Raw genomic sequence first — 72,089 nt, 5'->3', positions numbered from 1 at the left:
CCACGTCCCTGAGGCCTGATAATCTACCAGGCTGCAAAACCAGGCCACCAACCGCTGAGAATTTTAACGAGAGAAGATTCCGATGGCAGTTGACGGCAACAGTTGAGTGAAGCCAGGGGCCAGCAGGACTCACAGTCCGGGGAGGGGCACAGAGTTGGGCAGCACACTTCAGGGTCTGCAGGGAAAAGCTGATGGGAAGCGGCGGGGAGGGTGTGGTCAGTGGAGATCGTGCTGGCTACTGGGAAGAAAGCGACAGGGTCCGGAGGGCGGGGGCTCGGTCATTGCTATCAAGTGGCCCAAAGGCAGGCTCTGACAACTTCTGTGTGCCCATGTGGGGACAAACTCAGGCCTTTGCCACAGTCATTGAGCTACCTGCCTCTCTCTTAGCTCCAAAGGCAGGCATCCTGGCTGCTTCTGGGGCTGAACCATAGGTGGGGATGGTGAATCAAGATCTCAGCCACGGCAAGTTCAAAGGAGCTGGCCGGTGCCAAGGCTGAGCAGGAGAAATGGAGCAGAGACGTCTGGGAGCGGGCACCTTGCCGAGTGTCTATCAGATTGCGTACGTGCTGGAGCTGCACCAGACCCACGGTGTGCCGAATATCCTCGGCTCAAGGTGCCCTGCTGCCTCAGTAATGTTTTGCCGTGCCCCTAGGCTAAAAGAAATACCTGATAGTTCCATTAATAAGCAGTTAGTTCCAAACAACTTAATCGCGCGGAGTCTGACAGATGTCGCTGTGTTCACTTTGAAAATGTTCAAATATTCAGTGGCACTCAGGAATTTGCTGCAGTGCCCTGGGGCACCTCGGTGCAGAATTGGGGAAACACAAAGACAAACCATTGATTAGGAGTCCTGGTTGAGTCCTTCAGTGCTTACTACCTATTATCAGAGTGAGAGATGGCAGGCATGCTGGTCTCAAATTTTTATAAGTTATGTTTATTGCCAAGGCAGTTTCGGAGTGAGTTGTTTCATTTCCCCAGCCATCTAATACCAGTCTTCTCGGGAACCTTTGCTCGTAAGGAATAGTTCCGTTCGCTTGAGTCCACACTGTCAAAGTTGAAGCAACTGGAAGGATGCTCCCAAGGGTCTCAAAGTTTCCCCACTAACATGGAAAGATGTTTAACCTGCAAAACACACCCCATGTTAAAGCAACAATAGCAGTGAGATTCTGTTCTGGACCGTCGCACACTTGGTCTCATCCTAGCTGTCATTGTCCTATATTCCATGTGTCTGTTTCCATGCTTTCCCTGATCAGACGAGAGCCTTGTGGAGGGCAGAGGTTCTGGCCTCCATCCTCCTCTGATCTCTCCCCAGGGCACAGTGACAGCCAACTACGGAATAACGAAAATGACGATAATGCGGTACATACTTCACAGGTAGCCTCTGCTCAGTAAGGAGCACCAATAGGATCCTTTCTGGTTATTCCCAAATGGGAGTAAACAGAAATTCCAATCGGTAGAGAAACAGGCCTGGGAAGTAGCTTAGACTAGACCCAACACCTGAATCCATCCCTTCTCTTTGTCAAGTTAATTTTTCTATCCTCTTCATGGTGTATTGAAAGCCAGGGAGATGGGGAACCCTGGAAAGGGCGGGGGGCTGGCTACATGAGGGAACAAGGGATGGGGGAGGGAAGTGAGGGGGAGTAACGGGGTTTTGAAAGATGAAAAACAATGCACACGTTATCGAAGCTCTGAAAGTCGGAGCTTTCATTTAACTCTGGAATCTCAATTTCAGCTATTTCTTCGTGCTGCCTGCACCCCGGGGCACCAACACCTCTCCTAGTTTCCACAGTGACTAACAAGCACAAATTTTGAAATCTTTGGTGAAACTGTTCTAACTAAATTAAGCATGTAGTATATATTTAAAGCAGTGGGCTAGATACTGTATCTTTTTTTTTTTCCTTATGAAATGTGAAATGTGCCACCTCTCCGTGTAAAGGTCCCACCACCCTGATTCAGGGGTGCTTGACACAGTGCATCCTCCCAGCTGAATGCTGTCTCTGCCAGAAACCAGGCAGGAGTATCATGTGTGCGCGCACACGCACATTTACATTCTTTCTCCTCCCTCTCAGCATTCTGGACGCTATTCTCTAAACCTCTGTCATTTGTGAAGCATTCCCACCGTGAATGATCAAAGGCTTGCCCTCTTTTCTCTTTCTCTACTGCAGCTTGCGGCTAGCCGAAACGATGGCTTTGAGTGAGGAATCAGGCAGGGCCTGCCCCCTCCTCAGACCCCTGTGCTTTCTGTAATGGTCTCCCATGGGGCCCTTTGAAACTGATCTGCCAGGAAGAAGACCCCCATCCCTGGCACCTCCAACTCTTGCAGCGGTTCTTGGATTTCATTCTTTTAGCAAAGCGTGCTAAAAACTTGAGCGTGCATGCTCTCGCCCATCCCCTAAGCTCAAAGAGCATGTCCCAAAAGGCCACTGACAATCCCTGACAAATTCCTTGTTTCCCATTCTGCCTTGCCATCCTCCAGGTCTTCCAAGTTCTGCTGGGCTCTCTTTCCAGTCTATATGTCTCAGAAGCGAACATGAGCCCCAAACCGATACAGAGCGGCGGCATTTAAACAGCTAGAGGCACCATCAGAGTCCTCCAGAGGAGGTTTCTCATCACAGCCCTTCCCATCTGGGGCCCCCAGCATGTCCTCTCGCCAAGGAGAGATGGGGCCCCACCGGTTGGTCACCTCAACCCAGGCCTCTGTGTCCATGAGGCCAAAAGAGGCCCCAAGCTTCAGGCTTGGTCTCTCTCTGTGCTACTCCAGGGCCAGCTGGTCCCAGCAGGGATGTTCTAGTCCAGACCAATGTTGTTCAACTTGCTTTGACCCCCAAAACCACACTAAGAAATATGATTTTTCATCACCACCCAGTACAGATATCTAGATATCATAGAGGTATAAGCATAGTTATAAGTATGGAGACATGTACATACATTGGGAAAAAAAAACATTGAAAAACAAACACCCTTTCTATATGCCATACACTGAGGCTTTTGTTTTTAATCTGTTGTTGTAAAGTGCTGGCTGTAAACCACTAAATTGATTTCACAACCCACTAATGGTTTGCAGCCGGCAGTATGAAAAACACTGTAGTGTGAAATAGAAGGTACATCTAATTCAGCCTTGCACCCCAGCAAGCAGCCTTTTATTCTTGAGGGATACCGAGGAAATCTCCAAATTTGAACAGATCCCAGAACAACCCTCTGCACTGGACACGTCCCCCTGGGGAGGCTGCAGGAGGCCGGCTGCTGCACTGCCTTTTGGGGCGTCTCCGCTCCCAGAAAAGTCTCCTGGAGGCCAGGCTGGGCGTGGGCAGGGCTCAGCCACATCTCTCCCCATGGCTGTCTTCCCTGAGCCTCCCTATTCTCCTTCCCTCTCTCCCCATCGTTTATAAGACTGTGGGGTGAACTGCGTCTGAGCCCAGGGTGCCCGCAGCTCTGGTGGGAGGGGAACGAACAGGGAGAAGTGGGCGCGAGGGGAAGGAAGGGCAGGTCAGGTTCTGCTCCTGGAGGCGGGGGGACGGGCGCTGTCCCCCTCCCCAGCATCCCCAGGACAACAGTCAGTTGGCACCACAGCCCAGGCACGCCTGGGCACCAGCCTCTGCCCACCTTCCCCCCGCCAGGTGGAGGACCGGATCTTTCAGATCTCAACCCCGTTTCTCCACCCAGAAAACCCTTTCCGTAACAGAGACCATCCCTGACCTCAGAATCCAGTGGAGGGCGGGTTGTCACCCATGCCCCGAACGGCCAGGCTTTAGGGAAACCTGAGATGATGTTCTGCTCCAGCTTAAAGAGGGTGAGACCCTGGGAATCACTTGACAGAGGATTTTAGTTCCGACAGAAGAAATCTGCAGTCTTCTGGCCCCTCCCCCATGGCCACCACCCGCCATCCCCCGTCTCCGTGGGCGGAGTGGGGGCAGGCAAGGGGCCTTTGCCACCCCAGCCGGAAGCTCCTCTGTCGCCAGCCCACATCCGCACTCACGTTCTTTTCTCCATCCCTCACTGGGGGGTGAAGGTCGCTGTGTGCCTGAGACACTCACTTCCCTGAGACGGGGGGTCCTTGTTGTGTCCATGACGTGACTTCCAGCCCCAGCAGCCTCTCTGCTTACCCACAGCCAGGTTGTCTGTCGCACCCCCTGGCATGTCTGGGCAGCCAGGGTGGGTGCAGCAAACACTGGGCACAGGGATGGCAATTTCCACTCAGACCGCTCTGGGGCTGGGGCAGTGCTGGTATTCCCTGTCGATGGGTACAGAGAGTTTCCACTTCTCCCTCCAGAGCAAAAGGAGCCACGTCTAGACTCTTCTTTCCTCTCTCCTTTTGTCTCTGCTCACTTCATCTCAGCCCAAGTTTCTTCCCGGCCAACCTTGACATTAGTATTGAGTTGATGGCTGCCTCTCTCTACCACTGAAGACTGCAATGCCCCTAGACCTGGCCCTAGGGGGTCCTGGGAGCAACCAGCCTGCAGGGCGAGTGAGCAAGGTCTTCTGGCCTTTTGTTCAAGGCTGAGGTTTCAGAGAGCCACAGAACACAATCTGCGCCCTCGAGGAATTTACAGTGTCTTTGGAGAGATGGGCAACCAGGCAATACAGGCAGCCATATGAGGCAGCAGACGGAAACTAATCAGTTTGTAAGATTCCTAAAGAGGGCTGGGCAACCACGGAGTGGGGATGCAAGCTGGCATCTGAGCAAAAATCAAGGCCCTTAATGGGGAGAGGAGTCGGGGGTGTGAGCCAATTGCTCAGCAACAACTGGGGAAACGTCTGGGCAGGGATGGAAGGTGTCTGCAGGAGAAGAGTGAGGGCCACGGAGGGTCCAGACGCTCACCCCAAGTGAGAGTCTGGATGTTCATCTGTGGGTGATGGGAAGATGTTGAAGGTTTTGTGAGCCAGGAAGAAATGCCTGGTTAGAGGTGTCGGGGGAGAATCACTTGTTAGCAGTGGCTGGAAAGGACTGGAAGAGTTGAGCATGGAGACTGGGAGACCAGTAGGGAACCAGTGTAGAATTTCCATGACTGACAGCCAAGCTCTGGAATCATCTGGAGACGGGGTGTGCCTGAGCGGGCGGCGTCGCAGTGAAAGGGCTGGGGCGTGGGAATCGACGCCATCTGTTAACTGGTTGAGTTGGGGTCAAAGGTGATGTCCGGTTTGGGAGAACTGGATGCCATTAGCCAAGGGGGGATCAGCTGTCATTGGAGAGCATAGTCCAAAGAGTTTCTTCACAGGAGTGCTGGGCAGTGGGGTTATTGGAAATGCTACATCGTTGATGCATATTACAGAAATCCATCCCACCAGGTGGACGAGGCAGACTAATGTACTCATTTTCTCCCTCTGGGCTCTCTCCCACCACCCCATCCCTTCAGGCATTAGAGAATGCTGCCCGTGGACCTGGGTGTAATTATGCCTTGAGCAAGACTGGCCTTTCTTAGCTGATAGATTTGCAACCAACTGCCCTACCTACCAGGCGACCCAAGCAGAGGTCGAGCCACACCCCTGGCATAGCAGGTCCTGGTAGTTCATAGAGGACAGCCAGTGTGCTGCCTGGAGCACCCCTGAGCCCCTCAACTGACTTGTCACTGGGGAACAGTAGTGCCACTTGTGTTTCTATTGGCCCAGTGGAGTGGGCAGAAGCCCCACCTACATCTTGTGATTCGGGCCTCCCTTCTTGCCCAGTAGGTTGCTGGGAGTGAAGGGGATTCCTCCAGAAAAGTGTTAATGCCCAGGAATAAGGTCAATCCTGTTTCCCCAAGGTCTGATCATGTATCTACTCTTGTTCCTTACGATGCACAAAGTCAAGTCTACCTTAGACCAGACATCAGGGCCGGTGCTTTGGGCGCCTGTATCTGGCTACTTGCCCTGAGGTACCATTTCTATTCACACCCAGGATATACGGGAGGTCCTACCCTCCTCTCCTTTTTGGTATTGCCCAAGCATCGCAGGGCCCTTGGCCTCTGCCTCTGGAATAGCATCTGTGGTCAGCAGTTAGGATACCTCTCCCAGCACTCTGGTCCCTGGCCCCACCTAGATGGGGGGATAGCTTGTGTGGCAGGCAGCAGGGGTAGGAGAGGGGAGCGGCTGCCGCAAACAATGATCAGAGGGGAGAAGTCCAGCCCGACCTCTGGGGGCTCTTCCCCAATCCAGGGCTGGTTCTTTGGAGGGTCCAGTATTGTGGAGCGAGCCCTCCTGTGTTTTTCCCTCTGTTCTTTGGTCTTGATGGCAGCCCTCATGCCACCAAAGACAGCTGCCCCTGCCGGTGCTGGATCTCAAGTCCCTTATGCTTGGGGCCCCGCAGCTCAAACCCTCTTTGGCCTCAATGCACACAAGGCAGCGGCCTGAGCCATCGTAGGCTGTGACCAACCAGACACCGGGACTGCTGTTCCAGGTGGCGGTGTGGATGCATGCTGGTCCCAGTCTCAGAAAGGCTGGTACCAAGCAGAGGACATGCACAGGGCCCTCCAGGCCACAGTGGCCTCAGCTCTAAAATGAGGTCTTTGGACCTGGGGAACTGGAAGTGTCCCTCCAGCACTGGCAACCCATCATTTTCTGAAACCTCATCGGTCTTTCATCTCCAACCCAACTCAATTTTTCCTGCCTCTTACCTGTCAAAGACGCAAGTAGGAGTCAACACAGAGGCCTGGTGACTATATCATGATCATTTGTCCCACATTTGCCTGAATAGAAACCAGGCGACAGCACCTGGTTTCAACGGGAGAAGGACTCCCGTTTTGAAAGCACTTTCATTCCCTAAGCATTGACTCAGTGTTTCCTGTGGGTACAGGGAACCTGCCCAGCAGACGAAAAACGAACAAATGACAGACCCTGCCTCCACACGCTCAAGGTTCGGTAGGAGAAACAGACAAACAAGCAACAATCTAAATTCCGTGGTCTTTACTGGTGGACAGAGCCCTGCCTCCTCCCAAATTAGCATAGGATTCTGGACTCGTGGATCCAGCAGTGGGGAGAAAGCAGTGATGTCCCTCCCAATTCAACTTAATAGCACCGAGACCCATTTTGCTTTTCCTTTATGCTTTGGGACCTTCTTTGTTTTTCGCTTTACAGGTGTTTGGGATCTTTTGATCTTAAGACACTTTTATAAATTTGGCTGATGTAACACTGCTTCTTCCTTCCCGGAACTGACTTCAGGGGATTAGTACCCCAGGCTCATTTCCTGATGGGCCAGGGGCACCAGAAGAGGGGGCAATCTTGTCTGAATGGCTCTTCCCTGGGTGTATTAATGGTGGGGCTGTTGGCTCTGGGAAAGCTGGGGGTATTACTGAGAACTGGTGGCAGGAACTGTCCACCTGTTTGTACCAACCGTCACCCCAGGACCTCCCGAGGGAGTGCCAGTTTGTCCTTTCTTCTTCACCCTTCCCCTCCTCAGCCCACTTTCCTCCCAACCAGAGGCCAAACCCACCTGTTCGGGTGACATTTGTAAGCCATGGCCACTGTTCCCCCCACCTGCCCTAACTCTCCTGGGGCTGGGAGGCCCCACCTTCCTTCCCTACCATTCACCTGCCCCATCAATCTTGACAGGAAAAGCCTAGAAGTACTACAGTCTCAAAGTAGCATAGGAGTGTGTTGGCTGGCAGGGTTGGTGGATGGGGTCCTTTCCACAAATAGCTTTGAAGCTGCCATTCAGCACATTCCTCCCCCCGACTGAGCAGCACCCCGACCCGAAATAAAGTGGCTTCCGACAGCACCCAGACACCACCTCCTCTCTCTGCACCTGGAGACTGACCTCCTCCAAATCTTCTGTGGACATTTCAACCTTCCGGAGGATAAAGTGAAGAGTAGATTGACAGGATCTCTGCCCTCAGGAAACCAGTCGTCTAGAGGGATAAGACAGACATTAATCAAATAATCACTCAAGTTCTTACTGGCTGCTCTCACTGCTGGGAGGAAAATGCCCAGGGTGACCTGAGAAGAGTGCAGATTAAAGTGGAGAAAGGGACTTTGGGAAACTCAAGTTCCCTCTACTCCCGGATGAATTCAACGACTCAACAGCTTTACTAGTGGTCTGAGATGGTTTCTTCCTAACTTCCCTTCCAAAACGTGAGATAAAAGGGCTCCCCTGCAGGTAACTCTAATGTTGACTCCAATAAGAAGTGGCCTGTAGGGTTTGAATGGTTCCTGGGGCTCCCGGGGGCCCGAACAAGACTTCCTCACCCACCTACTTCCACTGGCTCCAGCCTAAACACACAGAAACACTGCAGCCGCGCAACAAAAATAACCAACAACCTTGCGCACTCAGGAAGGTTCGGTCCCTAGACTGCTATTTTTATTTTTTAACTCTTCTCTGTTCCACATTCCTATCACTCGTTTTCAAAAAGGCCCAAATGATTTTGAGCCTGGTTCTAGAAATAGAAACTTAAAGCACTTTGTAGCTGCCCCTGGTGCCTGCCCCCCTGGAGAGGCCCTGTTGGCTTGGGTCTCCTTCCAGTCCCTTCTTGCCATGGACGGGGTGCTCAGAAATCCCTCTGGAGAGTTTACCTGCGGCTGCATGGTCGAAAGAAGACCCACCTCTTTGTTTCTCATCATAGGTTAATTTCCAACAGGAAGGCGACACTCCCTGGGGCAGGTCTAAATGTGCATTTGCCCCCAGATAACCCTTAGCTGAATCTGTTGTGCAGCCCATCTGGACCCCAGTTGGCTCACCTCTCAGGATGCAGCTAATATTTGTCTGAAAGCTGTCTTCATTTCTTGCTCAACTCCCTTTCTCTAGGAAGAGTCCTTGAGAAGCACCTAGCTTGACCAGAAAGGAGAAGGTCAGAAAGCTTGGCTTCCAGGAATGGATTCAACAAGTGTCACTTTGGTCTGCCTTTCTCTGGGTGATTGGAATCCCACCAAAGGACAGTGTTGGCTCTTGCAAAAGTCACCAGGAAAGAGAAGCGGAACCTGACTAGCTCTCTCGTGCTGTTGAGCCTTACTACCACATGGTGTCGCTGTTCAACACTTGATTCTGCACAGCTCCCTGGACTTGGGCTAAGCCTGCCGTGCGGACGCCCTGCCTGGCTGGTTGGTCCCAGAGCAGGCTGCAGGCGTCTTAAAAGGAAGATGGTCCCACTTCGTAGATGTTAAGTTCACTCTAGTTTGCTCCACCTTTGAGCACGCATGCACACACACACACACACACACACATGCGCACACACACAGCACTCACAGTCACTATTTTCCAAAGCACATCCAGTGTGCCTGAGTGTCTGGGTCAAGGGTCGCTTCCACCCTACCACACTCTGTGCTAGAATCCCACCCTTTCCCCAACTTATGCTCTCTTTGCACCTTGCTTATGTTGAGCCTGAGTCAGCAGTCTTTTCTCAAGGTAGTATTTTATGCCTGAGTTTGGCCCACCCTCATCTACCCCCAGAAGAGTGCAAGATTTTGACACTATCAGGAATTAGGGGTTGGAGTCTTCGCCAGAAGACCTTAGGTCCTATGCAAATAATCCACCTCCTCACCTAACTAGCTTTGCATTCAGGGCAAGTCACAGAAGGTTCTATAACAACGAAAATCCATAAAAAATGACTGCTTGCTCTCACTGTTTCTGCATAACTAAGAGGGACGCTCAAGTGGATATTTTTGGGTTTTTTTTTTTTACGTTACGCGGGCCTGTCATTGCTGTGGCCTCTCCCGTTGCGGAGCACAGGCTCCAGACGCGCAGGCTCAGCGGCCATGGCTCACCGGCCCAGCCACTCCGCGGCATGTGGGATCTTCCCAGACGGGGGCATGAATCTGTGTCCCCTGCATCGGCAGGTGGACTCTCAACCACTGCGCCGCCAGGGAAGCCCCATGCTTTACTTTTATAATTCTTAATTTTTTAAGTTTTAGTAAATGTAATTTCATTCTTAATTAAATCAAGTTTTTGCTGTCTTCAGCTAATGTTGTAACAAAAGAAAAAGGGATTTAAGCAAAATGGTCTAGAGCCAAATTGGCTTACTTGTTTATCATCTCAAGGGAAAAAGCTTTTAGGAATAACATAGGCTATAGCTTGTGTTGAGTTTTGACTCCATTGACAAGAAACACTTTGAAATGTGCTAAATGAGACCAATTCAGATCCCTGCACTGATGCCTGTAGGAATTCTGTACTTTAGTATCAAAACAAGGCATATAGAAACTGTCATCTATCAGGTAAGAATTTCTAGTATAGGTTCATAAGAATATAGTCTTATAGCCATTCGCATTTGTTAGTGACTTGAAACCACTTTTAGATGAACCAGATACAAGTCCTCCACTGTATAGTGGTAGGAATAGTTGAATTCTCCTCCATGCACATAACATGATTTCATTGCCATTAATAGACAACTGGCCCTATACCCCAATCAGCTATTGCAAATTCTGCCCCCATAACTTGGCTATATCCCCATACTTTTATTAACTGGGGTGACATTTTGAAGACATGTCTTTCTTGAAGGATGCAGGAAACTACTTTGCTCAAAGTTAATTGAGCATCTTATAGTGATTTCAGAAATGTGTCTCTAGGCTAAGGGGGCAACAGGTTACAACTGTTCAGAATGATTCAAGCCAGACGAAAAAGCACAGTCAACAAATGTGAATAAACACGTATTGTGTTTGGTTTGGTGGAATCAAAAATTAAAACCTAAGATTGAAATTTAACTACATGTCACAGCTTCAAAAATAGATCAAAGCTTTAGAAATATATGATTTTTAATTGCACGAATTTCCACACTAAAAACACTGGCATGGGTTCATAATCGTTATGTTTTGTTCCTAAATGGTAAGAGAGAATGGTCATGCACATTCCACATTTCCACGTATAACACGTTACGGCAAAAGAAGGCTTTTCTTCCCACCTCCCTGAAGTGCATGTTCATTTTCCTCTTGAACACCGGTTTTTGAGGTACCTCTTGATGTAAGCGTACTTCAGAATGTTCTCCAAACTAAGGATTTTGATGAGATGAAGGCAACCTAGACATCTGACAAGGGTTATCCTGCAGCACATCTGTAGAACTATTTTCATGCTTACGCTCTGCATTGACTTGTAATTCAACATCAGGTTTCCCTTTTCTTCCCAATTTAAACTAACAAGTCCATTCTGGGTCTAAAACAAATACCAGAGGACTAAGGTAAAAGAGTTAAAACTCTTCGTTGGTCAGAAAGCAACTTGGCAGCTGGCAGTGATCAAGTGAGAGCTCAGCCCCTCAACCACTAGAGTCCTGAAGATGCTCAGAGTCTCCCTGAACTTCCTCTATATGCAGCCAACACATGCACAGAGCGTCCACACTTTGCCTTAAAGGGGAATTGTTTAAAAATACGTATAGATTTTTTTTTTTAATTAGACACTTACCTCCTTTAATTCCTCCACATGCCTCTCAGAGTTCATGAACAAACATTTGGGAAACGTCTTCTAGGACACCTGATGGAAAGACACAATGACTAGGACTCTGAAAAGTTTCAAGTGTTTGTTTAGGGGTGCTTTTGTCACTTGGCTCGTTTGGAGGGTGACATTGTTCCTACAGGCCTGTGTGTGCTTTCTCAACCCCATGCTCTTCCAACCCATGGACTTGTTAGGATTCTCAGCTTTCCCAGAAGATCTCAAACCCACTCCCATTGTACTGCATGTTAACCAGCATTGTGAAGTACTCACACACGTGGGATTCATCAGGGATGATATACCATCCAGTTGAGAAAAGGAGGGAGACTATCCTGAAATATAGACCAGTACATTTGGCACTCCAGAACTGCCTTGTTCAAACCCGGTCCTCATTTTAATAAACCCCCAAACCGCATGCTGTCCTTTTAAGTTATCTGAAGTTTCAAAATAAATTCAACCCTATAACTTGAAAAGTCAACCCTCAAGACAACAAGAGAGCATGCCAACTTGTTTTCAAACTCTATAATAGAAAGGAAGATCCAAAATGTTTGATATATCTGTAGACTACAGTATGATATGCACCAAGATAATAGAAGAGCATCAACTGGAAAATTCTTAGTATTAATAAGATATTAAGGAAGTGGTAAGATACAAGATAAATATACAAAAATCTCCCAAATTGATACCTTTTCTATATTCCAACAACTGGCAGAATATATAGGGGGGAAATTGCACTCATAAGAATATTGAAAAAATGTATAAACAACACTAATGAGAAATGTCTAAGACATATTAAAAACAAACTTTTGACAGAGATTAATAAAAGAGAAAAGTTCATTGAAAGACATGAACTGGGATTCAAACACTGACTATATTGATGCCGTTAATCCTTGCCAAAGTAATTTTTAGGTGAAATACAATCCTAATTAAATTCCAGTGGGATTTTTTTTTAACTTGATGAAAGATTATAAGCTCATCTGGAAGAAAAAAAAAGAAAAAATGAGAATAGCTAAGAATTGTTTAAAGAGTATCAAGAGATCAGGGAAGTACTTTCCCTAAGAGATAGATTTAACTATATTATTATAATTAAAGTAATTAAAATAGTGTGGTGCTGGTGTAAGACTATGCAAACCAATCAATGAAGTAGAACCAGACAATCCTGAAATCTATTATATATTTTTTAAAAACTTAAATCTGAGAAAGGAATCACCAAAAAGCAATAGTTGGGGGGAGGGGGACAAATTAGGAGTTTGGAATTAACAGATACTACTGTATATAAAATAAACAACAAGGACCTACTGAATAGCACAGGGAACTAGAGTCAATATCTTGTAATAACCTATTATCGAAAAGAATCTGAAAAGGAATGGATATCTATATAAGTGAACTAACTTGCTGTACACCAGGAACTGACACAACGTTGTAAATTAACTATACTTCAACTTTTTAAAAAAGCAATAGTTAATGGTTGAATTATCTAAAAGCGAAATTAGAAAATGCGGCTTTTGGGGGAGAAAATCAAATTTTATCCCTCATACCACACTCCAAAATAAAATCCCAGTGTGTTAGTATAAAAAAAATAAAGAATCCAAAAACATCTAGAAGAAAATAGTGGAATATATTTAACTAAAGCCAGGATGAGCGAAAGCTTTCTGAGCACGAAGCAAACGAAAGTGGTGATCGTAACTGAAGAATCAGTTATTTAAAAACAGTATCAACAGCCCGGTGCTTTGTGACCACCTAGAGGGGTGAGATAGGGAGGGTGGGAGGGAGACACAAGAGGGAAGAGATATGGGGTTATATGTGTACGTATAGCTGATTCACTTTGTTGTACAGCAGAAACTAACACACCATTGTAAAGCAATTATACTCCAATAAAGATGTTAAAATAAATAAAATAAAATAAAGTTTAAAAAAACAGTATCAAAAACATCCTACATAAAACATAAAGAGAAAAGATTAAGTGGTTAAACATTTTTGGGGGAAATGAACAATAGGCTGAATCCAGCAAATACTTCTATACATTAGTAAGGAAAACAACCATGGGCAAACTGAGAAGCCAGGCATATGATTGTTAGAAGAAACACGTGTGTAGCTAAATTCATGATAAATGTTTGATCTCAAGGTTAATCAGAAAAAAGGCATACCAGCAAAATGAGACCACGTTTGCAGTTAATCATTACTTATTTTGACTATATTCACAGTTGATCGGGTGAAATGGGGCAGTCTTGGGTGGGGGAGGGGTGCTGCTCAGTCCCAAGAGAACCTGCCCCAGGGAAGCAGAGCTGACTGACAGCTCCGGCTGCCCGCCCCCTCCTCACCATGGAGGCCCCTAACCAAAGCTGGAGAGTGAGGAATGTCCTTGTACCAGCCCATTCCTGCCGGACTCTCGGAAATCCACCTGCTAGAAACTTGGGTGGGGATTTTCCGTCCCTGTCCAAAACTTTCTTAAAATCGTGCAGCGATCCAAGAGTCTCCTACCCAATCCTGTCCTCTATCGCCTCCACAGACATCAGACCTGAAGGCTGTCCTGCCTGTCCTGTTCTCTCCACCCTTTCCCCTCCCCTGGCATCCTCCTCCCCAGATCCATCTGGGTGTGTGTCTCTCAGACACCAAACTGGCAAATGAAGTGACACAAGCACTTTCATCCTGATGGGAGTGTAAATGAGCACTTTTTGGAAACTTCTGCATAATGGAATTATGATACTCCCTCATTCAGTAGACTCTTGTGTGGTCAGTAAATGTCAGGTTTGGGAAGAGCCCTGACTGGGAAAATACTCGTGTTATAATCTTAGCCAGGTAGAGTGAGAAACTACTTTGACGGCATGGTATCAATTTTACAAACCATAACGTATAATGGATACATACAGGGAAAAAAGGAAGCAAATCCACCCAGATGTACAGGGTGACTAGCTCCAAGGATGCAATGATGAATTATTTTTTCCCTTTATACTTTTCTGCCTTTTTCATATCTTCTGCCAAAAGTATAAATTCTTTCGTAACCAGAAGATGTTGCTTTAATAAAAATCATATTCAAACGTTAAGCCCAAACAAGAGGGTTCAGTAGATCCAGAGCCTGGTGTAATGTCCAGAAACTGCTGTGAAAGGCAAGAGGACCTCTGCCTGGGCTGGATGGAAAGGGTGACATTGAGACAAGTGGAGTGGCCATGGCCATAGGGAAGAAATGATATGAACGGAGCATGATCTGAGCCACCAGTGGGAATGAGGGCTTCAGAAAAAAGGAACAGGAAATAGTAAGAGAGAGGTCCAAGTCGGACCAGCAAAGAGTCTTCAAGTGTTACACTAACTAGCAGTGGACACACCTGAATGTTGTTGGCATGGCCAGTTGACTAACACCGCTTTCTCTTCAACCTTCCTCGAAATCCCCCAACTAAACTGTTCACCCAGAGAAAGCACTGACACCCCTCAGTAGCCAGAAGGAGTTCAAGTCTTAATGGTCATGTGTGCTCCTACCTGACTTGACAGAACCCATCTGGAAGAGAGCCTGGGCAGCCGCAGCCCCTGGGGCAAACAGAAACGGTGGTGGTACCATCCCCACCTTCCGATCCAGGGTCTCGGGGCTTCCCTTGAAGAAGCTTTTTCTTGGAACTTGTTTTTCTTCTCTTTTACTTAGTCTGTGTTTCAGATTTGAAAGCGGACATTTGGGAAGGAGTTTGTGAGTGTAGTGGCGGTCACACACTCCAAGAATGTGACTCTGAACATCCTCATGTTCTAGGATGCGGGCATTTTGTTGTACTCTGGGATGTGTAGAAACCTCAGGAAACACTGTGAAGGTGGGAGGTCATGATAAACAGAGCCAGTACAGATGCTAATCTCTGGGAGAGCTCTTCCCGGTAGAAGCACGCCTCACTGTCCCTCACATGGACAGTCTCTCTACTCCCACCCAAATTCAGTCCCTGTTTCCAAGGTTACTACATATATGACTGCCCATCTACTGCCCTGTTTCCCAGTCACACTGTTAGGTGTGGCCAGGTGGCAACGTTCTCTCCAAAGTGAGCGGAAGGGTGTGTGCCACTTCCAGGCAGCCCATGACACCTCCCAGGCGTTCTCCTCTACATTTTCCCATGTCACATGCCTGGAATGATGCTGACGATGATAGCAACCTTGGAAGCCACTATCAGCCTGGGCGCCTCAGGGAATCTTACAGCAGAACTTCCTCCTCCAGTTCCAAGAATGTGGAACTATTGCCCTGGACTATTACGTGAGAAAGAAATAAACATCTATTGCGTTCGAGCCATTGTATTTTGGGTCTATTTGTTTTAGCAGTTTGGCCTACCCTCACATAATCTCAAAGGCCTGAGTTTTCTTTTATCAGTCCACTAAGTGACTAGATAGACAATTACTTACAAATAAATATGGGTGTTGACAACCTAGGGAAAGAGGCAACTAGGTGGTGATTTCAATGAAGGGCTACACATTCATAAACTTTCTCTAACATCTTTCAGAGGTGTCAACCTTTGTTTGGTGTATCTGCATCTGAATTTGAAGGCAGACTTGGAAAACCATTCTGAGGAGGCATCTAATTGGGGATTGTTTTCCAATTCCACAAACATCTCCTGAGAGCCTCCCAGGTAGACCAACTCCTGCAAAGGGAACTGTATACAGAACAGAGGAAACAGCCAGCCCTTGCCCCAGCTATTATAAGCAGCCACCCTATAATAGATAAGTATCAACAGCTTATTTTTGGACTCTGCCCTTTCTTCCTGCTTGACCCAGCTGCTTCCCGGCTCGGGGCACACCTTGTCTGATTCTGCCTGAAGCAGTTGACAGGAGTTTGCTGAGCTTGGGGGTGTAGGGGCCAGAGCAGGGGTTCGGGATGCCCTTCCTCACGCCAGTCCTGACATTGTGAGCTGTATGTATGTTTCAAGTGACCTCCTAGAAACAATGGTGTCCTTTATTGGGCTTCAAGAAAGCAATCAGATACAGAGACCCAACGGATTCCTGCCTGCCAAGCTCCTTCTGTAAGCCCTGGAGATACTGACACGGTGCTAATGTGGCACATATAAAAGAGAGACACTAAGAAGTTCTGGAAGGATGGGCTGGTGCTTTCTCTCCACCCTTAGAATGCTCCTTTGGAGGAGAATTGTGTCTTAGGAAGAAAACTACAGTTGTCAGCACAGTATCATCCATGACCAGGAGGAAAGCAAGGGGGTACCTAGACTGGGGAGAGACACTCGCCCTTGGACAGCTGCTAAAACGCCCTCATGTGCCCTCTGTGATGCTCCCAGAGCTTACATTTTTAAAACACATGTAAAGTATGTGCTTGCATGGTGCACACCATAGAAACTGATGGATATCCTCTCCCCAGGCCCCATTAAAATATCCCAAAATATGTCCATACCTGCGGTAGGGGACGGACCCTCCCTAAGTGCTTTATTTATTCATGGTGGCAGATGGAGAAGACACACCAACTGCCCTCTTATCTAGAAGAGGACATCTTGCCTCCAGGGAGGCACGAAACCATGCTGGCCTCTCCTGTCTGCCCCTAACTCTGGGACTCAAGAGCTTCACCAGACCTGAGGCAGCTCCTCTGTACTCCCAGGAAGCTAGCTTCTGAGGGGGAAAGGATGGAGCACCAGCCCTGCCCTCATCAGAGCCGTGTCTCCATGTCAATTCAGACAGAACTGACACTCTGTCTGAGCCCCAGTGCCGGTGGGGCTCACAGCCAGATTTAGCAGGTGACTAGGCACAGGTGTATTGCATCCCGGAAAAGATACTGTGCTGTGAACACACCAGCTGTCGTCTCCCTTCCCACCTCCAAAAGTTCTGTCATCACCTCCATTACCTCCTGCGGGCTTGGGCAGCTCAGTGAATGGACAGCCCTTTACCTGGCTGAGTGCGATTAAGGGGTTGGCACATGCAAGCTTAGCCCTACAGGGGAGGACTTCCCCTCCTCACAGGACAGGACTGGGGGAGGAGAAGTAGCTATTGGTGGGAGGGGCCCTGCTGGTGGCATCTCTGAGGACTGGATGTGGCTCAGCATGCCACTCCCGCCTCCCTGCCTCGTTGAAGCAGCCAAGTCTGCAGAAAGGACCAAGAAATGTCTGGTTGCCCTTCCTCACGCCAGTCTTGACATTGTGAGCTGTATGTATGTTTCAAGTGACCTCCTAGAATTGGTCTGTCTGCGGAGAATGGTGAAGGAGCTGTATTTCACATTTGCTAATTCAAGCAGAAGTCTGAGGCCAGGGGACAGTGAGAAGCCCCCTTCCAGAACGGGGCAGGAAAAACGCAGGCGTGCTTTGGCTTTCTGTTGACCTGTCGCCTGGAGCACTGGTGATCATGGGATCCCACAGGTCGCAGATGATGCGGTGGCGCCCCCGCCCAAGACAGCCAGGAGGGGCCCATCCAGCAGACCACCCTCCAATCTTGCACAGCAGCCCTGCTGGTCTTAAGGGAGCTCAGTCATTGACACATTTTGAGAAGTGCTAAATTGCAATCATGCAAATATGTGATCCATCCCATTTCTTAATCCGTGTAATGGAAAGAAAATGCAAATGAATGCATCCAGAAGACATTTAGGACTGGATCAAGTCTTTTTTTTCAACCTCTGCAGCCTTCTGAAGATAGACGTTTAAACCCCAGCCATGTCACGATCTCAGGTCCTAACATTGGGCTGAATGAACTTCTCCTGTAGCTCTCTTAGCTGACATCTGGGCCACCCAGGGAGTATGCCACATGCTGCATCTGACTGGACCCCAGCCCACCCCCTAGCCTCCCGAGCCCCGCATTCCTCCCTGCGATGAAAGCCTGCTGGTGCCAACACTGAGCTCTGGTTTCCCTGCAACTTGCCCCACCCCACGGGTCTTACACTTAATAAAGGGATCTGCTCAGCCCACAGAGGCTAGTGATAGAAACTAAAGAAATTCCATGCACCCTAAGCTGCTGGCAAATACAAGCTCTGGAGGGAGCCGTCCTTGTTCAGGAGCAGGTCAACCTGGGGGCGGAGGGGGGAATTGTGTAGCACAGGGAGAGGGAAGTCCTACTCCGAGGGCTTAAAAGAGTGAAAGATTCCTAACGTTATCCTCATGCAGGAAAACGTTCCTAAGAATATGAAATCTAGACGGGCAGGGCTTTTTTGACCTGCTTTGTAGGCTGGAGTGTCCCCCGAGCTCAAAATAGGGCATGACGCACAGTAGGTTCTCAGTAAATATTTGTGAAATGAATGAATGAATGAATGAATGAATGAATCAAGTCCTGTGCAGTTACGAAGTTGAGGAGGGTCCCTGCCAGCCGAGCTGCCGAAGGCGCGGTTACCAGAAATGCCGGTTACTGATAGCTGGCTCGCTACCAAAGGGCATCCTTCTCCCTAGAGGCTATGGGAGAACCAGGGGAGGCAGGAGGACCTCCACCCTGGCTTTGCAAGCTCAGAAGCCTGGTTTTCCTTGGTATCCAAAACTGATCACCTCCAAGGCCAAGGTAATCATTAAGAAAAAGAGAAAGACTCCATCCCAGGGACCCTCTTCTCTGATCTTCTGAGGTCTGCAAACCCCTCCAACAATCCCAACTCCTCTCTCCTCCTGGGGTGTCTCCAGGACACACATGGAGTTGACAATGTAGGAAGTATGGAATCAGGACAAGGCACATTAACAGGGGAGCCTGGGTGAGACTCATGTTATCTGAGGCTTCTTGGCTCGCAAGCTGGTACAAACTCTGTAGAAAAAATAAAAGCAATAGTATATAATATACCAAAAACTTTTGCCCTGAGATCCCATTTTCAGGAATCTATCCTGAGAAAGGATAAGAGAAGGCAATCATAAGATGCTCATAAAAGGTTTTTCAAAGCATTAATTATAACAACGAAAACTTGGAAGCCACATGGGGGTCCCAGGATAGGAGAAGGTTCAGATAAATGACAGCACGTTCCTCAGGAAACCCATCCGTGCCCTCAGCTACGCTGTAGGACTAAGAGATGGCAGGAACCTCAAATTCAACCAAACCAACCCTGCAAAGGACTCTGTAAATTTGCAGGAAATGTGGGGTTTTGGGAGAAGATTTACATTGCAGAGTGTGCAGCATTTGACTCAAAAGAGAAAAAATTCCTGTCTTTGGCTTTTGTCCCAGAGTCTCCTGGGCTCACCTCCAGCCTCCCGAGCGCCCGGCCACCATCTAGACCCTCTGGACTCAGCATCCTCATTGCTTCTCTCTTCCTCCTTATTTGATATTATAACAAGAAAGACCTAAATACAATGTATCCTCTGCCGAAGAAGGGTCATTGGCACAGTTGTCCTTGAGACGTGGCAGAAGAAGGCCATAGGTCAGAAGGCACAAGCTGACCACAATAACATAGATGATAGATAGATAGATAGATAGGTAGATAAAATACATATATAAGTATACGGGGAACTAATTGGAGTGAATTTGAAGAAATGTAAATGTAATTTGATTTCCACTTGGGCCTCTCTTTTTATAACACTGCCTAAGTTCAGGGAAAAAAAAAAAAACAGAATACCCTACGTAAATGCTTAGGTGGGAGTCCCCTAAAAATATGTGAGCTCTTTATCTCTGCAGGCAATGTGACCCCTCCTCGCTGACCCTTTGAGGTCTGCAGGTGCCTCCAGCACTCATGACTCCTTTCCTTCCGGGCTGTTCCTATCCCCAAAGTTCCTGAGGGAAACATGGACTCAACAGCTGGTGAATGAAGACGCCAGTTCTAGAGGCTTCCTTGGGTGGCCCAGAGGCCCAGATGAGCCAGCCTCCACCCCTGCCCCAGGGCCCAGCTTGCCTCCCTCTGCCCTTCCCCTACACCAGCTCTGCTGGATGCTGTTTTCTCACAGTGGGCATCTCTGAAGCTGGTAAGAAGTCCCATGTCAAGGAGGTACCAAGAGAAGTAACTAAGACTTCCCTTAGTGGAAATGGCCCACGAGGCCATTGAAACCGTCCCCTGAAGACAGTTTTTTTTTTTAAAAAGGTAGAATATTATAAAATGAACAATCTTCTTAAAGGCATCAAAGAGATAACAAGATAGTGGGGAATTACTGGGCAGAGTTATAGAGAAGAGGACCCAGAAGAGTAAACCCAGCCCTCGAGGCTTCTTTTGCCTTGAGAATTCAGCTAAATCTGCTTAGAAACCGATCTGTGCTTCCAATGGGTTCTTACACAAAAGCCACGGCACAGTACCCACCAAAGTTGGGGACCCTCCCGAGCCCTCCCCTACCTCCCTTACCCTAACCCTGAAGGGCTATGCTCTCAGAGTAAAGGTGAATGAGCCAGTCCTCCGTGGACTTGCAGCTCAGCTTCCTGTCATCGAGTTGATTCAGGGGACCTCAAGCTGTGAACTTGGATTATGGTAGTGCCGTCTGGTACTGCCAGCAGTCACGTGTCAGAAGCAGAGAAAAGTCTTGTCCGGAAAACGATAACATCATCCTAGGCGTCTAACTTTTCCTACAAAGAAAGAGCCATCCTGTAACTCCTTTCTCACCAGGAACTCCCGGCGGGTCCCCATCCCTAAAAGGACTCATGGGAGTCACCTCGCAGGGATGCTGAAATGTCTGAGCCAGGGGGCAGTCCCAAACCTCGCCCCTCCCCACGCTGCAAGGAGCCTTCGCTGTTCCCTTTTCTGGGGTGAAACTGGATCCAGATGCAGATTCTCTATGAAATCAACTGTCTTGTTGCTAGAGGCCTCTTCTTGCCAAGTGAAATTTAAGAATCCAAACTAGCACAATTAAAACCCATCACCCTCTTCTTCCACATTTTTCTTTGCAAGGAGTCACGAGGCTGTCCTAGGAATCAGGTAGCCCTGCCCTGGAGACGGTGTCTGACGCTGGGAAACCAGCTCCAGTCTCTTCAGTAGGAAAGTAGGTGGGGGTCTCAGGACACAGCCCACCTGGTAGCCATTTCTCCTGAGCCTCACTCCGGGTCCTCCCTCATCCAGCCCTGTCCCTTCAAATTCAATTCAGGGCTGACCACCGCCTGTGCTCCATCATCCCTTAGAGCTCTCAGCAGGATGGCAGGATTTTTATTTGCTCCATGTCTGTCTTTTGCTTAGTATAAATTCCACGGAAACCGAAGCTAAGTCTGTTTTGTCCACTAGGGTGTTCCCAGTTCCTAGAACAGTCCCTGGCACAGAGTAGGGTGAATGAACGAAATCACAGCATTTCCTATGAAGCCCAGAAACTCAGGACAGTCAGCTTCGGGGATTCACCCCTGCTTTTGCTGCAGTGACGGACTCCCCCTTCCTCTACAAATACTGGGAGTCCCTCCCCTTACCTCACTTCATTCTCTTCTTTTGTCTCCTCCTCTTGTACGAGACTTTTCAGGATCAACGAGGGCTTTCAGAGTACTCTTATAGTAAAGTGCTGGTTGACTCGATTTGTCACTCTAAAAACACTTCCAAAGTCGCTCACTGCCGGGTCTTCCTACTACTGTTATTGTCACTGTCAAAAGGGATTCCTGTCCCTCCACCCAAGTGCCCAGACTTGGCACAAAAAAAAAAAGAATTAACAGTCCATGGCCTCCTGGAAGCTGGAGCATCATGGGGAAGGCTGGACCAGTGAGTGCTCTGATGACCTTGCAGTCATGTCAACAAGTACCTGGGGTACGTCTGAATAATGGCACCTTCTGAGAGAAAGAGTGTTGTTTGCTTGGGGCAGGGCAGTGGGGGAGAGTGTGATCGGGGCTTAGGGCAGGAGGGGAGGTCCCGAAAGCCTGAAATGGACCATCCCAAGGCTCGGAGAAGAGGGTGAACTAACTGCAAGCAACAAGCAGGGGGATTTGGAATTTTTTTTGGTTATGGGGGAAGGGATGGGAAGAATACACAGAGGCAAGAGAGGATGGGCGAAAAGAGCAGTGTTGGCAAGAGTATGAGGCTGGACGTTGGGAACAAGGGGACATTCCAGCGGCAAGAGGATGGAAAGCATGTTTACAAGCAGGAACATGCAAAGCCCCTTTCTAAAAGTGTGTGCACTTGTGTCTGCGGTTCACACGGTTAGCCCTCCCCCGGAACACCCCCTGTTCCTCCAGAAAGTCAAAACACCGCCCCCAGACATTTTATGTGATTGAGTTTTGATTTGAGTTTTTCACCTGTAGGTTGCTGAGAAGGAAAGGAAACTCTGTAGTACTTTTTTAAGTTTTTTTCCCGCTCACCAGGAAGAGTCAAATATCCATGTGGGTTGACAACCAACCCTCCTCTCGGACTAGCTGACCCTTCCTCAGACATGAGGGCCATCTTCCCAGGTACCCAAGATCTCGGAAACCCTGACCCTCCAAACAGGGTGGTTCTCTTGGGCATGGGAAGGAAACTGTCACCCCACCACGTCCCTACTCTCTTCTAGGACATAAGTGACATCCTCAGCCTTGCTTTCTGGCCTCCAGTATCTGGGACGAGTTGGCACAGGTGACCCTTCAACTAGGACTTCCAGGAGCCATAACAGTAACTAGGGCTCTTGCAGGAGAGGGGGCAGGTCCGGGACGATGCTGGGCCTGTGGCCTAAACCTCCAGGGTCAGAACTCAGAAAGCCATGAGTGGTGGCGAAGCAGGGTGCAGGAAAAAGGCAACCTACCATCTTGCTCTTCAAGTTGTGGCCTCTCCTGGGAGCTTATTGGAAATGCAGAGTCTCAGGCCACAGGCCTGCTGACTCTGGGCTCCCGTGGTGAGCTCGCGTGCATCTTCACGTTGCCTTGGCCTCCGTGGACCTCACACTGGGCCCCACTGGGACCCGTGCCCCTCCTTCTGCCCCCAGTTGGGCGTGCCCTGGCGGGGCCTCCAGACCAGGAAACATGCAGCTGAAGCCCCAGCAGGGGCAGCCCCGGTTGGTTATGGCCAACATTCTGGGGTTGCCACTCCCGTCCCCCTTGGTGAAGTTCAAGGCTTTCAGACTCCATAGTCACTGAGCTCACTGCTTTTGGGAAACACCTGACGGTGGTCTCCCCCGGTGGCCCGGCACTGTGGATCTGAGGTTTTTTTATAGGTGGGTCCAAATCCACTCTCTGCCCCGCGGACAGTCACCACACCCTCTCCAGTCTGGACGTGGGGGAGGGGTGCCCCCGACACACCCCTCAGCAACCCACCATCGCCCCGCCAGGTGGGGCGGGAAAGCCATGAGGCACAGGTGTAGAAGGGAGAACCGGAGTAAGAGGAGGACAGCGGCCTCCGCCTGAGTACTGCTTAGGATTCTAGCTACAGACGCTCCAGGCTCAGAGGGAATTTACCCTCCTGTGGAGGAAACAGTTGGAGTTCCCATACACTCTGGGAGCCCGAGTTTCCTCAAGCGTAGAATGACAATGCTAGACTCCATGACCCCCCAGTGCCCTTCCAGCCGGCACACCCACCCTACACATCCCGGCGTCCTCCTGCTTGGCAGTGCTCCGTGCTGGGGTACAGGCTCTGGGTTGGCTCTTTCCAGGCCCTAGGACCTCAACCCAAGGATGATCATTAATACCGTAGGGCTAAGATGCAAAAGCTTTGAACGTGAAAGTCTAATATAGAACTTAGTGCCTGACCAAGGCAGCAGCCCAAGTCAGTGGTGTGGGGACAATCGGATAGACACCTGAGAACAACCAAAATTGAAGCCAAACCTCACACGATGGCCACTTCAAGGACAGGACTCGGGGAGACCAGTGCTTCTGAACCGTCTCTGCACATCAGGACCACTGGGGGCTCGTGCTGAGGCGACACCCACAGCGGTTCTGGGAAGGCTTGGTGGGGCTCTGATGGGTCTGCCGCGGGGTCAGGAGCCCCAGCGTACTCTGCCCTCCCTGGACAGGCTCCACACGGGCAGCAGCTGCCCTTTGTGGGCTCCACTCAGTGACACAAGGACAGTCACTGAGCTGCTCAGCCAGGGTGGGGACAGCCGAGGGTCAGAACTGCACACAGCTGGGTGGTGATGGCCAGGCCTGGCCGCGAGCTGAGCTGATGCTGGACCGTGGTGAGCCGAGCTCTGCGCTCAGGCAGACATCATCCTTCCCCAGGCTTCAGGCTGAAATATCGAAAGAGGAGGAAAGGGAAGGAGGAAAGGAAACCAACCGTCGTCTGAGTTCTCCTTGGGGTCCAATTCAGACCCCAGGGACCTCACTCCTTGTACTCGGCATGGGGCCCCTCTTGTTCTTTGCTTTTGCCAGTAGAGATCAGAGATGGGGTCCCTCGTAGTGCAATTCTACAAAACACAATGCTAAGGCTCTTTTTAAAACCGTTTTAAATATTTGTGGACACCAGGAAATACTCATAATGGTAAGTGAAAAAATCAGGTTGTATGACCCAAATGTGTAGAGAAAAACACGAAAAGGCGCTCACACAGAAGCCCAGAGGCCACTCGTAGCGTCAAGCAGAGCTGGCCCCTCCCTTGTCAAGTCTTCTGAGGCCCTCGCATCCCTGTCACAGCCCTTTATGATCCGTCATCCCTCTAGGTCACGTGTCTGGTCTTCTCCCGGGACTCAACTTCTCGAGCCTTCCAATTAACACAGAGCCCAGAGTAAGTGGGCATTCAATAAATGTTTGCAAATGATAAATACAGATAAATGACGGAAGGAAGGAAGGAAGGAAGGGGAGGGGGACGTCAAAATGCTGTTAAGGGTATTGTTATCTGGATAACTTGTTTTATCTTCTTTATAATTAACTATCTGTCTTCCAAAATGTCACCCATGAAAACATCGCTTTTATAATAAATCCATTTTTAATCAAAATTCTGCCCCTTAAATCAGTCTGAAATGTTTTCTTATAACTTCCAGTCCTATTTTTAAGTGAATCCAGAAGACACCGACTAGATCATGTCTCTATAATGGTCACACCTTCCAGAGCCGATACTGGACACGTGATCTGACAAGTCCCCAAATGCTCGCAAAAGAACGGGAACCGGGTCTTTGGAATCGGGGTGCCCCCAGCTAAGGAACATCTAATCTTTCACCGAGGGAGGACGGCAGTAACACTGGGGGGTGTGGGATCCATTTGGACAGTGTTGTCCCTTTGGACCCCAAAGTTGGCCCCTCTGAAGCGCCCATGAAAAGAACAAAAAGAAGGCGGCATTAGAGAAAGGAAGTCATCCCACCCAGGTCCGATATTCCTTCCAGCCCAACTTTGCTTCCCCGAGACCCAACTCACTCTGCTTTTAAGAAACGGAACTTGTCTTCGCAGAGGAAGAGCTGGATTACGCAGGTAAAGGAAGGCCCCCTGCAGCCTCCTGTCCCCATCCCACCTTCCTTTCTCCCCTCTGCCTGGGACCCCACTCTCCCCAGCACTGGTCACCACAAATGCCTTGCCCACAACAGGGGACCTTTAGCCTCCCTACCACCACCAGCTCTCTCTGCACCTCTGGAATCCCACAGAACTTTGTCACTCTGGCAGGACTTAGAGGCAGAGGGGCCTGGGTGGGACCTGACCCCTGAGCTCGATCCGAGCCCCAGCACTGAGGCACCCAGGGCTTCAAACCCAGGCCCAGTACCTCCTCCTGGGCCTGCCCTCCTCTGAGCCTCAGGCCCACATCCCTCATCAAAAGAAGGCACCTTGCTGGCCTCCATCTCAGAAAACCTCCAAACTGATGCATACACGGTTCACGCCAGAAGCGTTTTTTATTTAAGAGCCTCTAGTGCCAAAGCTGTGGCGTCTGGAAGGTCATTCTCGGTGGCCGCCTCTGCCCGGCCCTGTGACGAGCACCTGGCATACAGAGGCCGGCGTCCGTGCGTCAGGCAGAAGAATCCAGCTTCTCCGCAGATGGCTCAGACGCGGTCGTCGGAAAGGCAAGTGTGAGCCACGGTTCCAGTTCAAAGGTCCGGACAGCGCACAGCTGCTAGGCGGCCCATCGCGTTTAGTCACCACCCTGGCCCATGAGGACACGGTGGAGGGTAGAGATAAAGCAGCCCCCCGCACCCCTCTGGCAAACAGGGCGGAGAAAGGGAGAAGGAAAGTCAACAAAAGAAGCCAAATCACAGGAGGGAGCCGAGGACCCGCAGGCCACTGTCCTCAGAGTGGCCGCCCCTCATTTCTGCAGAGGCTAAAGTGCCACCCTGATGGGCCAGGGCTGCAGAGCACCCATGCCCAGAGGGCCTTGGGGACCAGGGGACCCCAAAGCAGGGCAGCCCCTTCCCAGGAAACTGAAAAATCTGAAAATAGGGGCGAGTACGGAAAGGCCAGAGTTTTCATCCCAAGCAGCGGAGCAGACAATAAACAGGCAAATTTGCAAACCCTGCAGAATGCCAGAAAAGAGGAGATAAAAAAAATTACAAAACACCTTTCCAGAGAGCACAGAGTAGCCCACCCCCAAAGGCACTGCTCGGAGACTTTTGCAGAAGGATATCCGTTGCAGCAAGTAACCCTGGGGAAATAGTGAAATGGGAGGCCTCTCTCATCCTGAGGAGTCAGCCCGAGGCCCTGCTTCCAGCAAGGGTCGGGCACTCGAGCTGCAAGACAAGCCATCACCCAAACCCGCCTGTGCAAGGGGCCTTCCTGCAGTAACCTCCTGGGTCCAGGTGGGTTCCTAGGCCAGTCTGGCCTGCACCAACTGCAAACGTAGTCCCTGGCAGTGGGCTTTTTTCAGCCAACCAAACCACCATTCATTTAAATTATCACAGTGATTTTTTTTTTTAAATTCCATGCCTAATTCTGCTGAACCCTTTCGGAAAAGGAAAAGAAAAGGAGCCACAGGACGTGTTTACATCTGCTACAAGCTGAGCAGCTCCGAGCCCTTGCACTCTGAACTTTCACGCGGCCACCACCAACGAAAGGCCAGAACTCGACCAAGCCCAGAAAGGCCACAAAGGGTCAGACATATAAAAGTGCGTAGATCCGGGAGAGCAGACTGTCAGAAACCCTAAATATGCCGCTGAATATCCTTTAGGCTTTTCTCAGGTTCCTGATAACTTCTGATCTCTTTTACTTTTGTCGGCAGTTGCTTTAAACTTTTTTTTTAAATCAGCATGTCTCCCCTTGCCCCTTAGCAAGGCAAAAGCCCTCTTGAGGGAATAAAGGGTGACATTTTAAAGGAGCGTCCAGAGGGTGGTGTCTCCCGCAGTGGCATTCGGAGCCGGCGCTCTACACACAGCTATGCCAGAGTTTCATACATAATGTTTGTTATGGTTTCAACACCTCGGACGGGACAGCTTCCAGATCCTTCACACCCCCCAGCTTCAGCCGACCAGCCACAGGATGCCAACACGCTGGAGAACAGGTTTTACCTAAAAGAAGAAGAACAAGTCAGGGGCCTCTGGCAGAGCCGCACACCCATTGTGACCCCCTCCGTAACCACGACCATCCTCCAGGCCACGCCGCCGTCCTAGCAGGGCAGTTGACACCCCTCCCCATGCCCCTCCAGCAGTGCCTCCATCTCTCTCACCCCCCATCTCTATTCCTGCCACACAAGCTGCCTTTTCAGCCCTTGAAAACGCCACCCTCCTCAACCCCAGGGCCTTTGAAAGTGCTGCCTGGAACGCACACCCACTCCTCCAGGTAACGCCTTCCCTTGCCTCAGCTCCCACCTCAGGATGCTTTCCTAGGTCCCCACACAGACCCCTAGTACACCACCTCTCTTATCCTTGTAATCCTCCTTCCTAGCACTTCTGTGGGTGTTTACACCGGGGCTCGGCAAACCTTCCCTGTAAAAGTCCAGAGAGTACTAAATATTTTCGACTTTGCAGGTCCTCTAGTTTTCGTGGCAACTGCTCAACCCTGCTGCTGGAAATGCTTGGCATGGCTGTGTTCCAATAAAACTTTATTTGTGGACACTGAGGTTTGAATTGCATTTAATTTTTACATGTTATTCTTCTTTTGCTTCTTTTTCCACCATCAAAAATGTAAAAATCATTCTTGGCTCAGAAGCCGTACAAAAATAGGCAGTGGGCTGATCTGGCCCAGGGCCCTTAGCCTGCTGGCCCCTGGTTTATGGTTTATGTAATTATCTGATTCGTGTCTGTCTCTTGCCTAGACTGGGAGCTCCCTGCAGGTGAGACCCTTGTCGGAGCTTGTTCACGTTTAAACCCCAGCACCAAGCACAGTGTCAGACAATTGTAGGGGGTGCAAGAAATATTTGTACAATGGGTGAAAGTTGAAAAACTGAATCTATTCAAGACATCATCCAAAGGGACTTAGAAAAGGAGGGAAAATTTGAGAGGTCCCCAGCATCTATTAATGTTTGAAGGTGGGCATTACATAATCACATGGAAAAACAGTGGAGACTTAATAGAACTTATCAAATAATAAACTGCTTTTCATAACGTTATATGATCCCAAATATAAATATCAGGTAACTAATTACTGAAAGATATGGACATCATATTTTTAGGAAATACACACTTAAGTACCGGGGGGAAAGGGACATGAGAGACGTAACGCGTTCAGAAAATGGTTCAGAAAAAAAAAATCTGAACACACACACAGAGCCATCATAAGACAAGTGAGGCAAAATTTTAAAATAGGAAAATCTAGGTAAAGGGTATCTGGGTGTTCTCTCTACTGTTTTTGTCTTGCAACTTTTAAGTTTGAAATTATTTCCAAATTTAAAAAAAATAGACATGGGTATCCTCGTATTGACCACTAGGGTCCCCTGTTCAACAGATTAGAGGAAGAAAAAGATAAATCCCCACAGCCATGTCCACGCTGTGAAGGCTGGTTTTCTTGCGTCACCCACATGCCCCCTCCTCTGGGCTAGGAAGAGGGGGGCTCACTCCCGCTTACTGACATCCACGGAGCCCAGACACTCCCACTCTACAGATGCAGCCTGAGGACCTCAAATGTTAAGACTCCCAGTGGCCTTGACCCCACAGTCAGGTCTTCCCCTGCATCCTGCTGCAAGTTCAATGTTGAGCGTGAGGGGTCGGGGCCAGGGGACTGGAGACGGAGCAGCAAAGCTTTCAAAAACCAATAATCGGACCAGAGTAAAGGGACCCGATTCCCAAGAGTTACCCAGAGCAGGTGTGCATATGAACAAAAGCAGACTACGGTAGTCAGGTAGATTCAGCCTGCTGAATCCGGAAACAGCAGACCGTCAGAATCCGCAGAGATGTGAACTTTATATACTGCCAACGCATTGAAAATTCACCTTCGCAGGTGTCCCAAGATTGCTATTCTGTTGAACTGCATCTTCCGGATGCCCCAAGGGCACACCCCGGGATGCTCTGCCAGCTTCCCTGCCTGCACCCCAACCCCCTGTGGGCAGCTGTTGACTCCTTGCGCTTACAGGAAGAAGCGCGCGCGCGCACACACACACACACACACACACACACACACACACACACACAGCGGGTAGAGACGGAGCAGTCGGGGAGCCCACCACGAACCATCAAGCACATCTGATTCCGCAGGCTCCCTCCTTAGCAGAACTAAATCTCCAGGGCTGCTCCTGGAAAAAGAAAACAGATGTGCTCGCCTGCCCCACGGGGAGCAGCTTCCCTGGGCGCGTGCCAACACCTCAGAGGTCACCAGCTCTGGACCTCAAGTCCGAGCAGTGTGCTTCGCTGCCCTTCAGACTCTCTGGTGTGACTGTGACTCGGGGAAGCTTTGGGGAAAACCGACAGAGGGACTGGGGTGAGGAGGAAGGTTGTAAAGTCCCGGCCCTCTTCTTTTCATCCCGCTGTTCCCCTGAGGCCATGAAGCTTTGGGGCTCTCCCCTGGGGAGGGTCCTGGGGGGACAGGCTCACAGATGCAGCTCACCCGGTTGGCCCTACACCCGCTCAAACTCGCACCTGTCGACATGCTATTACTTCTTCCTCGGATGCCCTCACTCCTCCCTGCCCGTCAATGTGCTCCAGGCTCACTCCCTTGTCCTTCCAAACCCCCTCTAAGCTTCATCTCCTCTGGGAAGAGGTGCCAGGGAGATGTGCCCCTGGTGGCTGCCCACAGCACCCTGTTCTTTCCTCCCTGTGGCGTTTACCAGGTCCTCTTATAAGAGTCCATGTTCCTGGACCCCCCACCTCAACACAAGCTCCCAGAGGGCAGGGCCAGGCTTACCCATCCTGCACTTGCAGTGAGCTGGGTGCATGTAGAAGATGACAAGCAGAGATTTCTAAGAGGGATCTCTGGGCCCTTTCCCTCCTCCAGAAAAGCCAAACTGCTACTGACATCCCTGCTTTGTCACTAAGATTAACCAGAAAGGTGGTCCATGCAGACCCCGCTCCCACACTCCCTGGAAACTCCAGGTGAAGTAAAGGCACGTTTAGGTGCCATGACCCATGCTTATTCTCTTCCGACTTGCAACCGTCCTGTACAGCGACATTGGGTTACAGCCATCCCAGAGAAGGAGAGGGACATGCCCCAACCTGTCCCTGTCCCATGTTTTACAAGAAGTTTGTCTGTTGGCAGAAAGAGCCCTCCACACAGGAGCGCCTGTCTCAGCACCTGTCCTGCACACTGGCAGCTGACCCCTCGGTGCAGCAGACAAGGACACCTCAGGAAGACGGCACAGCAGCCACGGAATGGAGAAGCCGAGGGAGGAAACCGGGCCACGTGTGTGAGTTCTCCTGAGACAGACAGACATGAGGACCACACCACCAGGTGCTGTGGGGCCCTCGGCAGTCTTCCCACTTTCATCCCAGGACATCGAACACAAAAAAGAACAACTGAATAACGTGGCTAGCTTTTACAAAAGCACTGCTAGTTAGGATTATTTGTGTGTTTTCCTTTTTTTCCCCCTTTTCTTTGCCTGAGCCTTACACAGCTCTATAAACTGTGTGTCCATGTAGGCGGGAAACTAAGTCAGATTCACTTAAACATGGATGGACCTAGAGCTTATCATACTAAGTGAAGTAAGTCAGAAAGAGAAAGACAAATACCATGTGATATCACTTATATGTGGAATCTAAAAAATGATACAAATGAATTTATTTACAAAGCAGAAATAGACCCACAGACATAGAAAGCAAACTTATGGTTACCAAAGGGGAAAGGGGGGAGGGGGAGGGATAAATTAGGAGTTTGGGATTAACAATATACACACTTCTATATATCAATATAAAATAGTTAGCCAACAAGGACCTACTGTATAGCACAGGGAACTATACTCAATATTTTGTAATAACCTATAAGGGAAAAGAATCTTTAAAAGAACAGATATATATATCTGTGTAACTGAATCACTTTGCTGTACACCTGAAACTAACATTGTAAATCAACTATACTTCAATGAAAAACAGCATCACCTAGCAGTAAATTTTCATCGCCACACAAATTCCCGTTTGCATAGTCTCCCTCCTCATAGATATAAAACTCAAATAGTTTTAAGGTGCACGATACCTCAGCTGAGAACTGCCCCCAGAATGCCAATACTGCTTTTCAGAGAAAACAAAAATGCCTCAGGAGATGCCCATTTATATATAACACATAAGCTCGGAATTCTACAAGCAAGAGGGCTGGCAGAGAGTTATTCAACCTGCTTTGGGGATGGCCTCTGATGCCATTTCAGGTCCAGGGAGGATGCTCCGGCCACCCTGGGGAGCCCACAGGTCACCAGGTCCCGTCTGATTCCTTCCAGGCCCCAGAAGCTCAGGGTACCGGTTGCCTCTGCAGCGGTCCCCACACTGACGCTTCTAGCAGCCTCACTCCGCATCCTCCGGTGATGAGGGAGCATGGGGCGGGCCGAAGGGCCCTCCGAGCTCAAGGATTCTAGAAGTTACTGCCCTGAGTGTGCTTAGCAGGGCTTTAGCTTTGTCTCTGCCATAGGGTGGCCATGGGGACCCTGACCCCTGACCCCTCAGTCTAGGATAAGCAAGTCAAGTCCATTTTCTCCCTCTCCCACCACAGCCTCCAGGGGCCTCTGGCTGCAAACAGCCACCAAACGCCTTTTGTTCCAAAGCCAAGATGCCAGGCGCAGCCCCCAGAGGTGCAGGGGACATCTCATCCGTTTCTAATTATATTCCCTCCGGAAGCCCTGTCCACAAGAGGGTGGGAGTCAGGCATTTCTGGGGCGCACATCTGCACCCCACGGGCCACGTCTTTTCCACACCTAAGAAGCAGAGGCGCCAAGCTCGCCCTCCCTCCCAGCCCCTGGAGACCAGGACTGGCCAGAGCTGCGTGTCCTCCCAGCAGCACACCTTCGGGCTGCGCTTGTCATGGCTCCTGGTGTCACCTACCAGACAAACGGCAGGAAGAGCGGCATCTGCCTCGCCTCAGGGGACACCTGGAGGGTGTCACAGAAGGCTCCGGCGATAAACCACGGAGGCCCAGAGGTCCACGACATCAGCCACATCTGCACGCTAGGCCAACCAAGCTCAAAACACACGCAGCCAGGACGCAAATGCCTTTTGAAATACGGAACCATTTCAAAACCCCAGGGGTCTCTGTACTCCATTGAGCCATCATTTCTCTCTTCCAATTAGCCTTTTTAAGTACAGAGTTGGAAACTCACTTCCACAGACTCTTTTCCCTCCCCACATCTAGCCTTAAACATCGGAGGCCTTACCGCATGCGCTGTGACATCCCAGTGGCGTGGGAGCCTGGGAGGAGGGCTGCCCACGGAAGCCTTGCCCTGCCTGCCTTCTCTCCACCCCACTTCCTGCCTGGCGGATGCTCACGGGCTCTAAGTCAGGAGATGTTATCAGCGAGCTGCACGCGTAATACAAGGCAGGTTACGGCCTTACTGCCCAGGTGCCAAAAACGTGATTTTCCTCTTTGCACTCACTCATAAAACCACTCAAGGCCATGATTCAGCCACATCCGATTTAAATGTCATCTGTCTCCCAGGGGGAACCAAAAAATTTACTTGAGCCATCTCTAAACAGGAAAGACGAGGACCTGTGAACAGACTGTCACGTGCAGACAGAGCTGTTCTCAAAAACGCTAAAGCCAACATAAAATTGGCCTTAAAATTCTTGTTCTGTCAAACATATTGACCTGAAAAGTCATTGTGATACGCTGTTCGGGTGGAAAAATGTTCCAAAGCAGCACGTGTAACATGGTCCTATTTCTGTAAAAAAGAAAATTCCACGGGCACGTACGCACACACACTCCAGTGGTTATCGTTAAGTAGTGAGATTAAAGGTGATTTTATTTTCCCTTTTTCTTATCCGTAATTTCTATACCACACATTACATCTGTAATAAAAGCTATGACCTGGTCTTTTTAAATGGTCAATCATCTTTGGGCCTGAGGACTAGAGTGGTTTTGTGTCCAGTGACTCACCCCCAAGTTCACTCACATCCTCACAAACAGCACCAACTTCTCACATGAACCACCTGAAGTCCGTCCTTCACAACAAACAGGGAAGCAGGATGGCGCCTGGACATCAATAGTTTTCTCCAATCTTCAAACAAAGAAAGCATCAAGGTCCAGCCAGTTTTAGCATATTCTACTAAACATTTAGGAAACAAATAATTCTAATCTGATACTAACTATTCCAGACAAAAGGAAAATAAGGAACCGACCAAACTTGCTTTATGAAGCTAGTAAAACTTCTACCAAAGCCTGACAAGGATATTACAAAATAGGAAAATGACAAACCAATCTCAGTCACTAAGAGAAACAAGAAAGTCCTGAGCAAAATATCATCAAACTGAATGTAGCAATGTGAATAAAAAATAACATGACCATGACCAAGCTCCTTTATCTCAGGAATGCAAAGTTGGTTTAATATTAGAAAAAAAAATCAATGAATATAAGTTCACCACCTTAACAGATTAAAGGAGAAAGTATAATATTCTCAACAGAGCTAGAAAAAGAATTTAATAAAATCTGACATTAGCAAACTAGGAATAGAGGGAAGCTTGCTGGGGAAAAAAATCTACAAAACCCTACAGCAAACACTGCTCTTAGTGTCAATATTGAAAGCACACCCTTTAAGATCAAAAACAAGACAGGATGCCTATTATCATCACTTCTATTTAACAATGACTTAGAGGCCAAGAGTGAGTATAAAAAGGCTTAAAAAAAGAGAGAGATAAAATGTTGAAGGACCTGGGGGGAAGGGAGGCAGTCTTATTAGTCTCAAGTGATATATCTACATAGAAAACTCAAAAGATTTGCATTTACACTACTAGAATTCATAAGCGTTTAATGAGGTTGCTGGATTTTTTTAAAAATCAACTGCATTTCTAGACACCATGAACAGAAAGTAAGAAAGTGATATTTTTTTTAAAAAGAGATCAGACTGAGGTCATGAATCGTGTGGCAGTGGCTTGCAGAGGAGCCTGTCTTTGAAGCTGTCCCCAAAGTGACAGCAGAGAGAAGCCAGCAGCCCCAGAAGCAGAAAGCCGGGCGTGGAGACTGATCCTGTGGGATACAGGGGTCATTACCGTGGATGATCTGGGATGAAAGACTAGTATGAATGGACTTGCTGAGTCCTGAGTTTCTGCCCAGAATCGGGGTGGAGGAGAGGCATGGAGGTGCCTGGGGGACCTTAAGTGATTCCTGTAATTAAAAATTATCATGTGTGAAAGGGCCCCATGCTATCGCTGTGTCTCATAGAGATAGAGGGCCCATTAATTTTTTTTTTTGCGGTACGCGGGCCTCTCACTGTTGTGGCCTCTCCCGTTGCGGAGCACAGGCTCTGGATGCGCAGGCTCAGCGGCCATGGCTCCCCGGAAGAGGGCCCATTATTACAGTGGCCAACAAAAATCCTCCAGAGCATTGCAACAGACCAGGGAGCAAGCTCGGACTCTCAAACAGCAAAAGTATTACCTGCTACCTTAACACCTACCAGGTAGTTCCATGTAATCATTTGCCTTTGGAAACAAAATCACTATGTTGAAGAGATATCTGCACCACAACGTTCACAGCAGCATGAGTTACAATAGCGAAGACATGGAAACAGCCTACGTGTCCAACAACAGATGAATAAAGAAAATGTGATATATACACACACACACGTACACACACACGATGGAATACTAGTCAGCATAAAACAGAAGGGAATCCTGCCATTTACAAATACCATGGATGGACCATGAGGGCATCACGTTAAATGAAATAAGTCAGGCTGAGAAACACAAATACTGTACGATCTCACTCATATGTGGAAGCTAGAAAAACCGAACTCATAGAAAAAGAGATCAGATTTGCAGTTATCAGAGGCAGGGGGTTGCGGAGGGGGAAATTGGGTGAAGGCGGTCAAAAGGTACAAACTTCCAGTTACGAGATGAATACCTCCCGCGGACATAATGTACAACATGACGACTACAGGTTAACACTGCTGTATGACAGACCTGAAAGCTGCTAAGAGGGTAGATCCTATAAGTTCTCATCACAAGGTAAAAAAAAATGTTTTTGTAACTATGTGAAGTGCTAGATGCCAACTAAACTTATTGTGGTGATCATTTCATAATATATGTATGTCATTATGCTGTATACCTTCAACGTATACAGTGCTGTATGTCAATTATATCTCAATAAAACTGAAAAAAAAGGTTTTAATTTTGAAATCATTTGCCTTTGATGGTGAGTTTCACAGTCAGGAGCAATGCCAATACAGCACTAACTGTTCCTAGGAAAGGAACTTGCTCCATTATTTGAAGAACTGAGACTCGTGGAAGGTTCTTAATCTGACAGTGGTTTCAATACTTTCCTCCTCTTTGTGACACCAGACACGACCTCCACCCAGCAGTCTTTAGACCACAATAATATTTGTATCCAGATTCTCTAGAGGGGCCTCTTTTCCAGCTTATACTCAAGAAAGAGTCAACAGTTAGACTTTCTGGACAGGCAGTGATATTTCTTTGCTTAGGGTCTTTTCTTATGTAGTCGGGTCTGAGGCTACCACAAAAATGGCTCCATCTATCCTAGCCCCCGTGGAGTCGGCTCACACACCAAATATGGATGAGATCCCATCCCACGGCTCAAAATCAAAACAGTCTGTTGATCCACTTAAGCCATCAAGGGCTCCCTATCGTACAATAACCCCAGGCCTGCAGGAGGCAGCTGAGCCTTTCCATTGTGACTCATAATGAGGACATCGTGGTCTTCCCATTTTGTTTCACTTCTGTGCCTTGAATGTGAGACCGATAAAACGGCTTAGCAATAAAATCAGTATAATCACTTTCTTAAGTACTTAGTATTTTGCAGTACGGGTGCAGGTTAGTAATTGTTTTGATTCTTCTCAAAGGGGGTTGCTCTATACCTAAACTGCAAATTATAGCTAATGGTTTGTTCCTCCACGCTATCAATAACCAATCCATGTCAATGTTGTGTATTCTTCATAAAATTTAGGTGTGATTTGTTAACAAACTGTTTCCAATATTGGTATGTATGTGAACATGATAATACAGACATTTTTTTTCAGACATGAGTATAAATAAAATAGTATTTTAAAGTAAACAGTATTTTAAAGTAAGAAAAAATTGGGAGATTGGGATTGACATATATATGTATAAAATAGATAACTAATAAGAACCTGCTGTATAAAAAATTTTTTAAAAAATTTTAAAGATACATCCTACCCCCAAAAAAATTTTTTTTAAATAAAGAAAAAAAAAAAAAATATATATATATATATATATCTCAAAAGGTAAAACACCTGGGAATATATCTAGAAAAAATTTATAATACATTTATGGAGAAGTTTTTGAAAGACATCTTTTCCAATACCTAAATCAATGGAAAGTTATTCCATGTTCATGAATGGGAAGAGTCAACATAAAGGGCCTGATTCTCTTTTTTTTCTTTATTGAAGTACAGTTGATGTACAATGTTATGTAAGTTTCAGGTGTACAATATAGTGACTCAAAATTTTTAAAGATTATAGTCCATTTATAGTTATTATAAATACTGGCTATATTCCCCATGTTGTACACTATATCTCTGTAGCTTATTTTTTTTATTTTATTTTATTGTTTTGCGGTACGCGGGCCTCTCACTGCCGTGGCCTCTCCCATTGAGGAGCACAGGCTCCGGACGCGCAGGCTCAGCGGCCATGGCTCACGGGCCCAGCCGCTCCGCGGCATGTGGGATCTTCCCGGACTGGGGCACGAACCCCTGTCCCCTGCATCAGCAGGTGGACTCTCAACCACTGTGCCACCAGGGAAGCCCCTGTAGCTTACTTTATACCTAATAGTTTGTAGTTCTTAATCCCCTACCCCTATCTTGCCCCTTCCCCGCTTCCCTCTCCTCACTGGTAACCACTAGTTTGTTCTATCTGTGAGTCTGCTTCTTTTTATTCTGTTATATTCACTAGTTTGCTGTATTTTTTTAATTCCACACATAAGTGATATCATACAGTATTTGTCTTTCTCTGTCTGACTTATTTCACTTAGCATAAAGGGCTGATTCTCTTTAAATCAATCTACAGAGTCAATGCTGTTCTAATCAAAATCCCAAACACTGTTTTCTTGAATCTAACTCCTTTATAGCCAAGAATACCCAAGGCTGTCCTGGAAAAGGACAAGTCAGGAGGTACAGAAAAGCTGTGTGTGATGCGACTCTTACGGGTCAACCTGACTGGGTGACACGGTGCCCAGATATTTGGTAAAACGTTAGTCTGGGTGTGTCTGGGAGGGTGTTCTGGCTGAGATTAACAACTGTCTGGGTAAACTGAGTAAAGCAGATCGCCCTCCCCGGCATGGGTGGGCCTCATCCAACCCACTGGAGGCCTGAATAGCACAAAAGGCAGAATAAGGGGGGATTCGCTCTCTCTGCCTGACCGTGTTGGAGCTGAGACATTGGTCTTCTCCTGCACTCTCACTGGAACTTACACCATCGGCTCTCCTGGTTCTCAGGCTTTCAGACTTGGACCTTTATAATAAATCTCTTTCTGTGTGTGTATATCCTATTGATTCTGTTTCTCTGGAGGACCCTGGTGGGGAGGGAGGAATCTCCAGATAGGGTCCAGCCTGGATTTGTGTCTCAACTTTGCCACTAATAACTGTGACCTTGGGCAACCCATGGCCCCTCTCTGGGCCTCCAAGCCCTCATCCCTAAACTACACTTGCCCCCAGCTCTAACACTGAGAATCTCACACACCCAGAGTAGTACTTCCCAAAAGAAGCCAAAGCCCAAACTACAATTCTGAAGTCAAAAAGTCATTCTGACTTTCCTATGGGCCACGTTAAAGAAACACACCTGCCTTTGGAATTCAGCGGTAAATTCCATCCAAGGAGTAACCCCCACCCCACGCTCTCCATTACCAACTAAGCAAGGCTGAAAAACAAGTTTCCATTTGTGTGCATGGCGCGTGGTACATGGCGGTTGCTTGGACCAGATTCCCCACAGTCTGTACATGACAAGCTCGTTGTCCGAAATTCAGCTCTCCTTTCGCTCCCACAAAGCTGACTTCTCAAGGGTTCTCATCAGGAAAGAGTTGAGCATAAGCATTTCCCTGCAAGCACTTCCCTGCTGGCTTTCTGGGTGCTGCGCGTTCCTGGGAGAGATCAAAGCAGTTCCCCCCTAGAAGCAGAATATCCCAAGGTCAAAGACTTAGCCAAAGAACAAGAATACACGCCTGGCCACTCACTGTCTTCTGAGGTGAACCGCCCCACCTCCCCCAGCCAGCGAGCCCAGGAGAAAACCACTGTTCCCACCCGGTACCTGTATTTGATGTCAAATACTGTGGAGTCCTCGTCTTCGTCATCCTCTTCATTCAATGGGGCCATTTCCACTCGCTCGGCTGGAGTGGTGATGATGTCATACTTGCGGGTCTTCTTCAACCTCTTCCCCGACCTGGAAGAGGGGAAGCACATTCCTGAGAACTCAGCGATGCCCACTGGGGTAAGCCACGCTGCTGCCCCTAGCCTGGCTCCCAGGAGATCTGGCAAATACCCCAGCTCCTCCACTTCCGGCCATGGGACCTTGGGCGGGTTCCTGACCTCAGCAACCCTCGTGGTCCTCACCCACACCTGCCCAAAGCACCATAAAACCCAGCGATCAAGATCTATAATGCCCAAATGCAAGATTTTAAAAGGCAAAATTAATGCAAAGAAAATACACGATGAGCAAAAGACCAAAATGTTCAACATGGATGGAACTCAGCCCTGCCCCTGGGCTGGCATGATTCCCCTCATCCCTTCATCCCCTGGCCCCTCACCCTCATGCCAGCCCTGCCGTGTTGGCAGGTCACTGCTCCAAGCACAGGCGTCACAGCCTGGCACTGTGTGCCCCGCCCCATGGACCAGCCAGGTGGATTAGAACGCAGGCTTGCCCACTTACTACCTGTGTGATCATGGGCAAGTCAGTCCATCTCTCTAGGCCTCAGTTTCCTCATAAATAAAATGGGATGAGAACAGTATCTGTCCCTCGGAGGCGAGGGAGGATTAAGTGAGATGAGGCATTTAACAAGCCTACACACAGCAAGCTCTCGGCAAAAATGACTGTCTGTGAAAATAATCAACAAATAGGAGTTAAACGTGCTACAGCCTCTCCCACATGACAAGGACTTGTACAAATGAGTATTGTTTCCAACACAAGGATTTGTGAGCATTGGGAGTTATAACCCTATGCTTTTACCTCTGGGACGGTAGACGGTCACTGGGGACCACGGGGAAAGTGCCGAGCAAGCCTTTCCATCCCCAGTGTCAGACCCTCTGCACAAAGCACGAGACATTGATCAGGACACAGCTGAAAGTTTATGATGCCACAGGGAACGATATTGTTATTATGACTACTGATGCTCTAAGCATTTCTTTCTGCACTATTTTGAACTTTTTCCCAAATGCCTTGTATTCTCTGATGTCCCTCCTTTTTAAAAAATATTTGAAACTGTCTATGAGAAACCAGCCAAACCCCCCAGAATCATAAATGGGGCATTGAAGAATCATATTCTCTAAACATGCTTCCTGCAGACTGTAAGCCGTACCCAGCTGGAGACCACATCAAAGACACATGCCCCGTCTCTCTGACCCCAGCACACAGAAACTCCTCAAGAAGTTTGCAAAACAATGAAAACAGAAGTTCACCGTCAAGTAAGAGTTTCTTAGCAACAGCAACTTGCTCTTTTCTTACCTAGTGTTATTTATCAAAGACATGATTTGTGAAAGGATTGTTTGCATAGAAAATATAAATATTTATCTATACCTTTGGCTTAAAGCAACCTGTACAACCTATAGCACTGCTCCTTGTGGTTCTTTGTGTAGAGACTTTGGGAAATCAGCTATAAAGCCTGACAATCCCCTAGCCTCATTACAAAGCAATTTGTCCTTCCTGCTTTCATCACAGGCACGCACGCAGAGGTGTGGGTGTGAAACTGCGTGGATTTCAAACACGTTGCAGCACGGTGCAAACACCAAGCCAGGTGGTTAAGAGGTAAGAGGGGCACAGCCGGTCACCTCCCCAGTGGCCATGGGACAACAGTATTTTGGAAGCAGGCTTTGTAAAAGGGAGCGTAAATGCTTACGTTATAAATACCGCTGGTCCAGATTCTCACAATCAACAGATTCTTGTTTTCTCTCCACCTCCCCACAAAGGAGTAAAATAGATCTTAGTGTTCTGCCCCAGATGACATAATCCCTGACCAATTCAATCTCCAATACTGGATGGGGAAATTTAAGCCCAGAAACGGCTCCATACACCACAAGCAACCCAAGACAAAGCCACAAGGAGAACCACCCACCCCCCAAGCCCTCTAGACGAGGCTCAAGGTCCGGATCGACACAGACGCACACATCACACTTTTCTCAGAAGTCTCCTATCTCTGCCCTGACGGGTCACAGCTGTTCAGAGGAAGCCCTGGCTTTGCAAAGGAGCCGGACTTGCCCTTCTGTTAACTGTGCCCAGTGCCAGGGCTGCCCATTCCCAACACACATCTGGACAAGCATCTGGAACGCTGGAATAGGATTCGTCCTGTGGGCCCGAGGGTTTGAGAAAGCTCCTGTAGATGCCCGAAGAGACTGGCGCCCAGATGGTTTCTGGATGAAGAGTCGCCATTGTTTGTAACTGTTTTTCAAATATCATGAGGCTTATTAGAAAAATGCAAAATCTGATTCCTAAACCTCGTCCTGCACTTGGAACTTGAAACCTCACTTAGTCTTTGGCTCTGGGGCAGGGCCGACTGCTGCCCCTGGGAGAAGGTTCTGGAGGCTCTGACTTCAGCCCTGCTTCATGGAAATGGATCCCCATCGACCATAAAATCACCTTCCTTCTTCCTGATTGTTCATGGAGTCTTGTGATAAAATTTACCTGCTGAGCTTAAAATAAGACCCTTGAACACCTACCACGGGAGAAGCTGGAACACAGCCCAACCTCTAGAACACCATGGCCTACTTGCTCTAATGACAGCCATTCCAAGCAGGTCACCTGAGAAGGTAATTTTAAACCTGAAGATCACACCAAAGGTTCAGTGATGGTTAATTTTATGTGTAGACTTGACTGAGCCACAGGCTACCCAGACATTGGCTCAAGCATTATTTCTGGATGTGTCTGTGAGAGTTTCTGGTTGAGATTAACACTGGAATGGGTAGACTGAGTAAAGCAGATTGCCCTCCCCAACTCAGGTGGGTCTCACCCGATCACTTGAAGGCCTGACTAGACAAGAAAGGCTGACATCCCACAAGTGAGAGAATTTCTCCTGCCGGACTGCCTTTGAGCTGGGACCTCATTCTTTTTTTTTTTTTTTTTTCCCTGCATTCAGACTAAAATGGAAATCTTCGCTCTTCTTGGATTTCAAGCCTGTATGTATGCATACACACACACACACACACACACACTCTTGGTTCCATTTCTCTACAGAGCCTTGCCTAAACCAAAAGGCCATTAGCAAGAGCCCTCAGACATGCATCAAACACCAGTTTTGACACAATGAGCTGAAGACATTACATTTCAAGTAATCAACTCTCTGAGCCACAAAACCTTTCACAGAAAAGTACTTTCTGCTGTTTCACTACTGGACATGTTAATAAGGGAAAACCAGGACTTGTGAGAAGTTGAAAGAGACTCAGCCTCACCCATGGCAGAAGGTGACTGGCTGCGCCAGAGAGAAACCACATGTATGACTGGAGTCGCGTGGGGAGGGATGGGTGGAGGGGGCCTCACCTCACGTATTTTTCAAATTAAAAGGTGAGCCCTTCCTTTACTAGCTGTGTGTGAGTCAGAAGCTGGGAAATGCATGAATAGTCGACCAGCATTTCCCGCAGACCCTTAGATCCCCAAGCCTCACTGTCCCGGGTCAGAGAACGGAGACACCCTGCCTCGGAGAGGAAGACGTGAGATAAGGGGAAAACAGATGCGTTCAAAGCCTACGTGGCCTCACCGAGTCCTGCTGTCTCTTCTGAGCGTGGATGCTCTAACGCATCTTTTCTGATCAATAGCGGTCCCTCAGAGCTGAGCTCCTCCCGGGTGCCAGCTAAGCAGTTTACGTGTAAGATCACATGCAAAACATATAAATCACCCTATACGGCAGCGCTGTGATCTCTGTGTTCCAGACGAGGAAACTGAGGCTCAGAGAGGTCGATCTCCCCAGGACCAAGGACCAAGGGCTGCTCCAGCACGAACCTCCCTGGAGGCTCACTTTGAACCACCTCGTGACGGGCAAGAGGCAAGATGCCAGTTCCCCCGCTCGCTCCCTCTGCAAGCCCACTCCACACCGCCACTAGACTCCATCTCCACTTATCTTTAACACCAAGAAACTCTTTGCCCTTGGCACACACTTTCTGGAACTTGTCGCTTACCACAGCTCACACATTCCTATTTCAAATTGATCTGGGCAGACTTCTCGTCAACTCTTTCTAACGGTGACTCCCTCAGGACACATGTTGGTTTGGGGCAGCCCAGCCTCCGTCTCCTCCCTCCTTTGGGCATCTGTATCCTTGGTGAATGCCCCTCTCCATGGTCCCCGTGGGTGAGGAGGCCTGACCACTGGCCACACCCCCAGCTCCAGGAGTGGACCATGGAACTTAGACCTGAGTCAGAATCAGTGTATTGCAACCCTCGGGGCCATGGCTGGGAGGCTGGGGGGAGTATGGGACTAATCCGAGCCAGTGACCTTTGCTAGGCAGGCAGGAAAGGGGTCAGTAACTCACCCGGGTGAGAGCTGCATCGCCGTCTTCTAGAAATGGAACATAAAGCCAACATGGTAGAGGACAGATTGGAGGGAGAGACCAGGCTCCAGGTCTACCATGATGCCAGCCCTCCTTGACACCAACAATGCTACTCTGTTTGGCACCGAAGCCAGTCTCGTCAGGGTTTTCTGTCACCCACAAACAAATGAACCCTAAACGTTGTCACAGGGTCTCGAAGGAAAAAAGGCATGGCTGTAATGATAAACACCATCTCGGGATTCTCCCATATTTTAACAGCAAACCTTCCACATGTAAGTATAATTTTCCCATTTTGTCAAATCCTTTAAAACGCTGGGACTCTTCCCTGTTTCTGGTTCTAGAAACAAGGAACCATACATATAATGCACCTCCGTGACAACATCGTGAAGGCTTTCACTCAGGGAGACCTGTGAACAGGTTTTCCGAGACGACAAGCATCCTTGGTGATCTTCCCACAGGGCTGTTCACCAGCATCCCGGTCTGAGGAAAAGGCCAAGGCTACACAGCTTCAGAGAATCTGCAGTCACCCACGTGTCCCCGGGGGGGAGGGCAGTGGGTCAGCCTCGAGGACACAGCTTGAGAAAGAAGCAACGGGTTCCAGACAGAGCCCCAGGTTAGAGTCAGACTTGGGTTCCTATCCCGGTGTTTCTGCTTACAGCCCTGCTTCCTCGCCTACCCGGGGGTGGGTGGGAGGCACAAGCAGGAACGCAGCTTTGCCACAACTGTCACAGCGCTCCCCGCCCAAGAAGCGGGAGATTCAGGGAAGAAGGAAGGGAAAAGATATTGCTGGCCCACCTGCAACAGCACGGCCCCTTCGCCGTAATTTTTCTTTTCTGGTACGAGGTCCCGTTACACCAAGTGGCCTCCGCGGAGAGACGGTGGCATTTACTTAAAGGGTGGTTTTAAGTAAATGCCCACGTTGTGCTTCACAGGACCCAGCAAGACCAGAGAAGCTCGAGAAGAGACAAAGGATCATTCCACTGGGGCCAAAACAAACATCTCTAACTAGACAGAAGAGAAGTTCAAATTCTCTTACTCTGAAATGTAATCCTAAAGCCAGAGGGTTGGTTTACTCAAAGGCCCGCTCAACAGCTGGTCGGAAACTGGTTTCCCAATGCTCCCCGGCGCACGGCTCAGGCAGACACGGAGGCTGGGGAGCAGAGTGGGAGCCCAGAGGACCCACGTGGAGAGGGGCCTGCCCTCCCCACCCTCCCCTGCAAAGAGACACAAAACGATGCAAAGCCGGACGGGTTAGTCTGCTGTCAGAAGTTCAGTCTGGGGGTGCGGCGGTCAGATCCACAGGCTGCACGTCCAGGGGTGCAATTCCGTCTCAGCCCAGCAACTCCTTTGTCTGTGAGCCTCCTGGCAAGTCCCTCACCCTGAGCCCGAATTTCGTGTCCACGTCACGCACTTCCCCGGTGCAGCTAGGGTGCTGGTGGCAGAGCTCACCGCGGTGGGGCTTGGGAGAGAGATGAGGAGTGACCGATAACGAGCTCACGTTTCTTTCTGGAATGACAACAGTCTTCTGTCATTGACTGGGGTGATGGTGCGCAACTCTGTGAACGTACTAAAAACCATGATTTGGACACTTTAAACGGGACACCTGTATGGCATGCGAATTACATCTTATAGAGCTGTCATTAAAAGCAGGAAAGATAGATATGTACGTATGTGTATCTATCACATTCATTCATTTCTATACTTATAAAATCTCTCTGGAAAGAGTCACAAGAAATTGACAGCACCCAGAGAAGGAAGCTGGGGGGCCGAAGGGCAGGCGGGGCTAAGAAGGAGATTGTTCACTATACCCTCTGGCTCCTCGTGAATTTCAAACCATGTGAATATATGAGCTATTTTTAAAACAAACAAGTAAATAAATAAATAAAATTCAAAGAAGGTAGTTAAGATAAAAATTTAAACAGACCACGTTGTGTGTCAGGCCTGCCTCTCAGACAGGAGACCCTTCTCCTGGAGATGCCCGGGGGCCCCCCCGTCCCACCCAGAGGCTGCCTGCCGTCTCCTGCTCACCTGGTGACTTTAGGAGCCAAACCCAGCATCTCTGGCCTTTCCTCCACCTGAGCTGTTTTCAACGTGAAGCCCACTAACGTAGCTCTGTGGCTCGAGGGCCAGCCTTCTGCTGAAACCACACTACTCGTTCCAAAGAGCATGTTACCTTTGACATTTGGAAAATTAATACAGAAGATGAAAACGGCATGTGTAGGGGAGAGATCGGATCAAGCAGCTGCCGTGAGTCAGCTGCCCGCCTTCGCACCCGGCCGAAGCTTCCAGTGCTCTGAGGACAGAGGCCTTTCCTGTTTTTAACCTCCGACCTCTACCCTGCATCTTCCCCCCTCAGAACATGACAAAACTGAGCCTTCCCTAGAAAACCAAGCAAACTTGGAGAAAGGACACGACCCCAAAACCCACTGTGCAGCCCCACCATGTAGGGACGCAGATGCCGGAGAGCCAGTGACAACAGCGCCATGTCTCCCAAGAAGGGGCGATGACCTGGGATGGGCCCCAGGCTCGGGGGCAAACCCAAGGCTGGCGACCAGGGTACAATTCCGAAGCCCCAGCCTCCTCCCTTTCCAGCCTTGGGCACAGCCCCTGCGCTCTACCCATCACCATCCTTTTAAAGCAGTTTAAACGAGCCCAACACCAGCGTGATCTGAATCTCATCTGGCTCCGCTCCAGATGGGCCACTTGAGACTCTCGGTTACAGGAGACAAAAGCATTTTCCTCTAGTGCAGTGAGAGCTTCAGGACCTCAGGCAGCCCAGCTCTAACAGGGCTCCGGCCAAGCCCTCCCAGACACAGGTGTTCCAGAGACTTCCAGGTACACGAGCAGCGCTGCCACACCTGACGCCTGTCCTCCCCACCACGCCAGACACTCTGCTCCAGTACCAGCACCCAGTCAAGCAGGATGACTCAAACGCCCCAGAGCCCACAGGCGCAGGAAAGCAGTGAAGCAAGCCTGGTGTGATGTAAACATTAGAACAAACGCGGTGACAAATGACAGCCAACGCTCGGTCTTGGAGTCAAGGAGACACGAGGATTGGCACTCACAAACACAGACGAGACGGGACGGTGGCTACCCAGCTCTCTGCCCCCCCACCCGCCCCTCATTACAGAGGCACTGCGTTTCCAGTATTCCCATCTGTTGAGAAAAGCAGATCTGGATTTTGATGTGAAGACTCCCAATTTTAAGTGTTCTCAGTTATCTCAGTTGTTAGAAACACTGCGTATATGTGAAATCTAAAAAAATGATACAAATGAACTTATTTACAAAACAGAAATAGACTCACAGACATAGAAAACAAACTTATGCTTGCCAAAGGGGAAAAGGGGGGGAGGGATAAATTGGGAATTGGGGATTAACAGATACACACTACTGTATATAAAATAGATAAACAACAAGGACCTACTGTATAGCACAGGAAACTATATTCAATACCTTGTAATAACCTACAATGGAAAAGAATCTGAAAAAGAATATATATATATGTATGTATGTATGTATGTATGCATAACTGAATCACTTTGCTATACACGTGAAACACTGTAAAGCAACTGCACTTTAATAAAAAATGAAAACAGAACCACTGTGCAGATCAAAACAAAACAAAAAAACGTATCTGTGGGCCGTCAGTCTGCAACCTCTGACTTAGCTTCCTGGCCATGGTTTATTTGGTCCTGGGTGCCACGCATGAGTGACACTGAATAATTGAGCTAAAATCATGGGCCCAGAGAGATGGCCTGATTCTCACTGTCAACTGAGGTCCTAGATCTGTTCACCAGCAGTTCAGTCACGATGAAGAGGTACTAGTCATTACCTATACAGCCTAGCTGTTCCCCTCCTCTCCTGGGCACTGTCCCCTCAGGATTAACAAAGTGACACCACTGTTGACTGATCACAACGCCGCCCTCAACACCCAATGCACAGTGTGTCCCGGGCTTCCATTTCACACAGGACCACATACCGTTGACAAGTCTTAGGGTTCCTCTTCATAACTCCTCAGGGTTACGCCTCTACCTGCCCCCCACCCTTGTTTCCCTTTCCTTCCCTCAATCCCTGAGGGACAGATCCAACTCTCATTCTTCCAAGAAAAAATAAGTACGCCCCGGCTTTGACCTGTTTAAGGAGCCACGTGAAACGTGGCCACAGCAAATGCCCCAAGACCTGTTCCTCCAGCTCCCAAGTGTGTTTGCAAAGGGTTGGGTCCACTTCACCCGTCTGTGAGGTGCCAGGAGAGGCAAGCGAGGCCAAAAGTGAGGAAGGAAGCCTCTAGGGGCGGCTCTGTTGGTTCAAGGGCAGTGGCAAGATGACCGAGAGGGACTCTTTGGTGGACCCAGGGACACAACCACAGCCTTGAAATTCTGGGGTCACTGTGCTTCGGGACACATGTCATAAATGACCCTTTCAGCATCCACTTGTCCCTGCCACGTGGTAGGGGAGGCACGGGGGTGTCAGTCCTTGCCGCCACTGCCCCCCACTTCAGGGACAGTCCACACTTCAGGGACAGTCACTTCTTGACAGAACTCCCAACCCCGCCACTACAAGCCGAGATGTCCAGCTGCGTGGCTGGCGTTTCCATGGTGTTTCTGTCACCCTCTTTCTCACCAAGGCTTCTCCCCTGCCTGACCATCCCCTTCACCACGCCCACCTCTCCAGGCCCTTCCGGTCCTCCTGACACTTTCCTCTTCATCCTCCTCTTCACCCACTCGAATCTCCAGCCCTCCCTCCTGGTCCTTCCAGCACCTTCCACTGGTCTCCCCCGCCATCCTGCATCCCCGAGGCAGCCACATCACTATTCATCCATTCGCTCAGCAAATACATGTTAAGCACCTAAAAGGGGTCAGCATTACTAAAGCAGCCCTTTCATCATTACACTCCTCCATTTGCTCCTCTGACCCACGACTAATCCCCAAATCCTCTGGCTGGGATTCCTGTCTTCCAAAATCCGGCTGCAACAGGAAAAGGAGTGGGGGAGGAATGCTGGATTGGAAATCAGACTCCTGCCCTTCACCAGCCATATGGCCTTAAGCAAGACACTTCATCACTCTGCAACTTGATTTACTCATCTATAAAATGGGATTCCGACAGGACACTCCTCACAGGAATGAGGAAACATATAAAATGTTTAGCACAGAGGCTGGTATACAGTAAGGGCTTAATAAATATTAGTTGCTATTATTATTATTGTCACCATAATTTCCAGATGATCATTTTCACAAACCCTGCCCACCACAAAACCTGCTCAGCCAGCCGGTCCTGGAAGAACCTCTTCTCCCACCCCATCAGGTCCTAATCCTTCTACTCACCCCATATGCCCTCCCTGACCACCATGTCCCCCGCCAAAGTCCCTGGGGCTTTGATAAGTCCTCTGGCAACTTATCAAGTGTTGCTTTTGACACATGACTCCCCTACAGAATTAGATTGCCTTTCACCTGCCAAGGAGAATCATACAAAGGCATTATCCTATCTTCCAGATTGAATTGGAAACTCCTTCACCTCAGCTGTATTCTCTCAGCACCTTCTAGGCTTCCAATGGGTCATTAAATACACTGGTAAGATTGCTCCATCCATTCAGCCATGCTCTCTCCTGGGTCCCTGGCTGAGCACTGGGGAGACTCAACTGACCAGGCTAAAACCCAGCCCACCACATCTTGGAGGCCCAGAGGAGGCCAGGCTGAGCATCAGAACACCTGGCCTTGAGTCCTACTTTTCCTACAAACTCACTGGGTGACCTTAACAAACCCTTCCCATCTCCTGGCCTCAGTTTCCTCATCTGTACAATGGGTAGAAGGAGGGAGCTCAGTGGCACTCTGAGTGCAAAGAAACCCCACACCCAAGAGGTTACAAGGGCCTGAAGCCCTCCCAGGCCTGAAGAGCCCTGCCCGGGCTCTTTGCCATGGCCCCCCTTCTGCTCCACACCTGCCAGTGAGAGGGGGCTGCCTCCTCCCTGCACCCTCAGGAAAATAAATAGCAAGTCTGGATTCCTGGTAGATTGCCAGGAAGATTAAATACAGATTTTTAAAGTGAAACCATGACAACGTGATTCTAAATTCATGGTCCCAGAATTTCCCTTTGTAAATAGTTAGAACCAAAACATCAGCCATAAAACTAAAATCCCAGGCACAACCTATGAAGCCTTCTCTGCTTAAATCTGGGAGGGTTTCCCTTCTGTGACACTCTCCGTACAGGATGCATGCAGACACTGACACTGGAGACCCCCACCCCACCCCTAGACGTGCCCCGTGCCTCCAGAAGGGGCTGTGTTGGCAAAGCCCCCACACTCGATGAGTACCTGGGCGTAAGAGTTTACAGGCAAAGCCAAATAAGCCGGGGGGCTCAGGGTTAAATTAAAGAGAGATCTTCCTCCCTTTCCAACTGGATAGAAGGGATCAGTGGCAGGTCCTGAGTCCTCACAGGCCTGTCAGTAAGGGCAGTCATGAGGCACCTCCTTCCCCAGGGGAATTCAGCTGTGTGCGGGACCCTACATGGGGTCCTAGGTGTCCGGGGAGGCTCACGCAGGCTAAAGAGTCACCAGTTTCATATCTGCAAGGCTCAGAAACAGATGCACTTGCCTGATGATCTTGGCCATATGGCTGAATCCTCATTTACAGGCAAAAGCAAGACCAAAAGGTTGGGTATAAATTACATCTGTTTTCAGAATCGTTTTTTTAAATACAATAGGACACTTGGCTGCTTAAAGGGGAGCCAGGGGTTTGATTGACCCAATCTCATTCCAAACATCCCAATAGCCCTGGGAAGCAGGTACTTTAATTAGTGCTGGGAAGCAGATGCCCAGAAAGGTTCAGTAAACTGCTCACATAGACAACCAGGAGGCCCGCACCTGTGCTACTGCCATCTTGGGCTGGATCATTCTTTGTTAAGGGGGTCTGTCCTGGGTACTGTAGGATGTCCAGCAGCATCTCTGGCCTTTACCCACAAGATGCCAGTAGCATCCCCCTCCCCAAGTCATGACAATCAAAAACGTCCCCAGAAATTGCTAAATGACCCCAAAGCAGGCAGAATCCGCCTAGGAAAGAACCACTTGAGGGACCCTATTCCTCCCACACGCTATGACTTCTTTTTCATCTTGGTGGAAAACTGAATCAAGGGCATACTCTCTACCCTGTTTTTTTGTTTTTAATCTGGATTTTTGCTGGGTTAGATTTATTTAACACTTTCTTTACTGTGGTGTGTAAGATTAAACGTCCATGGGAATCAGATGAAAGTACAACCTTCCAATAAGACCAATAAGTCCTGGGGATGGAGTGGGCATTATGACTATAGCTAACACTGCTGTGTGATAGGTGGGAAAGTTGCTAAGAGAGGAGACCCCAAAAGTTCTCATTACCAGGAAAAAAATGATTTTTTCCTTTTTTTGGCATCTATGAGATGATGGATGTTCACTATACTTATCGTGGTCATCATTTCACAATATATGTAAGTCAAGTCGTTATGCTGTCCACGTTAAACTTATACAGTTCTGTGTATCAATTTTATCCCAATAAAACTGGAAAACAAAGAAAAAAGAAAACCCACTTGAAAAGTAAAAATTAAATTAAGATAAATATGTTTCACAACTATAGCTTCTCCCCCAATTCAAAACCTTGGTCAAGCAATCAAAAATGACCTCCTGATAAACAACAAGGTCCTACTGTACAGCACAGGGAACTATATTCAATATCCTATGATAAGCCATAATGGAAAAGAATATGATAAAGAATATGTATAACTGAGTCACTGTGCTGTACAGTAGAAATTAAACACAATATTGTAAATCAACCCTACTTCAATAAAATTTTTTAAAAATGACCTCCTGGTGCTACACAAGCGCCACAATCTCAAAGTCATAAAAAGGGGCTTAACTTTCTAACCAGGGCTCTGCCCCAAGCTCCAATTTATTAAAATAATATGGATATACTAATGAGCAATAACTAAAAACTTTTCAGAACACTTTCCCCAAATCCTGAAAGCATTAAACTTCTAGATGTTCTCTTAAATAACTTTTATTCTTAGGACAAATATAAATACACAGACAATGGGAGATCTGGGGAATCCAGGAGAAGCAGGAACGTTTTTATTCCTTTTCAAAGACCTGGCTTAGTAATTCACTAAGCTCCTGTGGTTCCGGCGTCTTCAGGACACGACAGCGTGCAACTTTGCCACTGATCCAAGTGCAACAGCTGGGCAATGTCAGATCACTTAGAATTTGTCTTCCTCTTCGTCCCCCAGGAAGCACCAAAACAACCCTCCTTTCAGATAAGACGATTTTACACAGCTTTTGAAATAAGTGGCTGGGCATGCAGCCAACAGAGATCTGGGAGAAGTGTGGCCTGGGCAGGAGAGCTGGGAGACTCGACAGGATGGGGAAAGGATCCCCAGGAGGAAATGAAAGTCGTGGTTTCAGGTGGCAGTTTCTAACTTGTCTCCACCTCGTTCATAAGACACCACAGAGTAAAGTCAGATTCCCCCTCAGATCTCAAAGGGTAAAGTCAGACCGCAGAGAGCATGGGGGGCAAAAGGTACTGAACAGCGGCCATTGGTTTACGCTTGTTATCCCTGAATCCATGAGACCCCATGAGACGCTTTCCAACATCCAAAAATTGGAGGAGTTTTCTACTTCCTAAACACAGCTTCTTTATTGATTTCCTTCCAGCTCTCATAAACATGTCAAGCAACAGACCTAGGGAGGCTGGCCCTACTGCGAGCCAGGCAGAACTGCACACACACACACACATGCACACGTGCACGCACACACACACATATACCTGAAGGTACTCTGGCTCGAGGGCGCTCTGCCTCCAAACTGCCTTTCCCTCCCTCCAAGTTTGTCTCCAGTCTTTAAACAGTTTTCCTTAATGATTCCAATACATGAAAAAACTGTAAATGATTCTGCAGATGGGACATCAGATTGATTAATAAGTATGGGAAGAGACAGCTACTCAACCTCAGTAAGAACTGGAGATCTGCAAAAGCAAGCAATGAGATACCCAATCATACCCATCTGATTGAAAAACATTAGAAAGTCAGATAATACTAAGTGTCAGATATGATGGGAGGATCTGAGAACCCCCAGATACTGCAGGTGGGAGGGTAAACTGGTACATACTCAAGGAAACCGTGTAAGAGTACCCCTGGGACCCAGGAATCCCACTCCTAGGGGTCCACCCCAGACTCTCTTATACAGGTCCTCAGGAAGACACACCTGAGGAGCTGAGTGCACAGACAGGGAGAAAGAAAATGAATAAATGTCCATTGAAAGGAAATTCAGACAATGTAGAAATATACCATAAGCAATAAATAAATACATAATGAAGAATCTCCCACAGTCACACATGTACACACTCATACAAAAAATTCTTTGCACATCCATATATATATAGCTTATTTATTTATTTAATGAGCTCATACTACACATACTGTTTTGTAACCTGTTTCACTCAACCAGCATATAGTGAGTATTATATTAGCATCATCATTTTTCACAGCTGCACAGTATTTCACTGTAAGGACGACCATAATTTAGCTAACCAATGCTCAATTGTTAGATACCTAGGTTACTTAAACCTTTTCACTGTTAAACAGAACTGCTCTGGACTTCATTGGCCATGCATCTTTGCTTCCTCTCCTAAGTACTAAAATTAGAAGCAAAGAATAGGTATTGCAGTAAACAACGTGTGTACCTTAGAAATGGGACTGCTTGGTTAAAGGTATATATCTTTCTTACCACGATACACATTCTTTGCTTCTAATTGTAACAGTTTCCTTGGATCCACATTCTTTCTGTTGTCTGGCAAAGCGACTCCTTCAGGGAAAACAGACACACGGGTTATGTATAAGCAATAATACTTACTACACTCTTCCTCCTTTACCTCCCTCCCTTCTCTGTATCCATCGTTAAGGAAATGGCGGCCACTGTCCAAATAAGTCCCGATCTCACAGGTTCCCAGCATCAGCCATGCAGCTCATCACAGAGGACATTTTGAGACGCATCAGCAAAGCATCAGCAAAGCAAAATACTCAGGGGTTCATTCATTTGCTAAAAATACCTTTATCAGATGCCAGCTTGTGCTTGGAGCCACAGCAGGCGTTAGAGAGGCACAAACGATTAAGGGCCAGTCCTGCTCTTAGGGGCCCTCCGCCCGGTAAGTTCAGCGACACTCTTGACTCCAAGTAGAAAATCCCAAACTCACATGTGCTCTGGAAGGGGGCCTTGCTGGGAGGCTTCTCAGAGGAGGTGACACACAGGCAGGCAAACAGCAATGAGCTGGCCACGTAGTCTTGGTGGTGGAGGGGACCCCAAGCAGAGGGTCAGAGGCACATGCCGGGCTAAGGCCACCAGATGCCGCTGGAGAACACCTGAAGGTCCAGCAGGGCGGGAGCAGTGGGCACAGCTGAGATGGGGGCTTGAGAGGGAGGCGGGGCCCTGGTTAGACACAGCCAGCTTGCCAGCACACTGGAAGCCTGCGCACGGGGAGATGAGTGGGCAGAAGAAGGGTGAAACCAGACGAGGGAGGATGGATGGGAGTGGGGACAAGGCTGGCTGCAGGAACGCCAGCCTGAAGGGTACTGCTGTGACTCCGGACACGAGGCAGGGAGGTGAGTCAGGCAGAAGGGCTGGCAGGTGGGGAAGCTCCCGTGGAGGAAGGGGTATGGCCCAGATGAGACAGTCTCAGGGGGACTTGAGAGGCAGAATAGCCAGGATGTGGTGACTGCATGCTAAGCGGCTAGGAGGGGAAGCAGGTAAGGAAGACGCCCAGTCAGGGCAGCAGGCCTTCAGGAAGCCCGATGAAGCGAGCGTGCAGAGGCCTATGGAAAGGTCACAGTACAGACCACAGACTTGTAGTGTTCTAGAGTCTACCGGATGACTTACTCCCCTCCCTGGGATGCAACTTTCTCCTCTGCAAAGGAGCACATGGGACCTGTGTACCATCAAGGCCCTTCCCAGCTGTAAAATGCTATAAGTTCCTATCCACATCAGAACTGGGGTGCCAGCTGAAGCCCTGGAAACTCTCCCCAACAAGAAGGCCTTCCTGGCAAGAGAAGGCACAGCCATAAGGAGCCTCTCCTGTGAAGTCGGAACCTTCCTCCAACGCCCAGCTCACAGGCCAGCAAGGACCCATCCCTTCCAGCCCTGGGTACCGGCTCTCCTGCTCAAACACGTGCCCTCACATCTGGCCACATGCTGCTTGCTTTTCGGCCCCGCTCCTGGGTAATACGGAGCAGACTGGCAAAATAGTTCAAATACCGTCTTAAGAAGTGCACCGCCTTGTGGGCTGAGCGGCCTATTTTGAGCAAAATGTTTCAAACCTCCAGGCTCAGAGCTGCTCTAGGCACCAATGTTCAACGCAACTGAACAATCAGGAAGGCAGTAAAGGACTACGGCGCATCTGCTGAAGGCCAGGCCGTCCCTGGGCATGGGGACTGGACATGCCCACCCTCCAGGACTGTCTGCTGTGTGGGGGAGCCACCAGCCTGGCGTGAGAAGGGCCATACGGAGGATGCACAAGGCTAGGGCTGGGGGAGGCCAGAAAAGGAAGCAACCGCCTGGCTCGGATGTCCAGGAACACTACCCAGAGGACGGAGCATGGGAGCTGGGCCCCGGTGGCTGCGTGCAGTCATGGCAAGTGTGCAGTGGAAACTGGCCCAGGAGTGGACGAGCACAAGCCAGCCGCAGGGAGTGTCAGGAGAGAAGTGACAGGAGGTTCAGAAGGGCTGGCTGATGGCCACAAGGTGCACTGGAGCTAGTCTGTAAGGGTCTGAATGCCACATCCAGGTAGTGGCTTCAGGGAGCCACGGAAGTTTGCAAGCAGAGGATAAAGGGCAGCGGGAAGGATGGGGTACAGAGAGGGGCAATTCAACGTCTGCTGCACATCAGGGGATCAGCACAGTGGAAAACAATGTAGCCGGAGCCAGGGCAGGGGATGGGGCGAGGGGATGTGGGCCCACAGTTCCCCCTTCTCCATTTTCTCAGGACCACTACCATTTAATCCTATGGCCCCACAAAGAAACACCTTGACTCAAAGTCACACAGCAACCAACAGCAAACCTCAAGGGAGAGTTCCCAACCCGGCCTTTCCAGATCTGGTTTCTGCTCCTGCTCTGAAAAGGCTCACAAGCCCCTGGCCCCAAACCTCCAACAGCTGATCAAACACCCAAGCACACTGTATACACTTGGAAGGGGAAGGAACAGGCTGTGAATAACTGACACACACATGCCCAGATTTCCCAGAGGCCCGCCTGAGTAACAGGACACATTTGGTTCATTTCCTGCAAAACCAGAATTTCCCAGGCATTAGGGGGAAATGCGACCCTCCCTGCATCCCCTGTAGCGCTCTCCATTCCCCTACTCCAGAGACCCCGGCCATCCTTTCTAATTTCCCACTTTCTCCCTGAACTTGAGCAACCTACAAAAAGCCTCTCCAAGATCCCTCATGCCCCTGCACATCTTCATTGTGGCAGTTCATTCAGGCAGGGTGGTAGGCAGAAAGTCACTGAGGCCACCAAGGATGGCCAAACACCCTAAAGCCCAGCTCCAATCCCTGGCGCAATGCACGCCTCCAACAGGTATCCCCACAGGCTAGACACTGCTTCTTTTGGTAGCAGAACCGATGAAAAGAAAAAACAGCAGGTGGTGCCTGAGAAGCCCTCAGAGGGAACAGAGGGAGGCTCAGCAAGGTGGGTAAGGTTCAAATCCTACTTCCACCACTGAGCTTACTTGAATAAGCCACCTCGCCTCTCCGGAAAATTTTTCCTCATCTGTGAAATAGGTATAAAAATAAATTCCGTGTAAGGGTGTCATAGTTCGGAGCGCGATGGAGAGTGGAGAGTGAAAAGGAATTCAATATTTTATATATATTTATTGATATATATAGATACATATCATAGCTATAGCTACAGCTATAGCTATAGATAGAGATATCGTTCGAAGGGGAGAAAATTCCTAAAGTGTGTAGCAGGGAAAACCAGCCGAGTGCAACCCTGTGGAGCAGGGCCGGGAGTCCCAGGCTAGCGGGAGCGCACCCAGGCGCCGGGGCCGGAGCATCGGTGCGCGCAGGTGCGGCGGGCGCGCAGTGACAGCAGGTTGGCGGTGCAAGTTGGCCCGCGGGGGCTGCAAAGGGGCGGCGGACCCACCTGAAGACGCGCAGCAGCAGGCAGGCTATGAGGAAGGCGGAGAAGGCGCACGCCACGATCACGGCCGCCTTCAGCGTGGGCAGGTCGCGGAGCAGGCTGGAGATGCGGGTCACCAGGGCGTCACCGCTGCTGTTGGAGCTGCCGCCGCCGCCGCCCGCCGCCTCCCCGGAGCCCATCCCGGTGGCGTTCCCGGGCCCAGGGCCGGGCGGCGGCCGCGGCTGGCGCTCGGATCCGGACTGCGGCGGGGCGGCGGACTCGGCTCTGCTGGCGCGGGCGGCGGGCGCGGCCAGGAGCGCGAGCAGCACCAGCAGCGGCAGAAGCCGCGCGGCCGGCGGCGCGGCGCGCATGGTGCGGTCCGGCGGCGCGGGGTCGGGCTGGGCGAGCGCGGCGGAGCCCTGGGTCCCGCACCGGCGACGAGGCCTTCACCGGCTACTCCCGCGGCGGAGCCAGGCGGCTGCGCGGTGCTTGGCAGGAAGCTGCGGCGCCCGGAAGAGTCCGAGTCGCCCGCCGCCGCCGCGGCAGCCGCCACCAACACGTTGCACGGAGTCATTCGACGGGCCGCAGCCCCACGTGGGCGGGGCAGGCCATCAGGCCCGGTGCGGGCTGCGCTGCTCTCCGGGCGGCCCCAGTTCCCTCGGGACCTGGCACCCCCTTGGAGAAGTAACAATAGCCAGGCGCTGTGCTGCACATTTCACATTTTCTCTATTTCATTTAATCCTGCAACCCCCTTAGGAGACAGGTATTTCTGTTACCCTCCTTTAATAGTTGATTCAAGACCCAGAGAGCCTGCTCATAGCAACCCAGGTTGTGTCAGACTAAGAATCGAAAGACCATGGCACCCGGGGCAAGCCTCCATTCTACAGATGCGGAAACTGAAGCCTCCAGAGTGAAATGGGCTGTCCGATGCCCTATGCAGTGCATATAGTTCCACATCTCCCCAGTTAACTTCTTTTTCTCTGAGTTTCTTATCTCATGGCTTCGATCTTTCAGACATTGTGCACCTCTGCTTACGAACTGGATTAGGATGTGCATTTCTGCATTCATACCTTTGCTGTGGAATAGTCTTCCTCCCAGGTTGAAGTTTCAGACCCCAGGGAGTAATTGGCTTGCTGCCTCTGGTTTGTAAGCTAAATGATACTTAAGTGGAGAAAGACAGTTATGGATGTTCTAGTGTGAGACCCAAAGTCGGGAACTGATGCAGGGCACTGAGGGCTTTCCTGGATCACTAGGAACTATACTGCAGGCCTCAGGTTCCACCTTTCAGTATGAGGATGGATCCTGGCAGGAAGCTCTCCAGTAACAGGTAAACACACATGACAAGTACTCAGTGACCTTAAACAGCTCACTCCTGGTCCTACTAAAAAGAGCAACAGATAAATAAAATATAGTACAGTGTAGTAGTTAGCTATTGCTTCCTAACAAATTATCCCCAAACTTCACAGCTTAAAACACACACATATATTATAGCAGAGTTTCTGTGGTTTAGGAATCTGAGCATAGCTTAGCAGGGTCCTCTGCTTCAGGGTCTCTCACAAAGGTGCAGTCAAGGTGTCAGCTGGGGCTGGGGTCTCATCTGATGGCTCAACTGGGGAAGGATCTGCTTCCAACTTCAATCACTGGTTGTTGGCCAGATTCAGCTGTTCATGGGCTATAGAACTGAAAGCCTCAGTTCCCCACTGGCTGTTGGCCAGAGGCTGCCCACCGTTCCTTACCATGTGGGCCTTTCCAACATGGCAGCTTGCCTCATCAAAATGTGCAAGTCTAGAAGACAATAGAAGGACCCTGTTAGCAAGACAGAAGTCACTGTCTTAGGAAACCTGACCACAGAAGTGACATCCCAACACCTTTGCTATATTCTGTTGGTTAGAAGCAAGTTACAGATCTTATCACAAGTGAAGGGAAGTGTACAAGGGTGTGAATATCAGGAAGCAGGGATTATTGGGGCATCTAAAGAGCTGCCTGCCACTTATAATGTGACACATGTTGATTTAGTGGGATGAACAATAATCAGGTTATCAGCAGTCATCGCCCAGGAGGTACTATTTGAAATGCACGTTGAATCGTCCAGCATGCCCCAGTGGTGAGAAATTTGGACAGATCACATGCTTTAGGTCTCTTCCAACTCTAAAATACCACTTTATGGTATGTCAAAAATGTGTTGGTAGAGAGCCAGCATTTTATCATATCATCATGATAGAATTTAGAAAAGAAATTTCTTAAAGAACCACTGGCGACGTCCATGATTTTGCAGCACTGCCCTCTAAGGCATAAACCTCAGACATCACAGGCTTTTTTTTTTTTTTTTTTTTTTTTTGTGGTACGCGGGCCTCTCACTGTTGTGGCCTCTCCCGTTGCGGAGCACAGGCTCCAGGCGCGCAGGCTCAGCGGCCATGGCTCACGGGCACAGCCGCTCCACAGCATATGGGATCTTCCCGGACTGGGGCACGAACCCGTGTCCCCTGCATCGGCAGGCGGGCTCTCAACCACTGCGCCACCAGGGAAGCCCACAGGCTTATATTTTTATCCTTATCAAAAATTCCTGCATGGTAGAGTAAAGAAGGCCTGGGCCTTGGAGCCTCTAGCCAGGATGAGAGGTCTGACCGCTGAGTGGCCTTGGCCAAAGACTTAACCACAGAATTCAAGTCTTTAATGTCTAAAGTGAGGATAATGATACTTAGCTCAGGAAGGTCGCTGGAAACATGCCTAAGAAGGGAGAAAACATTAGTGCTCTTATCCTTCTTTTGCCACAATTCATGGACTGGAGTAGACTTGCTTGGTTGTTTAAAATTGACTTAACACCAAGAATGTACATAAATGTTAGATTATTTTAGTAAAGTGAAACTGTAGAATCTTTCCTCCTTCCTGATTATTTGCTGTGCAAACCATCACAACAAAGAACTTACTTATAAATTGCCCTAAATTAGAGTTCCTTAAACATTTTGAATCAACCAACCATAAACAATGACATTTTAACATGGAACACTGCTGACAGGCAACAGAAACCAACTGGGGCTGATTTCAGGAAAAAGGAGTTTATCGGAAGCATGTTGGGTTGCTTCTAGAATCAACCATAAGCTAAAGCAGAAGTTCTAAAAGTGTGGTCTGGGGACTCCTGGGGTCCCTGAGACCCTTCCAGGGAACCTGCAAAGCCAAAACTAATTCCATAATAGCATTAAGATGTTATTTGTCTTTTTCACTGATGGTGCAAAAGAAATCGTGATGAAAACTGATGGTGTCTTAGCATGAATCAAGACAAACTATACTCATAGTAATTGTATTCTTCATGACCATGCGCAACAGAAAAAAAAATAAAAAGAGCCAGTTTCACATTATAGTGCCTTCGATAGAGCCATGAAATGATTAAATCTTGACCCTTGAGAACAGAACATTTTACTGTTAGATGCGGTAAAATAAGAAGTATGCATAAATCTCGTCTGCTGCACTCTGAGCCATGATGAGTGTCTCAAGAAAAAAACACGTGCGATTCTTAAAGTTGCAAACTGAACTAGCCACTTTTTTCATGGAACACCATAGTTAATCAAAAGAGTGCCTGACAAACGTCAGACCTGGTCTTTGGCAGGCATTTTCTCAAAAATGCACAAGAATGAGCCTGTCACTTTAAGGATGGCAACTGACAGTATTGTAGCCAATGATAAAATTCAAACCTTCAGGCTAAAATCTGAATTTTTAGAAAACTTATCCATTAGGAGGCTTTCTGCTGTGAGCTGGACTGCTTCCCAATACTTCAAGACTTTTCTGATGAGCTTGGTGGTGATACTAAAAAGTGTGGCGTTTTTGGTATTATATAATGAAATATGTCAAATTTTGAAAGAGCTGCTTAAATCAGCAAGCCAATTTTTCTGCATGGCCAATGTTACAAAATCATGCTTGGGTAAAAGGTCCATTCAAAGTGCGAGGTAGACCAATGGATTTTGATGAAGTGGAGTATAAAAGTTCATTGGGGCTTCCCTGGTGGCACAGTGGTTGGGAGTCCTCCTGCTGATGCAGGGGATGCGGGTTCGTGCCCCGGTCCGGGAAGATCCCACATGCCGCGGAGCGGCTGGGCCCGTGAGCCATGGCCGCTGAGCCTGTGCGTCCGGAGCCTGTGCTCCGCAACGGGAGGGGCCACAACAGTGAGAGGCCCGCGTACCGCAAAAAAAAAAAAAAAAAAAGTTAATTGATATGGTTCCAGATTTCACAGTGTAATCTTTAAGAAACTACTGCTCGCAAATTTTGGTGTGAAATTAGAGAAGTATATCCATACTACCTGAAAAGGCTATTAAAATTCTCCTTTTTCCAACTGCATATCTAGGTGAGGCTGGATTTTCTTCATATTTTTCAGCCCAAACAACAAATCGCAACAGAGTGAATGCAAAAGTGTATATGAGAATCCAGCTATTTTCTTTTTTTTGATAGAAATTTATTTTATTATTAAAATATAGTTGATTTACAATGTTGTGTTCGTTTCAGGTGTACTGCACAGTGATTCCGTTTTTTTGCAGATTATATTCCATTATAGTTTATTACAGGATATTGGGTGTAATTACCGGTGCTATACAGTAAATCCTTGTTGCTTATCTATTATATGTATAGTAAATAGTTTGTATCTGTTAATCCCATATTCGTAATTTTTCCTTGCCCCCTTCCCTTTCCCCTGTGGTAACCATAAGCTTGTTTTCAATATCTGTGAATCTGTTTATGTTTTGAATATGGATTCATTTGTATTAGTTTTTCCAGCTATTTTCCATTAAATCAGACCATAAAGAGGTTTACCAAAAAATGTTGAAACAATGCCACTCTTCTATTTTTTTTAGAAAATATAGTTATTTTCATAACAGTGTATCGATGTTAAAATATTAATGTATTTATTACCCTGTTTCTAATTGAATTAATATTTTAAGGTGTTTTCATTTTAAATCTCTAATGCAGTAAATATCAGTAGGTATAACCCACGTAACAAAACCTCTTTGAGGTCCTTCATTTTTCTTAAGACTGGAAATCAAAAAGAGACCAAAAGTTCCTGAGACCAAAAGATTGTTTGAGAGATGATGAGCTTAGATAATCAGGCCTGGGTGGAAAAAAGAAGCAAATCAATTAGAATATTTTCTGCTATGAGAAACAGAAAAACCCAACTTGAACTGAGTTAAACAAAAAGGAAACCTCTTCTCATATAAAGGAAGTCCCAGGTGGTTGATTCAGCAGTTACATGATGTCTAGGACCCTGGATTTTTCCATCTTTCTGCTCTGTTGCCCACAGCACTGGCTTCAACCTTAGGAGGGTTGCAGTGATTGCTGGTCACAAGAACACTGCAGTGACAACTGGGGTAACCTGCCTTCTAGTTCATACACATCAAATGAGAAAGAAAAACCCTCTTCCAATCGTGGACTAGAAACCCTCCTCTTGGACTTCCCTGGTGGCGCAATAGTTAAGAATCCTCCTACCAATGCAGGGGACCCGGATTCGATCCCTGGTCTGGGAAGATCCTCCATGCTGCAGAGCAACTAAGCCCGTGCGCCACAACTACTGACTGAGCCTGTGCTCTAGAGCTCATGAGCCACAACTACTGAAGCCCACACGCCTAGAGCCCATGCTCCACAACAAGAGAAGGCACTGCAATGAGAGGCCCGCACACAGCAACGAAGAGTAGCACCCACTCGCCGCAAGGAGAGGGAAGGTTCTGTTAGAGAGGAGGAAGAGAAGATACGGATGCTACATAGTCTTCCCCTCCCATTCCAACAGGCAAGAAACAGGGAACTGGGCTTCCCTGGTGGCGCAGTGGTTGAGAGTCCGCCTGCCGATGCAGGGGACACGGGTTCGTGCCCCGGTCCGGGAAGATCCCACATGCCGCGGAGCGGTTGCGTCCGTGAGCCATGGCCGCTGAGCCTGCGCGTCCGGAGCCTGTGCTCCGCAACGGGAGAGGCCACAACAGTGAGAGGCCCGCGTACCGCAAAAAAAAGGAAGGAAGGAAGGGAGGGAGGGAGGGAGGGAGGGAGGGAGGAAAGAAAGAAAGGAAGGGAGGGAGGGAGGGAGGGAGGAAAGGAAGGAAGGAAGGAAGGAAGGAAGGACGAATGAACTGAGTCTGGCTGGATTTCTAGAACCAAAGCCAAAATCAGACCCCAGGAAGGATCCTGTTAGGGAAGCTACTGCCCAGCGACACTGCCCAGCAGACGTTCTGCAGGCTCCACCATCACCACTGCCGCCTCTGTAACTGGACATAGACGCCACTGCCATCACCACTGCCGAAAGAGTGAACCTCTAAGCTGCTCTTGAATCTCATCACTCCCTTGAAATTCAAAGTCCTGTGCTGGAGCATCTGATTGGCTGCCCTAAGTCACATGTCATTGTCCCAGCTGATAAAGGAGGGGAAGAGGGAATATTTCACCCCCTTCAGCTCCGTATGAGAGGTGGAGTCCTGCTTCACCAAGGCTCACACACCACTGAGGGAGGCCACTTCAAACTTAGATGAAAATTCTTCAGAAATAATACAGATCAAATGAGAAGAGGGAGAGAGAGAGAGAAGGATGGATAAATGGAAAGATAAGAGAGGTACTTATATATACATGCCCATATATATATATATTTGTATATACACAGCAAACACAAGAGAAGTAATTTAGTCCCAGTACACCATTTACTAGTTGTGTGACCTTGCTTAAACCTTTTATGCCTCCGTTTCCTCTTCAATAAAATACGGATAATAAGAGAACCTATCTCATGAGAGTATTTCCAGGACTAAATGAGTTAATACTTGTAACATGCTTAACATGACATTGAAGAAATGGTACATGCTCAACAAATGTTAATTATTAAGATATCAGAGCAATGAAGAAGGAACATTGAAATAACTGAAAATACTTAACTATAAATTGTGTTTCCAACCTTCAAGGCTCACCGGTACCCAAGGGAGAGAGTTTCCAGTATCCTGCTTGGGACGCATCCAGGGGCAGCAGCTGAGGAGCAAAACTAACTACCTTAGTTAATAGTCTAGATTCCTTTGAATTCAGAGGAGGAACAACCATGGGGCAGCTCTCACCTGTTCCTGGTTTCATATCTGTCAGCCCTGAGGAGATTGGTCTCAGGCAAGTAACCTAACCCTAATCTTCAGAAGAAGATTCTCTGTTCCCTGGGACTAACAGCTGACTTAAAATGAAAAGACACCCAAGAATAAAGATTGGAAGGAAATATATCAACACATTAACAGCAACTATCCCTAAGCGTGCAGTCAGTCATGGGGCATTTGTATCTTCTTCTTTTCCTTACAGAATTTTCTAGTCTCTACAATAAGCATGTATTCATTTTATAATTCTTTAACCTGTAGTATATATTTTAATCTGAACTATTTTGTTGCCTAAAATGGATAACGACACGAATCCCCTTCTTCTTAATATAGCTTTGGGGGAAAGGTTTACCAAAGGTGACCAGAGATCAGACTTCAGATCGTGGGTAAGGAAAATGGGAAAGGCGGGCTCGAGAACCTCAGAGCAGGCTCCCTCCCTTTCTGATCCACACCCCCACACACACCCAACACTCTCTAGTGGAAATAATTTCTAAGGACAGATTTAATGGGGTTAAAGAAGTTCCAGATAATAGTGACCGGTATTCACTGAGCGTTACATGCGTAATCGCACTTGACCTTCCAACCCTATTTCACAGATGAAGAAACGGAGGCTCACAGCAGTGTCTCAGTTTAGGGACATCAGAAGGACACATGTGCTTCGGCAGCGGGAGAAAGGGCTGGCCTGGAGAGGGGTGGCTTTCTGCTCCCATTTGGAGGAGGAGGTGAAGGGCACCCGTGGCAAAGAAGTGGACGCAACTCAGCAAGAAACCCGGAGGAGGTGGGGGGCGACCCCACAGTGACTCGGCCAGTCTTTCATCTTTTCCTCATTATGTCAGCAGAGCACATGTCCTCTGGAGAGCTTCTTACCACAGCAGCAGATATTTTATAGGCTGGGCACCATAGCGGGGGAGGAAGCATGTGACATGTGGCCTCTGGCCTTAATGAAAGCCATTCGATTTGCAGACAAGACCTACTGGCTGGTAATCTAATCACTAGTAAATAAAGTTTTCAGACCCAAGAGAAAAGGGTCAGGGAGAGTAGGTAATAGGTTTTGAGTGTACTATACAATCATTGCTGGAGAAGTTCAAACAGAGAGCTAATATTTATCGAGTGCCCACTGTGTACCAGGCTCAACCTCATAGGCGGCATTTCTTTAGCCGTCACAGCAGCCCGCTGTGGTCTGCTTCCCTCCCCACACGCCTGGGGAAATGCCCTGTTCTTGGCTGCTGAAGCCGCCACAGTGCTGTGAATCTCAGAATGCATTTAGAGGAGCAGCGCTGGCCTAGAGGGAGGAACTTCTGGAACCTCGTTCAAAACCTCTTTTGAAAAAAAAAAAAAAACCTCTTTTGCACAGGCCTCCGTCACTGGTATAAAACATACTCCTGGAATAGCAGTGAAATGCCATGTTCAAATCGAATTCTAAAATGGGCCACTTTATACACATTTTTTTGCCCTCCACATAATAAAAGGAATTGTATCTCTTTAATTTTTACGTGCTTGCACAGTTCCTCCCATTTCTCTGGGGTCGGCTGGGAGGCTTGGAGTAACCCAACTGAGGGGGGGCAGGTGGCAGGGAGGAACGGGAAGGCCCGGCCTCATGGTCATTCTGTCACAATACTCTATGACCCAGTGGCCAGGCGGGGCAGATGGAGTCACGCAGAACTTGTTCCGGGCAGGTAGGTGGCCCTCTCCTCCCCCTTCTGCGTGCCTCTCCTCCCCCTTCTACTCTCCCCCTCGTAATCCAGAGAACAGGTAATTGCACGCAGGCTGGAGCTCTGGCCCCATGACAGTCTCGGGATGAGAAGGGAGGAAACCTAAAAGCGGACAAATTCAACCCAACCTGACTCAGGAGGGTGACCAGGCTCCAGTGTGTTTGGTCTGAGGGTTCCCAGGATGCAGGACTTTCCATTTTAAAAACAAGCAACTATATAGCGATGGATGGAAACTAAATTTTTGGTGGTGAGCACACTGTAGGGTATGATGCAGAAATATAATGTTGTACACGTGACAGTTATATTATAAACTAATGTTACCTCAATAAAAAAGAATTCTAAACTAAAACGAAAATTTTTTTTTTAATTTTTAAATTTTTAAAATTTAAAAAAAACAAAAATTTAAAAAAAAATTTTTGTCCAGGCTGGTCCTGGACAAACCAGGAAGAGTTGGTCACCTTACTCAGCCTCTCCATGTCCAAGTACTGTGACTTCCGCCCACGTGCACACCCCACCCTGTGTGTTCCCTAGTGGGCAGGCTCTAATAACAGCTAATGTTTATTATTTACTCAGCGTTGGGCACTTTCCATATTTGTCTCATTTGCTCCTCAACACAGGCCTAGGGAGAAGATACAATTATCACCTCCTTTCACAGATGAAGAAACTGAGGCTTAAGGAGGGTAAATAACTTGAATACAAATAGTTCCATAAAACCAGCGTCTGCCCACACTTGAGTTTAGAAAGGATCTCTGTACTGTGGTTTCTGAAGTTCGCCAGAGAGAGATGGAGGGAGGGAGAGAGGAAATAGGAAGGAAGGAAGGAAGGAAGGAAGGGAGGAAGGAAGGAAGGAAGGGAAGGAGCAAGAGAGGAAATAGGAAGGAAGGAAGGGAGGAAGGAAGGAAGGAAGGAAGGGAGGAAGGGAAGGAGGAAGGAAGGGAGGGAGGGAGGGAGAGATGGGGAGGGGAGGGGAGGGGGAGGAAGAAAGAGGGAGGAAGGGAAGGAGGATAAGGGAGAGAGCGTGAGTGAGAGTGGGGAGACTTGACCATCCTCCCAAGAGAAAGAGCTGCATCTCAGCAATCAGCCCCTTCTGAAGGCTGCAGCCCCGCCCTCAACTTGCTCCCGCTCAGCTCTCCTGGGGAGCTGACAGCACCAGCTGCAGCTCATTTTACTCCCTGCTAGAACTCAGGGTATTATCATATGATATTCATGCCTATTTTTATAAATAATTCATCTTTTTTTGCACGAAAGTAAAATAGCCTGAAGCCAGAACATTTAAAATGAACGTTGATGCCTTATTCATAAAATAATAATGTGCTGGTTTGCCAGACGGTTTGTAAAAAGTCCTGAAGCTAAAATACAAGGAGTTCTAGGTCTATTTTTAGCCTGGAAAAGGCCTCCCGATGTCTTTCTCAGTTCACACTTGATAAGGACAGTTGTTATGCTTTCTCTGAAACTGGGCTTTCCCAAATCAGCTGCATTCACACAGGGAAATCTAGAAGATAACTTGGCAAATAAGCATATTTATGAAATCCAAACCCCCAGTACACAAATGCTTTTTTTAACCGCACAAAAATGGATTATAAACAAAAGGCTAATGGAGTCTCTGGTCAACCACAGTTATGGGAAATGGGGTCACAGACTGTTACCATTTACGGGACTCTTTTTCCCAAGCCTGACAGGGAGATTTCTTTTGCAGAGGAATAGCAATTCCAGAGCTGGAAATACTTGAAACAACTGTTAGATGATAAGATTTGTTCCCCCGTGTTATCATAGTTTCCTCCTTCCCCAATACTATGCGCCAGTCATTTATGACATCTTTATTTTGTCACCCGTGATGATTTTGTAAATAGTAAGGTCGCTCTTGTCAAATTACCTCCAGAAGGACACGCAACAGACCCATAATGTCAGTTGTCTATGACATTGGGTGACCAACCAGTTTGCTAAGGACTTTCAGTGCTAAGCCAGAAAGTCCCAGACAAACCAGGACCAGTTGGTCACCATACCTTTGCAGAGGGAGCTTGAATTGCTGGGATGGGGCAGGGGAGAAAATGGTGACTCTATACCCTTTCACACGTTTGGAATATTAAACACTGTGAGTTCATTACCTGTTCAAAAAATTAGGTTAAAAATATTCTGTCAGATGAATGGATAAATAACATGTGATAAATACACACACATACACACACACACAATGGAATATTACTCAGCCATAAAAAAGAATGAAATAATGCCATTTGCAGCAACATGGATGGACCTAAAGATTATCACACTGAGTGATGTTAAGTCAGACAGAGAAAGACAAATATCACCTATCACTTATATGTGGAATCTAAGAAAATGATACAAATGAACTTACAGAACAGAAACAGACTCACAGACGTAGAAAACAATCTTATTAAAAAAAAAAAAAGAAACTATCTTATGGTTACCAAAGGGGAAGGGAGGAGGGATAAATTAGGAGTTTGGGATTAACAGATACACACTACTCTAATAAAATAAACAACAAGCGCCTACTGATTGCACAGGGAACTATATTTAATGTCTTGTAATAACCTATAATGGAAAAGAATCTGAAAAGAATATGTACGTACATATATATATATATATATGTATATCACTTTGCAGTATACCTGAAACTAACACACTGTAAATCAGCCATACTTCAATAAAAAAAAATTCTGTCAGTATCAGGTGAGAGGACTATTTACTTAAATTAGTAGATCTCTAAGAATGACAACAGTCTATTACACCCAAGTGAAATTAACATCATTACATTTAAGTTCTGCTTTGTTTCTTATTTCATTTGTTTCTAAAATATACCCTCCAATTACTCTTTATAAAAGAACTCAAGGGCTTCCCTGGTGGCGCAGTGGTTAAGAATCCGCCTGCCAATGCAGGGAACACGGGTTCGAGCCCTGGTCGGGGAAGATCTCACATGCCGCGGAGCAACTAAGCCAGTGCAGCACATCTACTGAGCCTGTGCTCTAGAGCCGACGAGCCACAACTATTGAAGCCCACAAGCCACAACTACTGAAGCCCGCGCACCTAGAGCCTGTGCTCCGCAGCAAGAGAAGCCACTGCAATGAGAAGCTCGCGCACCACAACGAAGAGTAGCCCCGGCTCGCCGCAACTAGAGAAAGCCCGTAGGCAGCAACGAAGACCCAACACAGCCAAAAATAATAAATAAATAAAATAAATTAATTTATTTTAAAAAAAAAAACCTCAAAATTTTGCAAAGTCCTTTAAGGCTCATTCTCACAACAGTAAGTAATTAGAGCTTGTATTATTGTTCCATTTCAAAGATGAGGAAATGGAGGCCAAAGGAGGTTATCTAACTTGCCCAGGGCTGGACGTGAGTGTGTGAGGGCCTTCTTCCCCCCCCCCCCCCCCCCCCCCCCCCCCCCGGGCAGGCCTTTCCTTTGCTGGCCGACTTTACATCTGGTTAGTATTGTCAAACCATGGAAACAGCGGGCTGTTGCCAAAGAGAAATATTTCTATCAAAGTTTCTCAAGTGTCCCCTAGGAGAGCCCGCAAACAACCAATAATGACATAGCACTGGCTGATGGAGCCCTCCCAGCCGGTCACGCTGTGGAAAAAGTGCCACCCACAGAGAAACTTTTTCTGGGATTTTGAGAGGACACAAAGTCCTGAGGTGCAAATGTGGGGAGAGCCCCAGTCTCTGAGCTGAGGGCGGACTATCCACAGCTCCTTCTGCAGTTCAGTTATTTGTCTCCTACACATCAAAGTCACGTTCACTCGTTTTCTGCTCAGAATGAAGACTTTTGAGAGGCAAAGACCACCTGGGCAGAATTAAACAGGCTACAGACTTCTTTCCCCAGAAAAGCTGAGGGGGAGGCAGGGGCGGTGGGAGGGGCAGTTCACCCTCCCAATGGCTGTTTGTAAAACGAATAGCGAATGTGAGGCAGACTCCAGGCTGCTTGTTGAAACTTCACCAGCTGTTGTCTCTGCACGTCTCAGGGTCACCCCCATGTCCGGAGACATCCCCTGCATTCCTATCCCGCTGTGATCCCACAACTGGCATTGTCAGCCTCTCACTGAAGGCCAGAATTAAGTTTCACATTTGTACAAATGCATCTTTGAATTCCCAGGCAGAGCTCTTGAAGAGATGGAGACGCAGGAGAGATCGATTTTGAGGTGGTCCCGAGCGGCACTTCTCCCGACCCCCACTGTGTGAATTTCAAACCTCTACCTCTCGTGGATACCTCCTAGCCCCACTCTGGACCCTTCCATCTCACAAACAACCTAGCCATCTGCTTCCCAAGAAGCACGGCTCTGCATCCCTACTCCTCTTTCCTTGCTCCCCTCTGGTCCCTGGAATATGCCTGCCCATTCAAGACCGCTCCCTCTGCCTTTCCTCTGGATCCTGTCTCCTCCAACTCCTCTAAGGCGTTGCTCCACGAATTGCCTCCACTTTCTCCTGTGCCTTCAGTCCTGTACTAGATACTTCCCATTCTGGGCTCCCATCGCTTTCGAAAACATCCCCTCAACTTTGTGTGTGTCCGTCCTAGCCCCCAACATCTCTAGCTGCTCCTTCCCTGGGCCTCTAAGTGGCATTTGATGATGCTAGGGCTGCCTGCCTTGGAGCTCTCTGCTCCCTGGAGGGCCAGGGCCTCTTTCTCTCTGGGTTTTCCACTCTCCCTCTGACCTTTGTCTCCCTCTCCTCTGCCCTTGGTTCCCCTCTCCTCTGCCCTTGGTTCCTCTGCCCTTAGCTCAGTGTACAGGGTTTCCACCTGAGACCTCTTCTCACTCTGCACCCTCCCCCGGGGTCCTCAACCATGGCCCCAGCTTTAAATGACTTTCTCAACTTTCCCCATGACCATCCTTCAGAGCTTTCGACTCCAGGAGACTCCAACTCGACATGTCCAAAACTGGGCTCTTGTCCTCCCCCCAGGTCTGTCCCGAGCTCCGTGTCTCTGCTGACAGCGCACAGCAGATGGCAGAGCCAGAAACCTGGATGTCCCTACACTCCTCCCCACACCCCTCACTCCCACATCCCCAAATCCTTTCTCTTCTCCCTTGAAATGGAGTCTAAAGCTATCCACAAGTAAGTTATACTGACTGGTTCGCTTGCTCATCCATCTTCCCAACACACACACACACACACACACACACACACACACACACACACACACAAATGTAACAGCCATCAAGTCAGGAACTGTGTAGGTTTTGTCCACTGCTGTATCCTCATCAGCCAGAAATGTGCCCGGCACATAGTCAGTGCTCCATAAATGTTGCTCCAGTGAACGAACCAATACGCACCGCCTTAGTTTCCATCAGGTAATGTGTGGTTAAGCGTATGGAAAGTCAGAAAGCAAGAGTTTGCATCTTGGCTCTGCCATTTACCCTGTGCGACTTTTTTAACTAAGTTTCAGCTAAGTCTGAATTGCCTCGTCTGTTACAGAGGCATAAAAATAGCAGCTGACTAAAGAGTTCGATGTTAGGATTAAACGAGATAATGCACGAGAAGGGCTCAGCACGGTGCCTGGGACATATCGAGTCATCAATAGGCATTAGATATTGTCGTTGCTGTTGTCATCATCCTTTCCTGTCCTCCAGTCTCACCCATGTTATAATAGTCTTGCAACTGTAACTCCCACCCTACTCTCATAACCGGCCTCATCTTCTCAAATGCAAAATCGAGCGTAATTCTCCCTTGCTGAAAACCCTTAAGGTGAGCTCCTTGCCCACTAGAGTCCCACTGCCTTAGTGTGGCCCCAGCTTCCCCATCCCCAGCTTCATCAAACACCCCCCGACCCCCGTGCACCCCAAACTTTAACTCTACGAAACTGCTTGCTCTCCTCCCCTGCAAGCCTTAGCCGGAGCTATTTCCTGGTTCTTCCACCAGGAACGCTCTTGCCTATCCCCCTCCCCTCCATTGTTGACCTAAAAGAACTCCAAGTCATTCTACAGAAAGACATAAGCTCCTTTGGGAAGCTTTTCCTGATCTCTTCTCCGCGATACCCCCCACCATCCCATGCAAGCCCCAGCCCACATACAGTGCTCCGTGACAGCCAGCGTGGCCAACTGCCCCAGTTTGCCCAGGACTGAAGAGTTGCCCAGAATTCAAGATTTTAGTGCTAAAACCAAAGAATCCTGGGCAAACAGGGGCATTCGGTCACCCTGATAGCATTGATCACATTGTTTTGGAATTAGCTGTCTTTCTGATAAGATTGGAGAGCAGAAATTTTGCCTTGCCCATCTTCACATCCCCAATATCTACCCTAGGGTCAGGCACATATATGGTCCACAGTCAATAAATACTTGTTAAATGCGTTCATTTAGATAGCAATTAATTGTGACAGTGGTAGAGCTAAAGGCCGTGGTTCAGATCCTGTCCCCCTTCCTGCATGACCTTGGGCACGTGATTACTTTCACTTATGTGTTTATGTACTTGTCCTTGAGTGATTTAAGGCAAATTCCTTGGTCTCTCTGAGCCTACATTTGTAAAATGGAGATAATAACATCCATTTCACAGAGATGTTGTGAAGGTTAAATGGATATCAAGTGTTTAACGTAACACCTGGCATATAACAAGCTTTCAATAAATAGTAGCTGCTATCACTATTTATTATTATTATTATTTAAATAGTGAGCACAGTGCACTCCATAAGGGTTGGTTCCCTTGCGCCTATTAAAGAAATGAATACACGTGGCCTTAAATGTAATTATACCATAGAGAAAGCTTCCCTTCAAACACTGGTCGGCCACCTTGGCTATACATTAGAATCCCCCCGGGATCTTTTGCAAAGACTGATGCCCAGCCCGACCAGCTAATTCAAATCTCCAGTGACGGATCCTTGCATCAACTCCTTTAAAGGGTGATGCTAATAGGAAACCACGTTGAGAACCTTTGCCTTAGGGCACTGGATTAGCTGCTCTTTAACTCTTTTTTTTTTTGCGGTACGCGGGCCTCTCACTGCTGTGGCCTCTCCCGTTGCGGAGCACAGGCTCCGGACGCGCAGGTTCAGCGGCCATGGCTCACGGGCCCAGCCGCTCTGCGGCATG

At 48.4% G+C, this 72,089-nt stretch overlaps 1 protein-coding gene across 1 annotated transcript; it reads right to left on the bottom strand.

Annotated features, from left to right (window-relative positions):
- Nucleotides 1-25,821: 25,821 nt before the first annotated feature.
- On the bottom strand, nt 25,822-56,637 carry FAM174B (family with sequence similarity 174 member B). The gene is made up of 3 exons (XM_060170544.1): nt 56,291-56,637; nt 38,706-38,837; nt 25,822-27,442 (listed from the first exon to the last, which is right to left on the bottom strand). The coding sequence occupies exons 1-3, from the start codon at nt 56,635-56,637 to the stop codon at nt 27,439-27,441; spliced, it is 483 nt and encodes a 160-aa protein (XP_060026527.1). The 3' UTR covers nt 25,822-27,438.
- Nucleotides 56,638-72,089: the final 15,452 nt, after the last annotated feature.

The sequence above is a fragment of the Lagenorhynchus albirostris genome, chromosome 1 (genome assembly GCF_949774975.1).
Source record: "Lagenorhynchus albirostris chromosome 1, mLagAlb1.1, whole genome shotgun sequence".
Classification (NCBI taxonomy): domain Eukaryota; kingdom Metazoa; phylum Chordata; class Mammalia; order Artiodactyla; family Delphinidae; genus Lagenorhynchus; species Lagenorhynchus albirostris.
The sequence above is the reverse complement of the archived record's forward strand: the minus strand, read 5'-3'. Positions and strand labels throughout refer to the sequence as shown.

Excerpts from the sequence above, each read along its gene's own strand:
- FAM174B (XM_060170544.1), bottom strand. The coding sequence starts at position 56,637 with ATGCGCGCCGCGCCGCCGGCCGCGCGGCTTCTGCCGCTGCTGGTGCTG. Across the intron at positions 38,838-56,290 it reads CTGCTGCTGCGCGTCTTCAG|GTCGGGGAAGAGGTTGAAGA; the intron begins GTGGGTCCGCCG and ends CCCCTCTTCCAG.